Consider the following 72,089-nt stretch of genomic DNA (forward strand, 5'->3'; position numbering starts at 1 on the left):
ACCTAACGGATCAATGGTTATGCTGTTTTGTGCCCTTGGCCTTATCAGCACCTGTAAAGGGAGTTGTTTTCTCAAACTGCTGACGCTGAAGTAAGTTCATCTAGTTTTAGAAACTTTCACTGAACAGTCTATAACAGTGTCACAACTAAGCATATGCATAAGCACTTAAATACTTTAAATGAGAATAACAGAAAATTTCTTTTACAGAGGCTAGAGCCTGTCCCAGTAGTCATAGGTAGAGCACACCTGGACAGGTCACCAGTCTGTCAGAGGACAAACACAGAGACAGACATCAGAGTAACAAATCTATTTAAAATTAATGTAAGTTTGCTGCAGCTGTATGTATGAACATGTGTTTCTGTGCTCACAGTCCACCTCTCAGGAACCTGCAGTTCATTTTTAGTCTACTTTAAACAGACCTCACAAAAGGCTGATGTGGCTGGATCAGTAGTCTGATTTAAGTACGATACCTTTGGCCAGGGATTAATCTGGTACATCGCTTCACTGCAGTCTTACATATTTTCCCCACACCTGAATGAAAAAAATACTGATATATACAAATAACAGCTTCAGCTGATGCAGCCTGACTCAATCCTAAATGTTCAGCACACACAGAGAGACACAGAGATACCGTTTAAAGTTTAGTGTTAACATGAGTCACTGATCATTTGCAGTATTACAGAGTCTGGCAGTCTTTGCATGATGTCCACGTCACTGTAAGTTTCTAGCTGACTCTCAGGTGTGACAGGTGTGCCAGCAGGAAAGAGTAATAATAACCTGCATTCTGAGGTTTGTCATGCAGGATTAAAGGAGCCAGGCTTTGTTCACACAGCTAGGATTGTATTTTACACTGACCCTGGATCAGTATAAGTATCATACAGTTTAAACGAAGCACTGAAACTTGCACATATTTATTATAGATGCACTGAAGCTAATCGAGATATTTGCTGTCAATCTGTGGCTGCGATTAAACACTTTACTGAAAACTTTATTAACTAGTAACTTCATCAGTCATGACAGAAGCGAATATTTCTGTGCTAACATCGTTTAAACAGTAACAGCTTTACTACAATATAAGCTAACGTTTACACTGTAACTTTAAGCTAGCACCATAAAGACGGTAAAACACGTAATAATATCTACAAATGCATCTTAAAGCTGTTATATTAGCACTCGGTGTATTACTAACATAACCACATTAACATTACTGACACTCGCTGACTTTTAATAGTCATTCTATAAATACAATGTGATTTCGGAAATATATAAATATACGGACAACAGGCTCTTCCGCGGCAATCTCTTGTCGTCAATAAGCAACGTTAAGGGAGCTCTATAGTATTCAATGAGAGGACCCTGCACGTCAATAAGTGAAGCAGAGGGAGCCTGACCATGCGTCACACGTTTGACGAGTTGGGAGTGAGAACGTGTTGGTTGGTAAAATGTTTAGGATGAGATGGAGATATAACACTCATGCACCCTGAAAATTATGAAGGTCTAAATATGTATCAAAGGGACTCACTGAACATCAGTGGATTTCTATGGGGCAAACGTACTTAAAGCAGCCACTGTGACCATTGCTACAGAGCAAAATGAAGAATACTGATGGGGACTATGAGGGTTTGTAGTTAAATTCCTGCTCTTACCGGATCAGTGAGTGTCTGTTTCAAGACTATTAACATACTTCTACATCACTATGGAACACCAGCATTTCTGCAGAGGACAGAACCACCTGCTTTAAACTACCATGATGCTCTGTGCTATGTTGTCATGGCAATATGAATTCAAATAAATACATAAGTCGAAAAATGCACATTTGAAGGAGGACAAGAAGACAGGCAACTGGAAGAGCTTTTGAAACAGGAAAACTTTTTTGGATTTCTCTTAATTTACCTGGAAATTTTGCTAATACAAGTCAAGGAGGAAACAAGGAGGCAGGTTGGATTATATTTGAGGACAGGACGCATGAAGGAGAAGCATGAGGAGAGAGAAAACAGCAGAGCGACGGTGAAAAGCTAATCATGGATCAAGTCGAAGAAGCAAGCATCAAAACTGTGAGTAAACATAACACACAAAAAGTTAAAAATGACTGTGCTGATTAAGGAAACATTACATTTGGTTAGTTTGGGGTCTCGAGCTTCAGGTTTGTGGGTTCAGTTGCTCTCAAAATTGAGGAAAGACAAAAAATGTTTCTTTTGAAAGGTTGTTGGAGGATTCTTACTGTAAGAAATATCTGGGTGTGCATCTGCTTTTATTTAAAAAAAAAAAAAAAAAGTTGAATTTTATTTAGTCACATTGAAAAGGGAAAATTGGAGGATCAGGACAGTAACGTGGCCAAATTTACTGTTTCCTTAATCAGAACAATAATTTTGATCTGAACTAGAAATGTGTAAATGGGTTATTTTCTTTCTTCTCTACTGATCACTGTGTTACATGTTTAGTTACTTGTCAGTCTACATGATTAATGGTACTTTTAAAAAATGCAGTTTATTCATAATTTTGTAGAAAAAGGCTCTGCACCTGTGAAAAACAAATCCAAACCCCCAAAATCACTGTAGATCAGAGTAGCTAAGCTCTGGTTAACTGCAATTATATTACAGGAGATTAAAAATATTAAGATGATTGAAAGAAACAAAGATTGCTTTAAGGTCTGAAGATTTGACTTTCTTATTGAAAGAGACGAAAACTAATCCATGTGTGACACTGAGGAAATAACTGAACGCTAAAAAGATGTGGAGGTCCAAATGTTTTATAAAAATGGGCAAACTTGATTTAATGACATTAGAAAGAAAAAATGGGATGTTTAAAAAGGTAATAAATAAAAACGATTTTTATATTACTTGAAAAAATGATGTTGGTTAGTTCAGCTGTATTTGGAAAAGCTACTGGGTCACTAGTAAGATGAGATTTAATGTGATAAACTGAGGATAGGTAATATAATCTGCACACTCGCTATTATTGTTGTAATCCACACACCACCATTATTGTTGCATCCATACACCAGCTAATGTTTTATCAAACATTAATCATAATTGGTGACCAATGCAAGTTTTAAGCAATTATATTTATTTGGATTCAAAACCAATTTACAAAATATAAAAAAGAATCTTGTTTTTTTTAAGATAAAAAGACGTTTCTAACTGACTTCAGTTAGCTGAGCTGTAGAGGAGATTGATGAGCACGCAATAAAGTGAACTTGTTAGGGAGAGTTTGCAATCAACTCAAATTTTGATGATAGACACAGATAAAAATGAGCGTTTTTTTAGACACTGATGTGTGGACCGATCACATGGTTATAAACCAGGTGAAAATTGACTTCAAACTTTTGAGCTGTGGTGTAGATTGATTACAATGATAGCGTATAGTTATCTATTACAGAAGAATATATAGAAGTATGAGGACAGACAGACACTGTTAAAAGGTTATGAGCTGTCTTGATGCAGAGAAAGTGGAGTTTGTCATCCTGGAGCTGTTGCCAAGATTGAACGATGCTCTGGCTCTGTGGTCAAGTTCAGACATAGGCTTTAAGCAACCATGAGCCACTGATAAGCGTGATAGATTAATAAGCATGTATAAAGTGGACTTGTTAAACAGCTCTGATAGGAGAAAGTCAATGAGCACGCAATAAAGTGGACTTGTTAGGGACAGTTTACCATCAGCCTTGATAAAGTTTAACTTCATTTGTATTGAAAGACAGACTTTAAAGAAGATTCTTATTTGAAACTGGTGATAAAATCCAGGTCAGATACAGTTACATACAAGCATACAGTACACACTACTGCTCAAAGGTCAGAGGTCAGTTAGAAAAGACCCTGATTTTAATAGAAAATTGGCTTTAATGCAACATCACATGAAGTTTATCAGTAATGTTTCACAGCTTTAATCAAATCCTTCATCATCCATAAGTTGTGATGGAAAAATGTCTGCAAGCGTGCAGGAGCCCATTTTTAGAGACAATCATTCCTGTGTTATAATGCTCATTGAAGTTTATCAGGTCAGACGACCAACAGATGATAAGAAATATAATCTTACTAATTATTAGAGTTGAAAAGTACTTTGCTAAGCAAAATTCAATGAGGTTAGGCTGGAGATTGAGATGTTAACATAAAAGGGTCAGTTGGTGATGCATGAAAAAAAAGAATTTCTTCTAAAAATCTATTGGAGAATTCTGATTGTAAGAAATGAAAAATATTAAAACAGTGAAACTGTTAAAAAAAAGTGAAGGTTTTGTGCAGCTGGGTGTTGCAGCCCCTTTAGAGGAAAATGGAAACTTGGTTTCATGAGGTTAAAAACAAACACTGGGATGATCCAGACACATTTATTGTTTCTTTAATCACCACAATAGTTTCAGTTTGTGCTAAAATCTCTTAAAAAGCTGTTTTGAGTGATAAGTTTGGCTTTAATGTGTTAAGCTTGCATTAGATAAGACAATGTACCACTGAACACAGGAGGGATTATTGCTGAAAATGGGTCTCTGAACACCTCTGTAGATATTCTATTAAAAATCATTCATGATTTGTGATCAGTGTTAATATTAAGCATTTATATGATTATTTTTGATAAATTGCTGTGATTCAATCTGAAACCAAATTTGAGTCTATTCTGAAAACAAGACATTTCTAATTCACCTCAGACTTTTGAGCTGTAGTCTACATTGTAATGATAGTGTATGGTTATTGATTAGAGCAGATGATATGAGGCTATCAGGAGAGACTGTTAAAAAGTTATGAGCTGTCTTGATGCAGAGAAAGTGGAGTTTGTCATCCTGGAGCTGTTGCCAAGATTGAATGATGCTCTGGCTCTGTGGTCAAGTTCAGACATAGGCTTTAAGCAACCACGAGCCACTGATAAGCGTGATAGATTAATAAGCATGTATAAAGTGGACTTGTTAAACAGCTCTGATAGGAGAAAGTCAATGAGCACGCAATAAAGTGGACTTGTTAGGGACAGTTTACCATCAGCCTTGATAAAGTTTAACTTCATTTGTATTGAAAGACAGACTTTAAAGAAGATTCTTATTTGAAACTGGTGATAAAATCCAGGTCAGATACAGTTACATACAAGCATACAGTACACACTACTGCTCAAAGGTCAGAGGTCAGTTAGAAAAGACCCTGATTTTAATAGAAAATTGGCTTTAATGCAACATCACATGAAGTTTATCAGTAATGTTTCACAGCTTTAATCAAATCCTTCATCATCCATAAGTTGTGATGGAAAAATGTCTGCAAGCGTGCAGGAGCCCATTTTTAGAGACAATCATTCCTGTGTTATAATGCTCATTGAAGTTTATCAGGTCAGACGACCAACAGATGATAAGAAATATAATCTTACTAATTATTAGAGTTGAAAAGTACTTTTCTAAGCAAAATTCAATGAGGTTAGGCTGGAGATTGAGACGTTAACATAAAAGGGTCAGTTGGTGATGCATGAAAAAAAAGAATTTCTTCTAAAAATCTATTGGAGAATTCTGATTGTAAGAAATGAAAAATATTAAAACAGTGAAACTGTTAAAAAAAAGTGAAGGTTTTGTGCAGCTGGGTGTTGCAGCCCCTTTAGAGGAAAATGGAAACTTGGTTTCATGAGGTTAAAAACAAACACTGGGATGATCCAGACACATTTATTGTTTCTTTAATCACCACAATAGTTTCAGTTTGTGCTAAAATCTCTTAAAAAGCTGTTTGAGTGATAAGTTTGGCTTTAATGTGTTAAGCTTGCATTAGATAAGACAATGTACCACTGAACACAGGAGGGATTAATGCTGAAAATGGATCTCTGAACACCTCTGTAGATATTCTATTAAAAATCATTCATGATTTGTGATCAGTGTTAATATTAAGCATTTATATGATTATTTTGATAAATTGCTGTGATTCAATCTGAAACCAAATTTGAGTCTATTCTGAAAACAAGACATTTCTAATTCACCTCAGACTTTTGAGCTGTAGTCTACATTGTAATGATAGTGTATGGTTATTGATTAGAGCAGATGATATGAGACTATCAGGAGAGACTGTTAAAAAGTTATGAGCTGTCTTGATGCAGAGAAAGTGGAGTTTGTCATCCTGGAGCTGTTGCCAAGATTGAACGATGCTCTGGCTCTGTGGTCAAGTTCAGACATAGGCTTTAAGCAACCATGAGCCACTGATAAGCGTGATAGATTAATAAGCATGTATAAAGTGGACTTGTTAAACAGCTCTGATAGGAGAAAGTCAATGAGCACGCAATAAAGTGGACTTGTTAGGGACAGTTTACCATCAGCCTTGATAAAGTTTAACTTCATTTGTATTGAAAGACAGACTTTAAAGAAGATTCTTATTTGAAACTGGTGATAAAATCCAGGTCAGATACAGTTACATACAAGCATACAGTACACACTACTGCTCAAAGGTCAGAGGTCAGTTAGAAAAGACCCTGATTTTAATAGAAAATTGGCTTTAATGCAACATCACATGAAGTTTATCAGTAATGTTTCACAGCTTTAATCAAATCCTTCATCATCCATAAGTTGTGATGGAAAAATGTCTGCAAGCGTGCAGGAGCCCATTTTTAGAGACAATCATTCCTGTGTTATAATGCTCATTGAAGTTTATCAGGTCAGACGACCAACAGATGATAAGAAATATAATCTTACTAATTATTAGAGTTGAAAAGTACTTTGCTAAGCAAAATTCAATGAGGTTAGGCTGGAGATTGAGATGTTAACATAAAAGGGTCAGTTGGTGATGCATGAAAAAAAAGAATTTCTTCTAAAAATCTATTGGAGAATTCTGATTGTAAGAAATGAAAAATATTAAAACAGTGAAACTGTTAAAAAAAAGTGAAGGTTTTGTGCAGCTGGGTGTTGCAGCCCCTTTAGAGGAAAATGGAAACTTGGTTTCATGAGGTTAAAAACAAACACTGGGATGATCCAGACACATTTATTGTTTCTTTAATCACCACAATAGTTTCAGTTTGTGCTAAAATCTCTTAAAAAGCTGTTTTGAGTGATAAGTTTGGCTTTAATGTGTTAAGCTTGCATTAGATAAGACAATGTACCACTGAACACAGGAGGGATTATTGCTGAAAATGGGTCTCTGAACACCTCTGTAGATATTCTATTAAAAATCATTCATGATTTGTGATCAGTGTTAATATTAAGCATTTATATGATTATTTTTGATAAATTGCTGTGATTCAATCTGAAACCAAATTTGAGTCTATTCTGAAAACAAGACATTTCTAATTCACCTCAGACTTTTGAGCTGTAGTCTACATTGTAATGATAGTGTATGGTTATTGATTAGAGCAGATGATATGAGGCTATCAGGAGAGACTGTTAAAAAGTTATGAGCTGTCTTGATGCAGAGAAAGTGGAGTTTGTCATCCTGGAGCTGTTGCCAAGATTGAATGATGCTCTGGCTCTGTGGTCAAGTTCAGACATAGGCTTTAAGCAACCATGAGCCACTGATAAGCGTGATAGATTAATAAGCATGTATAAAGTGGACTTGTTAAACAGCTCTGATAGGAGAAAGTCAATGAGCACGCAATAAAGTGGACTTGTTAGGGACAGTTTACCATCAGCCTTGATAAAGTTTAACTTCATTTGTATTGAAAGACAGACTTTAAAGAAGATTCTTATTTGAAACTGGTGATAAAATCCAGGTCAGATACAGTTACATACAAGCATACAGTACACACTACTGCTCAAAGGTCAGAGGTCAGTTAGAAAAGACCCTGATTTTAATAGAAAATTGGCTTTAATGCAACATCACATGAAGTTTATCAGTAATGTTTCACAGCTTTAATCAAATCCTTCATCATCCATAAGTTGTGATGGAAAAATGTCTGCAAGCGTGCAGGAGCCCATTTTTAGAGACAATCATTCCTGTGTTATAATGCTCATTGAAGTTTATCAGGTCAGACGACCAACAGATGATAAGAAATATAATCTTACTAATTATTAGAGTTGAAAAGTACTTTGCTAAGCAAAATTCAATGAGGTTAGGCTGGAGATTGAGACGTTAACATAAAAGGGTCAGTTGGTGATGCATGAAAAAAAAGAATTTCTTCTAAAAATCTATTGGAGAATTCTGATTGTAAGAAATGAAAAATATTAAAACAGTGAAACTGTTAAAAAAAAGTGAAGGTTTTGTGCAGCTGGGTGTTGCAGCCCCTTTAGAGGAAAATGGAAACTTGGTTTCATGAGGTTAAAAACAAACACTGGGATGATCCAGACACATTTATTGTTTCTTTAATCACCACAATAGTTTCAGTTTGTGCTAAAATCTCTTAAAAAGCTGTTTGAGTGATAAGTTTGGCTTTAATGTGTTAAGCTTGCATTAGATAAGACAATGTACCACTGAACACAGGAGGGATTAATGCTGAAAATGGATCTCTGAACACCTCTGTAGATATTCTATTAAAAATCATTCATGATTTGTGATCAGTGTTAATATTAAGCATTTATATGATTATTTTGATAAATTGCTGTGATTCAATCTGAAACCAAATTTGAGTCTATTCTGAAAACAAGACATTTCTAATTCACCTCAGACTTTTGAGCTGTAGTCTACATTGTAATGATAGTGTATGGTTATTGATTAGAGCAGATGATATGAGACTATCAGGAGAGACTGTTAAAAAGTTATGAGCTGTCTTGATGCAGAGAAAGTGGAGTTTGTCATCCTGGAGCTGTTGCCAAGATTGAACGATGCTCTGGCTCTGTGGTCAAGTTCAGACATAGGCTTTAAGCAACCATGAGCCACTGATAAGCGTGATAGATTAATAAGCATGTATAAAGTGGACTTGTTAAACAGCTCTGATAGGAGAAAGTCAATGAGCACGCAATAAAGTGGACTTGTTAGGGACAGTTTACCATCAGCCTTGATAAAGTTTAACTTCATTTGTATTGAAAGACAGACTTTAAAGAAGATTCTTATTTGAAACTGGTGATAAAATCCAGGTCAGATACAGTTACATACAAGCATACAGTACACACTACTGCTCAAAGGTCAGAGGTCAGTTAGAAAAGACCCTGATTTTAATAGAAAATTGGCTTTAATGCAACATCACATGAAGTTTATCAGTAATGTTTCACAGCTTTAATCAAATCCTTCATCATCCATAAGTTGTGATGGAAAAATGTCTGCAAGCGTGCAGGAGCCCATTTTTAGAGACAATCATTCCTGTGTTATAATGCTCATAGAAGTTTATCAGGTCAGACGACCAACAGATGATAAGAAATATAATCTTACTAATTATTAGTTGAAAAGTACTTTGCTAAGCAAAATTCAATGAGGTTAGGCTGGAGATTGAGACGTTAACATAAAAGGGTCAGTTGGTGATGCATGAAAAAAAAAAATTTCTTCTGAAAATCTATTGGAGAATTCTGATTGTAAGAAATGAAAAATATTCAAATAGTTAAACTGTTAAAAAAAAGTGAAGGTTTTGTGCAGCTGGGTGTTGCAGCCCCTTTAGAGGAAAATGGAAACTTGGTTTCATGAGGTTAAAAACAAACACTGGGATGATCCAGACACATTTATTGTTTCTTTAATCACCACAATAGTTTCAGTTTGTGCTAAAATCTCTTAAAAAGCTGTTTTGAGTGATAAGTTTGGCTTTAATGTGTTAAGCTTGCATTAGATAAGACAATGTACCACTGAACACAGGAGGGATTATTGCTGAAAATGGGTCTCTGAACACCTCTGTAGATATTCTATTAAAAATCATTCATGATTTGTGATCAGTGTTAATATTAAGCATTTATATGATTATTTTGATAAATTGCTGTGATTCAATCTGAAACCAAATTTGAATCTATTCTGAAAACAAGACATTTCTAATTCACCTCAGACTTTTGAGCTGTAGTCTACATTGTAATGATAGTGTATGGTTATTGATTAGAGCAGATGATATGAGACTGTCAGGAGAGACTGTTAAAAAGTTATGAGCTGTCTTGATGCAGAGAAAGTGGAGTTTGTCATCCTGGAGCTGTTGCCAAGATTGAACGATGCTCTGGCTCTGTGGTCAAGTTCAGACATAGGCTTTAAGCAACCATGAGCCACTGATAAGCGTGATAGATTAATAAGCATGTATAAAGTGGACTTGTTAAACAGCTCTGATAGGAGAAAGTCAATGAGCACGCAATAAAGTGGACTTGTTAGGGACAGTTTACCATCAGCCTTGATAAAGTTTAACTTCATTTGTATTGAAAGACAGACTTTAAAGAAGATTCTTATTTGAAACTGGTGATAAAATCCAGGTCAGATACAGTTACATACAAGCATACAGTACACACTACTGCTCAAAGGTCAGAGGTCAGTTAGAAAAGACCCTGATTTTAATAGAAAATTGGCTTTAATGCAACATCACATGAAGTTTATCAGTAATGTTTCACAGCTTTAATCAAATCCTTCATCATCCATAAGTTGTGATGGAAAAATGTCTGCAAGCGTGCAGGAGCCCATTTTTAGAGACAATCATTCCTGTGTTATAATGCTCATTGAAGTTTATCAGGTCAGACGACCAACAGATGATAAGAAATATAATCTTACTAATTATTAGAGTTGAAAAGTACTTTTCTAAGCAAAATTCAATGAGGTTAGGCTGGAGATTGAGACGTTAACATAAAAGGGTCAGTTGGTGATGCATGAAAAAAAAGAATTTCTTCTAAAAATCTATTGGAGAATTCTGATTGTAAGAAATGAAAAATATTAAAACAGTGAAACTGTTAAAAAAAAGTGAAGGTTTTGTGCAGCTGGGTGTTGCAGCCCCTTTAGAGGAAAATGGAAACTTGGTTTCATGAGGTTAAAAACAAACACTGGGATGATCCAGACACATTTATTGTTTCTTTAATCACCACAATAGTTTCAGTTTGTGCTAAAATCTCTTAAAAAGCTGTTTTGAGTGATAAGTTTGGCTTTAATGTGTTAAGCTTGCATTAGATAAGACAATGTACCACTGAACACAGGAGGGATTATTGCTGAAAATGGGTCTCTGAACACCTCTGTAGATATTCTATTAAAAATCATTCATGATTTGTGATCAGTGTTAATATTAAGCATTTATATGATTATTTTTGATAAATTGCTGTGATTCAATCTGAAACCAAATTTGAGTCTATTCTGAAAACAAGACATTTCTAATTCACCTCAGACTTTTGAGCTGTAGTCTACATTGTAATGATAGTGTATGGTTATTGATTAGAGCAGATGATATGAGGCTATCAGGAGAGACTGTTAAAAAGTTATGAGCTGTCTTGATGCAGAGAAAGTGGAGTTTGTCATCCTGGAGCTGTTGCCAAGATTGAACGATGCTCTGGCTCTGTGGTCAAGTTCAGACATAGGCTTTAAGCAACCATGAGCCACTGATAAGCGTGATAGATTAATAAGCATGTATAAAGTGGACTTGTTAAACAGCTCTGATAGGAGAAAGTCAATGAGCACGCAATAAAGTGGACTTGTTAGGGACAGTTTACCATCAGCCTTGATAAAGTTTAACTTCATTTGTATTGAAAGACAGACTTTAAAGAAGATTCTTATTTGAAACTGGTGATAAAATCCAGGTCAGATACAGTTACATACAAGCATACAGTACACACTACTGCTCAAAGGTCAGAGGTCAGTTAGAAAAGACCCTGATTTTAATAGAAAATTGGCTTTAATGCAACATCACATGAAGTTTATCAGTAATGTTTCACAGCTTTAATCAAATCCTTCATCATCCATAAGTTGTGATGGAAAAATGTCTGCAAGCGTGCAGGAGCCCATTTTTAGAGACAATCATTCCTGTGTTATAATGCTCATTGAAGTTTATCAGGTCAGACGACCAACAGATGATAAGAAATATAATCTTACTAATTATTAGAGTTGAAAAGTACTTTGCTAAGAAAAATTCCATGAGGTTAGGCTGGAGATTGAGATGTTAACATAAAAGGGTCAGTTGGTGATGCATGAAAAAAAAAAATTTCTTCTGAAAATCTATTGGAGAATTCTGATTGTAAGAAATGAAAAATATTCAAATAGTTAAACTGTTAAAAAAAAGTGAAGGTTTTGTGCAGCTGGGTGTTGCAGCCCCTTTAGAGGAAAATGGAAACTTGGTTTCATGAGGTTAAAAACAAACACTGGGATGATCCAGACACATTTATTGTTTCTTTAATCACCACAATAGTTTCAGTTTGTGCTAAAATCTCTTAAAAAGCTGTTTTGAGTGATAAGTTTGGCTTTAATGTGTTAAGCTTGCATTAGATAAGACAATGTACCACTGAACACAGGAGGGATTATTGCTGAAAATGGGTCTCTGAACACCTCTGTAGATATTCTATTAAAAATCATTCATGATTTGTGATCAGTGTTAATATTAAGCATTTATATGATTATTTTTGATAAATTGCTGTGATTCAATCTGAAACCAAATTTGAGTCTATTCTGAAAACAAGACATTTCTAATTCACCTCAGACTTTTGAGCTGTAGTCTACATTGTAATGATAGTGTATGGTTATTGATTAGAGCAGATGATATGAGGCTATCAGGAGAGACTGTTAAAAAGTTATGAGCTGTCTTGATGCAGAGAAAGTGGAGTTTGTCATCCTGGAGCTGTTGCCAAGATTGAACGATGCTCTGGCTCTGTGGTCAAGTTCAGACATAGGCTTTAAGCAACCATGAGCCACTGATAAGCGTGATAGATTAATAAGCATGTATAAAGTGGACTTGTTAAACAGCTCTGATAGGAGAAAGTCAATGAGCACGCAATAAAGTGGACTTGTTAGGGACAGTTTACCATCAGCCTTGATAAAGTTTAACTTCATTTGTATTGAAAGACAGACTTTAAAGAAGATTCTTATTTGAAACTGGTGATAAAATCCAGGTCAGATACAGTTACATACAAGCATACAGTACACACTACTGCTCAAAGGTCAGAGGTCACTTAGAAAAGACCCTGATTTTAATAGAAAATTGGCTTTAATGCAACATCACATGAAGTTTATCAGTAATGTTTCACAGCTTTAATCAAATCCTTCATCATCCATAAGTTGTGATGGAAAAATGTCTGCAAGCGTGCAGGAGCCCATTTTTAGAGACAATCATTCCTGTGTTATAATGCTCATTGAAGTTTATCAGGTCAGACGACCAACAGATGATAAGAAATATAATCTTACTAATTATTAGAGTTGAAAAGTACTTTGCTAAGCAAAATTCAATGAGGTTAGGCTGGAGATTGAGACGTTAACATAAAAGGGTCAGTTGGTGATGCATGAAAAAAAAGAATTTCTTCTAAAAATCTATTGGAGAATTCTGATTGTAAGAAATGAAAAATATTAAAACAGTGAAACTGTTAAAAAAAAGTGAAGGTTTTGTGCAGCTGGGTGTTGCAGCCCCTTTAGAGGAAAATGGAAACTTGGTTTCATGAGGTTAAAAACAAACACTGGGATGATCCAGACACATTTATTGTTTCTTTAATCACCACAATAGTTTCAGTTTGTGCTAAAATCTCTTAAAAAGCTGTTTTGAGTGATAAGTTTGGCTTTAATGTGTTAAGCTTGCATTAGATAAGACAATGTACCACTGAACACAGGAGGGATTATTGCTGAAAATGGGTCTCTGAACACCTCTGTAGATATTCTATTAAAAATCATTCATGATTTGTGATCAGTGTTAATATTAAGCATTTATATGATTATTTTTGATAAATTGCTGTGATTCAATCTGAAACCAAATTTGAGTCTATTCTGAAAACAAGACATTTCTAATTCACCTCAGACTTTTGAGCTGTAGTCTACATTGTAATGATAGTGTATGGTTATTGATTAGAGCAGATGATATGAGACTATCAGAAGAGACTGTTAAAAAGTTATGAGCTGTCTTGATGCAGAGAAAGTGGAGTTTGTCATCCTGGAGCTGTTGCCAAGATTGAACGATGCTCTGGCTCTGTGGTCAAGTTCAGACATAGGCTTTAAGCAACCATGAGCCACTGATAAGCGTGATAGATTAATAAGCATGTATAAAGTGGACTTGTTAAACAGCTCTGATAGGAGAAAGTCAATGAGCACGCAATAAAGTGGACTTGTTAGGGACAGTTTACCATCAGCCTTGATAAAGTTTAACTTCATTTGTATTGAAAGACAGACTTTAAAGAAGATTCTTATTTGAAACTGGTGATAAAATCCAGGTCAGATACAGTTACATACAAGCATACAGTACACACTACTGCTCAAAGGTCAGAGGTCAGTTAGAAAAGACCCTGATTTTAATAGAAAATTGGCTTTAATGCAACATCACATGAAGTTTATCAGTAATGTTTCACAGCTTTAATCAAATCCTTCATCATCCATAAGTTGTGATGGAAAAATGTCTGCAAGCGTGCAGGAGCCCATTTTTAGAGACAATCATTCCTGTGTTATAATGCTCATTGAAGTTTATCAGGTCAGACGACCAACAGATGATAAGAAATATAATCTTACTAATTATTAGAGTTGAAAAGTACTTTGCTAAGCAAAATTCAATGAGGTTAGGCTGGAGATTGAGACGTTAACATAAAAGGGTCAGTTGGTGATGCATGAAAAAAAAGAATTTCTTCTAAAAATCTATTGGAGAATTCTGATTGTAAGAAATGAAAAATATTAAAACAGTGAAACTGTTAAAAAAAAGTGAAGGTTTTGTGCAGCTGGGTGTTGCAGCCCCTTTAGAGGAAAATGGAAACTTGGTTTCATGAGGTTAAAAACAAACACTGGGATGATCCAGACACATTTATTGTTTCTTTAATCACCACAATAGTTTCAGTTTGTGCTAAAATCTCTTAAAAAGCTGTTTTGAGTGATAAGTTTGGCTTTAATGTGTTAAGCTTGCATTAGATAAGACAATGTACCACTGAACACAGGAGGGATTAATGCTGAAAATGGGTCTCTGAACACCTCTGTAGATATTCTATTAAAAATCATTCATGATTTGTGATCAGTGTTAATATTAAGCATTTATATGATTATTTTTGATAAATTGCTGTGATTCAATCTGAAACCAAATTTGAGTCTATTCTGAAAACAAGACATTTCTAATTCACCTCAGACTTTTGAGCTGTAGTCTACATTGTAATGATAGTGTATGGTTATTGATTGAAGCAGATGATATGAGGCTATCAGGAGAGACTGTTAAAAAGTTATGAGCTGTCTTGATGCAGAGAAAGTGGAGTTTGTCATCCTGGAGCTGTTGCCAAGATTGAACGATGCTCTGGCTCTGTGGTCAAGTTCAGACATAGGCTTTAAGCAACCATGAGCCACTGATAAGCGTGATAGATTAATAAGCATGTATAAAGTGGACTTGTTAGGGACAGTTTACCATCAGCCTTGATAAAGTTTAACTTCATTTGTATTGAAAGACAGACTTTAAAGAAGATTCTTATTTGAAACTGGTGATAAAATCCAGGTCAGATACAGTTACATACAAGCATACAGTACACACTACTGCTCAAAGGTCAGAGGTCAGTTAGAAAAGACCCTGATTTTAATAGAAAATTGGCTTTAATGTAACATCACATGAAGTTTATCAGTAATGTTTCACAGCTTTAATCAAATCCTTCATCATCCATAAGTTGTGATGGAAAAATGTCTGCAAGCGTGCAGGAGCCCATTTTTAGAGACAATCATTCCTGTGTTATAATGCTCATTGAAGTTTATCAGGTCAGACGACCAACAGATGATAAGAAATATAATCTTACTAATTATTAGAGTTGAAAAGTACTTTGCTAAGAAAAATTCAATGAGGTTAGGCTGGAGATTGAGACGTTAACATAAAAGGGTCAGTTGGTGATGCATGAAAAAAAAAAATTTCTTCTGAAAATCTATTGGAGAATTCTGATTGTAAGAAATGAAAAATATTCAAATAGTTAAACTGTTAAAAAAAAGTGAAGGTTTTGTGCAGCTGGGTGTTGCAGCCCCTTTAGAGGAAAATGGAAACTTGGTTTCATGAGGTTAAAAACAAACACTGGGATGATCCAGACACATTTATTGTTTCTTTAATCACCACAATAGTTTCAGTTTGTGCTAAAATCTCTTAAAAAGCTGTTTTGAGTGATAAGTTTGGCTTTAATGTGTTAAGCTTGCATTAGATAAGACAATGTACCACTGAACACAGGAGGGATTAATGCTGAAAATGGATCTCTGAACACCTCTGTAGATATTCTATTAAAAATCATTCATGATTTGTGATCAGTGTTAATATTAAGCATTTATATGATTATTTTGATAAATTGCTGTGATTCAATCTGAAACCAAATTTGAGTCTATTCTGAAAACAAGACATTTCTAATTCACCTCAGACTTTTGAGCTGTAGTCTACATTGTAATGATAGTGTATGGTTATTGATTAGAGCAGATGATATGAGACTATCAGGAGAGACTGTTAAAAAGTTATGAGCTGTCTTGATGCAGAGAAAGTGGAGTTTGTCATCCTGGAGCTGTTGCCAAGATTGAACGATGCTCTGGCTCTGTGGTCAAGTTCAGACATAGGCTTTAAGCAACCATGAGCCACTGATAAGCGTGATAGATTAATAAGCATGTATAAAGTGGACTTGTTAAACAGCTCTGATAGGAGAAAGTCAATGAGCACGCAATAAAGTGGACTTGTTAGGGACAGTTTACCATCAGCCTTGATAAAGTTTAACTTCATTTGTATTGAAAGACAGACTTTAAAGAAGATTCTTATTTGAAACTGGTGATAAAATCCAGGTCAGATACAGTTACATACAAGCATACAGTACACACTACTGCTCAAAGGTCAGAGGTCAGTTAGAAAAGACCCTGATTTTAATAGAAAATTGGCTTTAATGCAACATCACATGAAGTTTATCAGTAATGTTTCACAGCTTTAATCAAATCCTTCATCATCCATAAGTTGTGATGGAAAAATGTCTGCAAGCGTGCAGGAGCCCATTTTTAGAGACAATCATTCCTGTGTTATAATGCTCATTGAAGTTTATCAGGTCAGACGACCAACAGATGATAAGAAATATAATCTTACTAATTATTAGAGTTGAAAAGTACTTTGCTAAGCAAAATTCAATGAGGTTAGGCTGGAGATTGAGACGTTAACATAAAAGGGTCAGTTGGTGATGCATGAAAAAAAAGAATTTCTTCTAAAAATCTATTGGAGAATTCTGATTGTAAGAAATGAAAAATATTAAAACAGTGAAACTGTTAAAAAAAAGTGAAGGTTTTGTGCAGCTGGGTGTTGCAGCCCCTTTAGAGGAAAATGGAAACTTGGTTTCATGAGGTTAAAAACAAACACTGGGATGATCCAGACACATTTATTGTTTCTTTAATCACCACAATAGTTTCAGTTTGTGCTAAAATCTCTTAAAAAGCTGTTTTGAGTGATAAGTTTGGCTTTAATGTGTTAAGCTTGCATTAGATAAGACAATGTACCACTGAACACAGGAGGGATTATTGCTGAAAATGGGTCTCTGAACACCTCTGTAGATATTCTATTAAAAATCATTCATGATTTGTGATCAGTGTTAATATTAAGCATTTATATGATTATTTTTGATAAATTGCTGTGATTCAATCTGAAACCAAATTTGAGTCTATTCTGAAAACAAGACATTTCTAATTCACCTCAGACTTTTGAGCTGTAGTCTACATTGTAATGATAGTGTATGGTTATTGATTAGAGCAGATGATATGAGGCTATCAGGAGAGACTGTTAAAAAGTTATGAGCTGTCTTGATGCAGAGAAAGTGGAGTTTGTCATCCTGGAGCTGTTGCCAAGATTGAACGATGCTCTGGCTCTGTGGTCAAGTTCAGACATAGGCTTTAAGCAACCATGAGCCACTGATAAGCGTGATAGATTAATAAGCATGTATAAAGTGGACTTGTTAAACAGCTCTGATAGGAGAAAGTCAATGAGCACGCAATAAAGTGGACTTGTTAGGGACAGTTTACCATCAGCCTTGATAAAGTTTAACTTCATTTGTATTGAAAGACAGACTTTAAAGAAGATTCTTATTTGAAACTGGTGATAAAATCCAGGTCAGATACAGTTACATACAAGCATACAGTACACACTACTGCTCAAAGGTCAGAGGTCAGTTAGAAAAGACCCTGATTTTAATAGAAAATTGGCTTTAATGCAACATCACATGAAGTTTATCAGTAATGTTTCACAGCTTTAATCAAATCCTTCATCATCCATAAGTTGTGATGGAAAAATGTCTGCAAGCGTGCAGGAGCCCATTTTTAGAGACAATCATTCCTGTGTTATAATGCTCATTGAAGTTTATCAGGTCAGACGACCAACAGATGATAAGAAATATAATCTTACTAATTATTAGAGTTGAAAAGTACTTTGCTAAGAAAAATTCAATGAGGTTAGGCTGGAGATTGAGATGTTAACATAAAAGGGTCAGTTGGTGATGCATGAAAAAAAAAAATTTCTTCTGAAAATCTATTGGAGAATTCTGATTGTAAGAAATGAAAAATATTCAAATAGTTAAACTGTTAAAAAAAAGTGAAGGTTTTGTGCAGCTGGGTGTTGCAGCCCCTTTAGAGGAAAATGGAAACTTGGTTTCATGAGGTTAAAAACAAACACTGGGATGATCCAGACACATTTATTGTTTCTTTAATCACCACAATAGTTTCAGTTTGTGCTAAAATCTCTTAAAAAGCTGTTTTGAGTGATAAGTTTGGCTTTAATGTGTTAAGCTTGCATTAGATAAGACAATGTACCACTGAACACAGGAGGGATTATTGCTGAAAATGGGTCTCTGAACACCTCTGTAGATATTCTATTAAAAATCATTCATGATTTGTGATCAGTGTTAATATTAAGCATTTATATGATTATTTTGATAAATTGCTGTGATTCAATCTGAAACCAAATTTGAGTCTATTCTGAAAACAAGACATTTCTAATTCACCTCAGACTTTTGAGCTGTAGTCTACATTGTAATGATAGTGTATGGTTATTGATTAGAGCAGATGATATGAGACTATCAGGAGAGACTGTTAAAAAGTTATGAGCTGTCTTGATGCAGAGAAAGTGGAGTTTGTCATCCTGGAGCTGTTGCCAAGATTGAACGATGCTCTGGCTCTGTGGTCAAGTTCAGACATAGGCTTTAAGCAACCATGAGCCACTGATAAGCGTGATAGATTAATAAGCATGTATAAAGTGGACTTGTTAAACAGCTCTGATAGGAGAAAGTCAATGAGCACGCAATAAAGTGGACTTGTTAGGGACAGTTTACCATCAGCCTTGATAAAGTTTAACTTCATTTGTATTGAAAGACAGACTTTAAAGAAGATTCTTATTTGAAACTGGTGATAAAATCCAGGTCAGATACAGTTACATACAAGCATACAGTACACACTACTGCTCAAAGGTCAGAGGTCAGTTAGAAAAGACCCTGATTTTAATAGAAAATTGGCTTTAATGTAACATCACATGAAGTTTATCAGTAATGTTTCACAGCTTTAATCAAATCCTTCATCATCCATAAGTTGTGATGGAAAAATGTCTGCAAGCGTGCAGGAGCCCATTTTTAGAGACAATCATTCCTGTGTTATAATGCTCATTGAAGTTTATCAGGTCAGACGACCAACAGATGATAAGAAATATAATCTTACTAATTATTAGAGTTGAAAAGTACTTTGCTAAGCAAAATTCAATGAGGTTAGACTGGAGATTGAGACGTTAACATAAAAGGGTCAGTTGGTGATGCATGAAAAAAAAGAATTTCTTCTAAAAATCTATTGGAGAATTCTGATTGTAAGAAATGAAAAATATTAAAACAGTGAAACTGTTAAAAAAAAGTGAAGGTTTTGTGCAGCTGGGTGTTGCAGCCCCTTTAGAGGAAAATGGAAACTTGGTTTCATGAGGTTAAAAACAAACACTGGGATGATCCAGACACATTTATTGTTTCTTTAATCACCACAATAGTTTCAGTTTGTGCTAAAATCTCTTAAAAAGCTGTTTTGAGTGATAAGTTTGGCTTTAATGTGTTAAGCTTGCATTAGATAAGACAATGTACCACTGAACACAGGAGGGATTATTGCTGAAAATGGGTCTCTGAACACCTCTGTAGATATTCTATTAAAAATCATTCATGATTTGTGATCAGTGTTAATATTAAGCATTTATATGATTATTTTTGATAAATTGCTGTGATTCAATCTGAAACCAAATTTGAGTCTATTCTGAAAACAAGACATTTCTAATTCACCTCAGACTTTTGAGCTGTAGTCTACATTGTAATGATAGTGTATGGTTATTGATTAGAGCAGATGATATGAGGCTATCAGGAGAGACTGTTAAAAAGTTATGAGCTGTCTTGATGCAGAGAAAGTGGAGTTTGTCATCCTGGAGCTGTTGCCAAGATTGAACGATGCTCTGGCTCTGTGGTCAAGTTCAGACATAGGCTTTAAGCAACCATGAGCCACTGATAAGCGTGATAGATTAATAAGCATGTATAAAGTGGACTTGTTAAACAGCTCTGATAGGAGAAAGTCAATGAGCACGCAATAAAGTGGACTTGTTAGGGACAGTTTACCATCAGCCTTGATAAAGTTTAACTTCATTTGTATTGAAAGACAGACTTTAAAGAAGATTCTTATTTGAAACTGGTGATAAAATCCAGGTCAGATACAGTTACATACAAGCATACAGTACACACTACTGCTCAAAGGTCAGAGGTCACTTAGAAAAGACCCTGATTTTAATAGAAAATTGGCTTTAATGCAACATCACATGAAGTTTATCAGTAATGTTTCACAGCTTTAATCAAATCCTTCATCATCCATAAGTTGTGATGGAAAAATGTCTGCAAGCGTGCAGGAGCCCATTTTTAGAGACAATAATTCCTGTGTTATAATGCTCATTGAAGTTTATCAGGTCAGACGACCAACAGATGATAAGAAATATAATCTTACTAATTATTAGAGTTGAAAAGTACTTTGCTAAGCAAAATTCAATGAGGTTAGACTGGAGATTGAGACGTTAACATAAAAGGGTCAGTTGGTGATGCATGAAAAAAAAAGAATTTCTTCTAAAAATCTATTGGAGAATTCTGATTGTAAGAAATGAAAAATATTCAAATAGTTAAACTGTTAAAAAAAAGTGAAGGTTTTGTGCAGCTGGGTGTTGCAGCCCCTTTAGAGGAAAATGGAAACTTGGTTTCATGAGGTTAAAAACAAACACTGGGATGATCCAGACACATTTATTGTTTCTTTAATCACCACAATAGTTTCAGTTTGTGCTAAAATCTCTTAAAAAGCTGTTTTGAGTGATAAGTTTGGCTTTAATGTGTTAAGCTTGCATTAGATAAGACAATGTACCACTGAACACAGGAGGGATTATTGCTGAAAATGGGTCTCTGAACACCTCTGTAGATATTCTATTAAAAATCATTCATGATTTGTGATCAGTGTTAATATTAAGCATTTATATGATTATTTTGATAAATTGCTGTGATTCAATCTGAAACCAAATTTGAGTCTATTCTGAAAACAAGACATTTCTAATTCACCTCAGACTTTTGAGCTGTAGTCTACATTGTAATGATAGTGTATGGTTATTGATTAGAGCAGATGATATGAGACTATCAGGAGAGACTGTTAAAAAGTTATGAGCTGTCTTGATGCAGAGAAAGTGGAGTTTGTCATCCTGGAGCTGTTGCCAAGATTGAACGATGCTCTGGCTCTGTGGTCAAGTTCAGACATAGGCTTTAAGCAACCATGAGCCACTGATAAGCGTGATAGATTAATAAGCATGTATAAAGTGGACTTGTTAAACAGCTCTGATAGGAGAAAGTCAATGAGCACGCAATAAAGTGGACTTGTTAGGGACAGTTTACCATCAGCCTTGATAAAGTTTAACTTCATTTGTATTGAAAGACAGACTTTAAAGAAGATTCTTATTTGAAACTGGTGATAAAATCCAGGTCAGATACAGTTACATACAAGCATACAGTACACACTACTGCTCAAAGGTCAGAGGTCAGTTAGAAAAGACCCTGATTTTAATAGAAAATTGGCTTTAATGCAACATCACATGAAGTTTATCAGTAATGTTTCACAGCTTTAATCAAATCCTTCATCATCCATAAGTTGTGATGGAAAAATGTCTGCAAGCGTGCAGGAGCCCATTTTTAGAGACAATCATTCCTGTGTTATAATGCTCATTGAAGTTTATCAGGTCAGACGACCAACAGATGATAAGAAATATAATCTTACTAATTATTAGAGTTGAAAAGTACTTTGCTAAGCAAAATTCAATGAGGTTAGGCTGGAGATTGAGATGTTAACATAAAAGGGTCAGTTGGTGATGCATGAAAAAAAAGAATTTCTTCTAAAAATCTATTGGAGAATTCTGATTGTAAGAAATGAAAAATATTAAAACAGTGAAACTGTTAAAAAAAGTGAAGGTTTTGTGCAGCTGGGTGTTGCAGCCCCTTTAGAGGAAAATGGAAACTTGGTTTCATGAGGTTAAAAACAAACACTGGGATGATCCAGACACATTTATTGTTTCTTTAATCACCACAATAGTTTCAGTTTGTGCTAAAATCTCTTAAAAAGCTGTTTTGAGTGATAAGTTTGGCTTTAATGTGTTAAGCTTGCATTAGATAAGACAATGTACCACTGAACACAGGAGGGATTATTGCTGAAAATGGGTCTCTGAACACCTCTGTAGATATTCTATTAAAAATCATTCATGATTTGTGATCAGTGTTAATATTAAGCATTTATATGATTATTTTTGATAAATTGCTGTGATTCAATCTGAAACCAAATTTGAGTCTATTCTGAAAACAAGACATTTCTAATTCACCTCAGACTTTTGAGCTGTAGTCTACATTGTAATGATAGTGTATGGTTATTGATTAGAGCAGATGATATGAGGCTATCAGGAGAGACTGTTAAAAAGTTATGAGCTGTCTTGATGCAGAGAAAGTGGAGTTTGTCATCCTGGAGCTGTTGCCAAGATTGAACGATGCTCTGGCTCTGTGGTCAAGTTCAGACATAGGCTTTAAGCAACCATGAGCCACTGATAAGCGTGATAGATTAATAAGCATGTATAAAGTGGACTTGTTAAACAGCTCTGATAGGAGAAAGTCAATGAGCACGCAATAAAGTGGACTTGTTAGGGACAGTTTACCATCAGCCTTGATAAAGTTTAACTTCATTTGTATTGAAAGACAGACTTTAAAGAAGATTCTTATTTGAAACTGGTGATAAAATCCAGGTCAGATACAGTTACATACAAGCATACAGTACACACTACTGCTCAAAGGTCAGAGGTCAGTTAGAAAAGACCCTGATTTTAATAGAAAATTGGCTTTAATGTAACATCACATGAAGTTTATCAGTAATGTTTCACAGCTTTAATCAAATCCTTCATCATCCATAAGTTGTGATGGAAAAATGTCTGCAAGCGTGCAGGAGCCCATTTTTAGAGACAATCATTCCTGTGTTATAATGCTCATTGAAGTTTATCAGGTCAGACGACCAACAGATGATAAGAAATATAATCTTACTAATTATTAGAGTTGAAAAGTACTTTGCTAAGCAAAATTCAATGAGGTTAGGCTGGAGATTGAGACGTTAACATAAAAGGGTCAGTTGGTGATGCATGAAAGAAAATAAATTTCTTCTAAAAATCTATTGGAGAATTCTGATTGTAAGAAATGAAAAATATTCAAAGAGTGAAACTGTTTCACACAGTAGAAATTTGTATTCATCGTTTATATTGGTTTTTTTTCTGATTTTAGTGTTTATTTGTGAGTGTAGTTTTTATTTGCATGATTTTATTCTGTTTGTATCACATTGTTTCAGTGTGTTATTTTACATTGTTTTAATCCACTGTGGATTGGCTTGGCAATGGGACAAATTAGCTGATAGTGATCACATGTTGAGGCATGGGTGTGTCCAGAGGTGTCCTTTCAGCTGTTTAAAGGTCGTATTAAAAGGAAGCAAGCTGAGCACTGGGAGGAGAGAGGCCCTAGATTGGAAGAGGAACGCATGAAGGCCAGGTGGAAAAGAGGGAGCCGCTGCGTGATCGTGGGGGGTGCGACGCCTCGTCTGGAGACCGGTCAGCGTGATGTGGTGACCCAGTCCCGACAGCAGGAACGGCGACAGTAGGAGACAACGTGTGTGATTGACATCAGGACAGATGTATACTGCCTGCATTTGTGAGTAGTGTCTCACTGTTGTTCACTGGGTGCAGCCGTGTTGGGAGAGTGTCGCCATGGTTATAAGCCAGGGCAGCTTCCGGGATGATGGTTCTGGCTCCTATTTGTTTTTACTTATAGGTGATGACGTGAGGGGAGCCGCGGTGGTATCGAGCGACGGACTCCAATGCAGAATGCGAACTGGGTTGGGATGTGATGGACCCAGTTGACGGACGAGACTGGGACAGGAGGCTCCTCGCCTGCCTGACACGAGGCTGGCGTGGACCCCGCTCAGCAAGAGGAATTTCTGTCCAGCTCAAGAACACACAAGGAATATTTGTCCTGGGTTGTGGGACTGGGTGGGATTTCTGTGCATGAAGAGAATTGTATTTTGACCAGTTTTAGAATAATCTTATCCAGTCTCAGTGGGAATTTTAGCATATCGAGAATATTTCATTGTATACTTTATTTCTTAGTATCTGGTTTGTTCTATTCCTGCTGTCCACCTCGTGGAATAAACATGAATGAAACAATACTTTCCTGTCAAAAACAATATTTTAGTCAGGGCTAGCGGAAAGTTTCATATATATCATGAACATCTTTCCTCTTTGTCTTCCTATAGTTTCGTTTCATTTTCTTACCCCAACCGGTGGAGGCAGATGGCCGCCCCTCCCTGATTCTGGTTCTGCCGAAAATGGAGTTTTCTTGCTCATAGGGGGTCATTTGATCGTTTGGGCTTCCTCTGTATTATTGCACAACCTTTATCTTACCATATATTTCAAGTTTATATGTTGTGAATTGGCTTGATTTAAATCAAATTGAACTCATTCAATTAAAACCAAATATAACTTGTAATCGAATCTATTCAAATGTAAAGTCATCTCACTCAATTTGTACAACTAGCACTGAAACATACACTGACATCCTCTGTTTCCCAATTAGCAGATCAGAGGTTGCTGTTTTATTCATGACTCAATACTTGAATGGTTTTAATAAACATTTAAAAAGTACATTGCTTCATTGTATGATTAATTCTTTGTCTGTGTCAGTCCTTAATACACACATGTATACAATAATTCTAGTTGCCACAGTCTCCGGAGATCCTATGCTCCCTTTTCTCATACTTTTCTTCACTGTTTACCTCATTTTGCGGAATAAAATATATATTTTTGTAAACAATGACTTGTTTTGGGCCATTAAAAAAACTGTCTCCATATGAGGACGTACTTGAAGAGAAAAAGTCACCACTTTGCATTTTACAAATCAAGTAAACAAACACGGGGCTGTTTATCATATAACTAACTTTTAGGTCTGTGGGATGGAAGGACAGGAGCTTTAAATGTTGTGCCTCCATAATTATTCTAGAGTCTTTACATTGTTCAGCGCCTGCTGTGATTTAGTGCTACATACATAAACTTGAAATGAATGAATCCACCTGTTCACAGGAGATCACAGGAAGATGACACCAAACATCAGAAGATCTTATTGTGCGCCACAGGGTGGTTTCTTGGGGCTAAAAGCACATAATAAACTACAGCAGAAGCTCACATAAAGCAGGAAATAAGCAGGCAGCACTTGATCTGCTAATGCACGTTTCCCACTTTTATTGTTGCCTCATTCACTAACAGTTCAATGGTGCAAGATTACCATACACAGAATTAGGATATCTGCATGACACATCTATGCTGTACAGCTAATGGATTATAATTATTACAAATACAGTAAACATATTTACATTTTAGTTCAAGCTCCATACAACATAGATATTTACAAAGCATGAAAATGAAACCGGTCTGACAAATAATAAACAGCGTTAATGACGTTTTATTTTTATTTTCTTTTGGTGAACAAATCTGAAAGGGGGCGGGGTTAACTGATATTAATTGTCAGAGGGGGAAGGTGGAAAATATCATGGCTAGTTTTGTTTGAAAGGCATCAACAGAAAAATAAACACACAGAAAAAAGTGATGAGGTGAAGAAAGACACAATAAGTCTGCTGTCGTTTTAGATGTCACCAGCTACTTTGTATAGTCCTATATCTCTGATATTAGAAAAAATTAAAATGAGTTCAAATACACCTTTATTTTGATAGAGCTCAGATGGATGCCTCGCATGACTAATGAGTAGATCTCCTCCAAAAAAATAACAGACTTCTAATTCACTCAAACCGCTTTCTAATAAAGAGGAAGCACTAATGTAACTCACCTCCTCAGTCGAGCTGCAGGGGTTACATGTTAGGTCTGCTTTTCCTTTCCCCCCTCTCTTACATTCAAAGCCTCTCTTAGTTCACACTAGAACAGGCCGCCACACCATCATTTGGTTTAATATGAGTGGAACAACTAAACCGCACAGACTTTATTTGATCAGTTAGTTGAACCTTTTATTAATATGTGCAAAGAGCTGCAAACTAATATTTAAAGATTGCAAACAATAAATACACAATCCAAAATAAAAACACCTCTGCAAATGCAGTGGAAACGTTTGCTCTGGCAGCGCTTCGCATCAACATGTATATGAGGTACATTGCACTTTTCAGACTTGATCTGTGCATAGGTGCATCTTTGATGTGCAGCTCAGAGATCCACAATCCAGCACGTTTCTGTTTCTCTGACCGTCAGGCTGGCTGACCCGAGGTCACGTCAGAGCTTTATTTTTTATCTATATGTAACAGACAGTTGGTACCTCTCCTTCCATCCATTTCATACGACACAGCAGGCAGACTGCTGGTTGGTTGACCAGAGTTTTTCAATACCTTTCTGCATTAACACATCTCGAGAGGCGTAGGTGCCAAAAAGTGAATCCGAAGCCGAATGTAGCAGCTGCAGCACGGCACACAGAGCAAATATTTTCATGGGGTAGTATCAGAAATAAGACCTTTGAATATGTAGTCCCTTTAACTTCTTTCCTTCTATTAAACCATTCATTCATTCTTTTTCCTTAAGTCCTTCTAACCTTTTCACTGTGTTTTCTTTGCGTCTTTACAAGAAGAGTGTAAAGTTAATAGCAGTAAATGTCAAGGCTTTCTGATTCTCAGTGAGATAGAGCGAGCTAGAGGAGCAGAGAGGAATGTGTTAAATGAGGGTTAACTACCACACTGATCCCAGAACAGACTGCATGTACAAATCAAGTTCTCTCCTTAGTTTGTTTTCATCCTCCTAGTCCTCGTCCTCATCTCCTTGTAACCCTGTTTTTTTTCCTTGGGATGAAAAAGCAAAAAGGGGCCCAAATCTACTCCTGCAGGAACAATCGGTCATTGTTTGTTTTTTAAACTGCTGAGATATGAAGCGATCCGCGCTTGTTTGTCTCTAGTTAGTCTGCAGTTTTTATGTTAACACAAATGCATGAGTATTTTACTGACTCACTAACTGACACTGGCACTTTCGGGGGTTTAGAGGCGGCGTATGTACACAGATTGAGGAGGATCTAAGTATGACGTGGATGACAGTGGAAATCGGGCGTGGCCCTCCTGTCAAAGTTCATTCCCACTTTGAGTTTTTGTTTCAGAGACGGTTCAGCCTGATGCAAATTCACTGCGAGAAGAAAAATACCCTATAAATCTATTAGCAGCTATAGTTTAGGTAGCAGAGCGTAAACTAACACGTCACTTGGAGATGTAAGCTGTCTGATTTGGTTCATTTTTGTTTTTTGTTTGAAACTGAGTAAACCTGGTCTTCTCCTGAGGACTGCTGCAGGTATCATGCGAGCATGTTAATTTAATAAAAAACCAACAACAAAAAAACCCAAAATAGAATGAAACTCATTTCAGGAGACAAATAAAACTGATAGAGGCAGGGGCAGACCCAAGACAGGCTGAGAGATTATATCTCCCGGCTGGCCTGGGAACGCTTTGGTGTTCATATTCATATTAATATTCTTATTCTTCTATGACAAAAAGTACAAGTGTTCATTTAAGGAAATAAACAGAGCAGTAAGAGATATTTTTCAATTTTTTATTTTTTTATTTTTGATTTGCCGCCAATTACATGTTTTTATTTGTAATTTTTGTAGTGCTCCCTACTATGTGAACCCCTCACCTGATGTTTTATGTTTATTAGTTTAGTTTAGATTCTAAACTATCAACCCCAACAATCGAATGATCTCCTTTAATAGCAAGCGCTTGGCAACGGTGGAAAGGAAAAACTCCCTTATAAAAAGGGAGAAACCTTTGACAGAACCAGGCTAAGAAAGGGGCAGCCATCTGTCGTGACTGGTTGGGGGGTGAGAGGCAGAGGAAAAGAAAAAAGAGAGCACATGTTAGCTATATGTTGCTCACATTGCCTAAAATGAACAACGTATGGTTTTCTGGACTGTTCATTTCCTTTCTTGGAGAAATGAACTCCGTTGCGCAAAAAAATGGAGTTGTCGAAAAACCTGATATGCGGATGCTCAATAATCACTCCATCGAAGCGGTCGACAGCCTTTCTAATGCTGGCATTCACAGTCTTCCTGTCCTTATTGATTTTGCCTGGATTTCCATATATCCACACTTGACGCTCGTTGATGGATGAATATGCAATTGTCATTGAGGGGGAACTCTGTGTGCAATTGCATTAATTCCTTCTCAATGACAGAAGAAAGTTTATAAGCAGAAAAGAGTCCCAAATCATTGCCCCCAGCATGGATTACCAGTATGTCAGGTGGGCTCTGTGTGGATAGCTCCTTATAAAAACGAGGAAGGACTCCCCACCAGCGCATTCCTCCTTTGCCAAACCACTGGACTTTGGTATTAAGTCCGAAATTTTCTCCGAAAATCTCTTTTGCTTCACCCTCGGCTCGTCTGATGTAACTGGACCCAATGATCCACACACTTGTTTCTCTCTGGTCTTCTGGGCTCTCTTTCTATTTCGGTGTGTTTTCACAGGTGTTGGTATCACTCAAGGCCGTATCGTTTGTTTTCTGACGTGGGAGTCGGATAGTCCTGGACCAGGGACTTTTTTGGATGCTCTGTGTCACTACTGCTTGTTCTGGCCTCTTGTTGTCTTTCAGTGTGTTTTCAGAGGTTTTGGTATCACTCAAGGCCGTATCGTTTGTTTTCTGACCTGGGAGTCGGATAGTCCTGGACCAGGGACTTTTTTGGCTGCTCTGTGTCACTGCTGCTTGTTCTGGCCTCTTGTTGTATTTTGGAGTGTTTTCAGAGGTTTTGGTATCACTCGAGGTCGTAACGTCCATTTTCTCAACTACGTGTTGGATAGTCCTTGACGAAGAACTTTTCTGGATGCTCTGTCTAACTGCTGCTTGTTCTGGCCTCTTGTTGTATTTTGGAGTGTTTTCAGAGGTTTTGGTATCACTCGAGGTCGTAACGTCCATTTTCTCAACTACGTGTTGGATAGTCCTTGACGAAGAACTTTTCTGGATGCTCTGTGTCACTGCTGCTTGTTCTGGCCTCTTGCTGTCTTTTGGTGTGTTTTCAAAGGTTTTGGTATCACTCAAGGTCATATTGTTCATTTTCTCAACTAGGAGTCGGATAGTCCTTGGCGAACAACTTTTTTGGCTGCTCTTTGTCACTGCAGCTTGTTCTGGCCTCTTGTTGTCTTTTGGTGTGTTTTGAGAGTTTTTGGTATCACTCAAGTTCATATCGTTCTTTTTCTGAACTTGGAGTTGGATAGTCCTTGAAGAAGAACTTTTTTGGATGCTCCGAGTCACTGCTGTTTCTTTTTTCTCAGTGTCTATTCTCATCCTCTTTCTCTCTGGAGAGTAGCTCTCAGAGTTGTTTTTGCTGCCTTTGGAAATCTGACTGTATTTTCTTTTCAACACAGTTTTTTCTTCACAGATTCGTCTTTTTTTCCTTGGTGGAGAGCAGCTGTCGTCACTTCTGCAATTCTGTGCAACATAATTCGGGCCTCGCTTCCTCTTGAGTGGAAGCTGGAAATGTGTTTCATCAGAATTTGGCTCTGGATTTTGGTGGTCCATTGTAGTAAAGCCTTTGCCGTGTTTACTCTGAGACATGTCAGAGTGTTGATGAAGTGACTGTCTTAAAGATTCAACTGTTTTAAAATTTTTCTCAGGCGTACCTTTGAATGCTGCAATCTCGAGTGTTACAAGTAAACTGCATGAAAGTTTGGGCTTCTTACCCGGATTTAAGGATTCACAGATCAAAGGCATGTTATGACATCATGATGATGTCATAACATAATGTAACAACAACATTCTTTTTTTCTTCTTTTTTTAAAAATTTGGTTCTATTGTCTATGGGGCTTTGGAGCGTGATGTCACGGCAGGGGGCGTGGCCGCCGGGGCGCCAATTTAGCAGGCCAAACAAAGCTGCAGTCATGGAGAAACTTGCTTATCTCTGTTCGGGAATGGCAGATAGAGCAGGATGCTGAGAGGAGGTCCGCTGCTTGTTTTTTCCGGTAAGTTAAATGTGTTTGTCAGTAACTACCGTCCTTGCTAGGTCCTGAAATCTAGGCAGGTAAGATGAGAAGTGGGCTCTTCGGGGAAACTTGTTATGTAAAGTTGGTTTAGCTAATCCATAGAAGGGAGTCATTGATGCTAGCTAAGAGGATGTAATAAAGGCACGGTAGCAGAGATGAAAAAGGAGTGGTTGTTGAGAAATAAGTGTAGAAAGAGGTGTGCAGGGAAAAAAGCAGGTGTGGGTGTGTGAAATTTGTTGAGTATTTGAGTGCAAAAATGTGTGGTCTCCAGCTAATTTGGAAAGGCTGGTTGCGCGATGTGCACGTTGTGCTCTTTAAAAGTGTTTCCCTGAGCTTTTACTTGCAGCTTGAAATCTAAATAAATGGTAATGGAAAAAAAAGCTGGAAAAAGGAGGAGCCCGGAGCTTCGTCTTTCGCTCGGCCTACCCCGCTGTAGCAGACAGACCGTCAGAGACTCGAACTTGGCCGTTAAACTCTGGGGTCTGAATGCTGGCCTGTTAATGCTGTGCACCACACAGCAGGCCAGTTAACGATATAAAAAAAGGACATTTATCTTCTGTTCTTCAACAATTTTTTTTTTCGTTTTTCTAAATCTATTTAGCTTCTTGTGCAGTATTGTTCCACACAAATTACACATGGAAACCTAGTTATTTTTTTAATTGGCTTTCACAAAATGGGACTGCCAATGTTGGAGGTGGTACCCAGAGCCTTCCTGCTAGCCGGAAACCTGCTGGCAGCGCCACTATGTTCTCAACACACTCTTCAGCTTTGTTGCCTCTTTTCGGCACACCTACCTAGTCCCACTCATCCACTTTATCTGCTCATGGCTTTACCCACACTGACCACTCCTTCGATTAAGGTAAATTCAAGCAGGTCATTATAAAAAAGACACACAGCTTATCATCTTATCCTTGGGCAACACCTAAAACCACTCTGTTCATTTGTTTGCTAGATTAGCCACTAGCATACACACACTGTGTTAGAGGCTTGTTGCTACCTAGTTAGCGATGCTACACACCTGTTACTGTGTATTTTTCAATGATTCAGCACTCCTTGGATTTTTAGACAGTAATGAGATCATCTGCACACTCCACAGAGGTCCAGAGTTACTGTTAATAGCAAAAATGTAATGCTGTCCTTAGGAGATTTTCACATAAGACTGTGAGTGTGTAATGGATTTAAAAGTGTTAAAATGTTCAGAGCACTCTACAGCCTGGTAACATGGAAAGTTTGAAAAGAGCAGCAGAAGGTATCAGTACTGTAGTGTAACTTGTTCTTTTCATTTCATAATAGTGAAGAGAGTGCAGATTATTATGAACAGCTACATCCACCCGGGGTGAAAGTAGTGTGGGAGACCATCAGGACCCAGCTGGGTTTCGTTAGCCCAGAGGTTTGGAGAAACTTCTTCCTTTTCTTTCATCACAGCTGTCCTGTGCCAGATGTTCTGTTGACCCACTGAAAGAGGCATCTTTGAGAAACATCAGAAAGACTGAAGCTCATGGCAGGAATCAAGGAGGACATTGTGATCTTCACCAGCAGCTCCCTCACAAGGAACTCTTCAGAACTCCACTGCAGGCACGCCCCAGAAGATGGATAAAGCCAGCGTTTCATGAAGACACTGGAACCAATCTATCTTCATAACAGTGAGTTTTGTCAACAGATCATATGCTCTTGAGACATAGTCTGGTCTCGTTGGTGCGTTTAAATTATAGCAGCTATGTGGTGTAGCTTATAGCAACATGTACTGTGTGCTCTGGATGTTGTAGGTGAAAGCAGCATAGTTCACTACAAAAAGCTTTCATGATCAACATTTCTGCCACTATAAAGCAAAAATGTATGAGGAATTCATAGATCAAACTTAATGAGTCCCTCAGGTGGGTTCAAACTATCATGCATTTTAATCTCCTTTACAATAAACACACAGTGACATGATTTGAAACTTGAAATTGTTACCAATTAACCAACTTGTTTCATTTGAGTTTATCTGATTAAAAAAATGCTGCTAAGTAAGCTTGTTACAGTATTGGATGTAAATTGTGTATGCTGTTGAAATATCTAACAGACCAAAATATTTTTCAGTGGTGAATGATATTAGGAAAACCCGTAGATCTTATTTTATAACTGCATTATAAGTAGCAGATAATAAGGGATGGCGTTCAGCTGCAGTTAAAGAGGTTAATGTTTAGAGCTGTACCCAAGCTGGCCCCCTGCCTTTGGCCACACAGCTGTGTAAATAAATTTGGCGAGGTGGCTTGGTCTGACTGTAGACTGAGTTTAAATGACAGTTGCACTTTCACTGGGTGAGTGATCTCCATTTCCTGTGCAAATGCAAATTCCTCGCTGACAGTTTGACCAAAAGGCATTTCCAGTGGAAATTGGCCGACATATCCTCAGCAGAACCATGTATAATATCCACAAAACTTAAAAAGAGGTTATACACACACAATACGGTAATATTATGTTGAAGCACAGTACGTATCACTCCGCAAGGCGCCTGCCTACGATAGCCGTAATGCTCCGACAATCCATCAAGCGGTGCGGGTTCGTAGCTTAGCAAAGTCGTACTAAAACATTTGACAGATTTTCGAGCGCCATGTACATACAATCGTTTCGAGGTCAGTAAACACAACCAGAATTTATACATAAGGCCCATTGGATTATAAGGGGCACTGTCGATTTTCAGAAAATTCTAAGGATTGATTTTAAGTGTGCCGTATTTTCCAAAAAACACAGTAATAACTAGGGATGGGTACCGGTATCTGGTGCCATGATGGCACCGGTTCTGACATAAACCGTAGTAACCAGACCGAAAAGCAGCGCACATTTCGGTGCTTTTTTTTCCTGAGCTGTGATACACTTTAGATTCTAGCCAATCATCTTACGTTTCCGAGGATAGTAGGCGGGCCCAGGTACGTACGTTCTTTTAGAGCAGAGCTACAGATTAAAAATGCCCAAGGCGAAGCGGTCAAAAGTCTGGCTGTACTTCACAGCAAAAGATGGAAACTCAGCAGCCTGCAACAAGTGCTTTAAGGTGATACTGTGATACTGTCAAAGGAGGTAACACCTCAAATCCGATGAAACACCTGGCGACGCATAGCGTTTTTTTTAAAAAGCCGAAAAATGCGCCGTATTTGATAGCTTGCTGCGAGACCTCACACCGTGCACATCTACTGCGGGTGTGGTGCCTGTTATCAGTCCTGGAGTTAGCAACATCCCCCAAAAACCCAAAGAGGAGAGTCCTGGCCCCTAGCCCTGCCAGTGTAGCAGAAATGATGACGGATGATGTGTGAGACAGCAGGGTGCTGCCACTGGTGTTGTAATGTGTGATTTAGTTCCTCCTAACATTTCAGTTTGCTTCCAGTATCTATCCTCTGTGATTACTGGCTCTTTAGACAGATTTAATAGAAGTGTGTGAGCTATTGGCTCAGTATAAAGGGTCAGTAGTGTTTTCATGTCACCTATCCATCCTCCATTTAGTCACCCAAAGCATGTAGTAAATACTCCTCACTTTTATTCATCTTCTCTTAAATTCAGACAAATTCCCACTTGTTAACATTGAGCGTGTGTGTGTGTGTGTGTGTGTGTGTGTGTGTGTGTGTGTGTGTGTGTGGCAGTTCCAGCCACCAAGTTGAACACCATCACCAAATCCAACCTGGGTCAGTGTGTCAGCAAGTACGACCTGCTGGTCTGGTTTGAGATCAGCGAGCTGGAGCCCACTGGAGAGTGAGTATCCACCTGGAGTGTTATATTCACGCACAAGCTTTAAAGGAACCATAAAAATTATCTCCACGAAGAATATTATAAGTTGGGATGTTGTGTCACCTCCTCCCTCCGTGCACAGGTACATCCCAGCCATCGTGGATCACAGTGGAGGCCTGCCCTGTCATGGTACCTACCTGCTGCACCAGGTACATTTTACTGTAAAAACGGAAATTCAATCATCAATCCTTCTCCCATTTTCACATAAGCAGCACATAATTTATGTGTTGGTTCCTTCCTCAGCAGTAGTTAACAACATATGGTGGCTTATTTTTCCTTTCCAAATCTTGAGTGACAGCCACTTTTGCTGCTATCACGCTTAAAGATAGAAATAAAGCAAAGTTATCAAAAGACTGATCTGCAGATTGCAGCTACTTAGACAACTGACAATCTGTTTGTGCCTGTTTTTTTTCCTTCATTGATATATGTGTAACTGATACATGTGGTGTGTAAATCAGAATCTATGTTATTTAAAGTAGTATTAAAGTACTTATACACTGTAAATGGCATAAAATCAAGTGATGATGTAGCTTAATAAAATAGTGATGGGTATAGATAATGTTGTGGATATTTAAATGTTAATAATCTGGGCAGTTTGTTTAAAGGTTTAAGTAATGTTTTAAATATTGTTTTGGATGTATAGCTACTTTTAGTTGCTCCCTTGTGACAAAGCTTCTGTGTGTGTGTGTGTGTGTGTGTGTGTGTGTGTGTGTGTGTGTGTGTGTGTGTGTGTGTGTGTGTGTGTGTGTGTGTGTGTGTGTGTGTGTGTGTGTGTGTGTGCGCAAGTTCCAGCCACCAAGTTGAATGAACACCATCACCAAATCCAACCTGGGTCAGTGTGTCAGCAAGATTTAAAGAAAACATAAAAATTATATTGTCTCCTCGAATGGATGTTGTGTCACCTCCTCCCTCCATGCACAGGTACATCCCAGCCATCGTGGATCACAGTGGAGGCCTGCCCTGCCATGGGACCTACCTGCTGCACCAGGTACAGGATTGGTGCACATGTTGTTTTCTTATTACTCACACAGTGGTAACTGCTTCCTTTGTATACAGTTGAATCTCTTTTTTTAAAGCGTAATGTTGCTCTAGCTGTGCCCACTGTGATCCTGAGCTCCTGTTATGTTTGCTGCAGGGGATCCAGCGGAGGATCACAGTGACCCTCATCCACGAGAAGGGCAGCGAGCTCCATTGGAAAGATGTTCGTGAGCTGTTTGTAGGTGAGCAGCCTACCTTTAGGGTCTAGTCGTACTATACCTCTCTGTAGTAAACAAAAACCCCAAAGCTCAGAAACAATGTTTTATAGTGTTTGTGTGCTTTTGATAGAAGAAGACAGGACAGAACATCATTAAAGGGATTTGACTTATTGAGATCACACTGAAAACGCACCACTCGGTTCACTCTGAGATATTTTCAGTCTGGAAAGATGAATCTGTCGGGCTTTAGGCTGCTTCTCACTTTAAGCAGTTCATGCTGTAGCTGTAGCTGATGGACCAAAAGAATTACATTTCATATTTTAGACATTCAGCTGCTGACTCTGAAGCCAACAGGGCTCTTGAGTGTGGATGATTGTGTTGGTACTGGATGCTGTGATCAAACAGCTGTTCTGATCTGTCTTCATTCATGCCTGTCGATATTAAGCCTCCTAAGCTCCAAACCAGTAAAAGCGATCTTTGGAGGCAACACCCTTTGTAGTACTTTTCTGTATTTGTTTGTGATTGTGTGACACTGAACCACAGTGCTATGTATATCCTCTGTAACACTCAGACGTTTCCAGATCAATGTTTTCCCCCTCAGCTGTTTCTCACTATAGAGCAGGGGTAGGCAACTCCAGGCCTCGAGTGCCAGTGTCCTGCAGGTTTTAGATGTGTCCTTGATCCAACACAGCTGATTCAAATGGCTAAATTACCTCCTCAACATGTCTTGAAGTTCTCCAGGGGGCTGGTAATGAACTAATCATTTGATTTAGGTGTGTTGACCCAAGGTGAGATCTAAAACCTGCAGGACACCGGCACTCGAGGCCTGGCGTTGCCTACCCCTGCTATAGAGTCTTACCTCAGTAACAATGAGGCACCAGCAGAGCATATCTGGCTCTCAGTCTGTGGCTGATAGTGCCCCCTGCTGTTAATAACAGGAACAGTGTAACCTTGTATAGAGCTCATAGTGATGGTCTTAAGATTGCTGCTGCAAGGCACTAATTTGTATCCATGTGTGCTGTATATTCTGAGCATATGCAGTTATGTGAGCTCTCAGGTTTTATGTATCAGGACATAATTAAAAAAAATCAGGTCCTTAGTAGGTCTTAATATGAGGTAAATGCAACCTCAGATGAACAACACATAACACATTATACCAGGTCATTATTTATTTAACAAACACTGAGCCGAAATTCAGATGTTTAAAAAACTAAGTACATCCAAGACTATTTCCATAATTAGTTAAGAGGGTCAGTATCAGCCAGGTGCTAATCAAATGCAATAGATCATCAGTAAGTGTAACCACTACTGTCAGTTTGCTGGTGTGGCGTATTCAGGTAAGTGGTAACATACTGAGGAGGAGAGAAGCAGTTGTTGATACCCATGAATGTGGGAAGGCTTTGAAGTCCATCATTTTACAGCAAGAAAGATTATTTGCAAGTTCAAAAAATCAAAGACTGTTTCCAATCTTACCAGGAGTGGACGTCCCAGAAAATTCACCCCACACATCTGAGGCTCTACAGGCCACAGTTAGCATGCTAAATGTTGGAGTTCATGGCAGTGCAATTAGAAAAAGACTCAACATATATGGCCTGTTTGGAAAGGCTTCCAGGAGAAACCATTTTCCCTCTAAATACAACATGGCAGCATGGGTTAGGTTTGCAAAGTTGAAAACCTAAGCCCTAATGCACAGCTTCAACATTGGTAAAAACCAAACACGGCATATCAGCACAAACACCTCATACCAACGGTTTTGCTCGGGTGATGATTATTTGGGCTTTTTTTGCTGCTAAACAACCTGCAAAGTGTCCAGGTCACTGAGTGAGCCATGAAGTACTCTAGAGTCAAATGAGATCATCGTTGGGTCTGACTCCAGAGCGCAGCAGCAAAGCAACAACAGAGTGGTGCTGCAGTGGCTCAAAGTTGAGACTTTAACATGATTGAATGTTAAGAAAGCTGTGAATGAATAAATATCTGCAAACTTCAATGAACCGAAGAACCATTGTAAAGACAAATGGGCCAGAAATCCATCCACACTGCTGTGAAACACTAATAAAAAATGATTACCTCAAGTTTGTGCTGCTAAAGTTGGTTCCATCAGCTGCTGCATCACAGGTATAATGATGATGTGGTGTAATAATCTAGATCCAGATCCTTAAACTGCTTTTTCACGTGTCTGTAAATGAATTTCTTATCATTGTCCCGATTGGTGTCGGCTGACACTTGACACTCTGTGGCTCCTGATTTATCTGTTGTCAAGGTCTCACCTCAGTGCGATTCCTCACGTTTTGTCATGATTCAAGGATGAATGTGAACACCGCTTCAGTCACTGTGTTCACTTCCTGATATGTCAGAACTGTGCTCACGTCACTCACTTTTTTTTAACAGCATGACACACTGCTGTAAACAGAGACCCTGTAATGTTAGCACCAAGTAGGACTTCATAAAAAATAATGCTGTCAAGCTAACTTTTCCGCTTTCTGTCTTTTTCAGCACTTTCTATCGCTTTGAGGCAGTGTGGGACAGATCCCTGCACAACTCCCTCCTGCTCAACCGCGTCACTCCCTATGGAGAGAAGATCTACATGACCTTATCTGCGTATCTGGAGGTCAGCCGCTGCTCCGCCGTGTTGTACCTGTTTGTACGTGTTTTTAAGTGTCTTGATGTCATCGTGTCTAACACACACCCTTTATCTCCTCTCTGCAGCTGGACCATTGCATCCAGCCTGCCATTATCACCAAAGACATCTGCATGGTCTTTTACTCCCGAGACGCCAAGTTGTCCCCACCTGTTCTCTCAAGAACCTCTTTGGGACTGGATACTCCAAAACTCCTGACTGGTAAATCTGGGCTGCTGCACTGTGGCCATCTCTGTTTCACAATCAAAGATATCTGCCCTGTTACAAAGTTTCCTTGTTCATAACTTCTGCTTCATTATAGCAACCGAGTGACTGGGATCTACGAGCTGAGCTTGTGTAAGATGTCTGACACTGAAAGCCCAGGTGGGCGGCCATGAAACATGTTTAAAGAACAGCAGCTGTTTTATCATAATTCTGTGGAGAGCTTCATCCTAATGAGGGCTCATGTCCGGAGCAGGGATGCAGAGGAGGAGGAGGAAGGTCTTGGACACATCAGTGGCTTACGTGCGAGGAGAGCCTCGCTGGCTGGAGGCCCAGAGGAGATAGCCTCATCCTAGAGCAGCGGTCCCCAACCCCCGGGCCTCGGACCGGTACCGGTCCGTGAGTCGTTTGGTACCGGGCCGCGAGAGTTGAGGCTCGGGTGAAAAATGTATGGTTTTCAGGGTTTTTATCGGTTTTCAGCGTTATTTTGTTATCGTTTTTATCGTTAACTCGGTTTTCCTGGGTCTTTTCACGTGTGTTCTGAATAAATCTTATTTTTTTCGGTACCGGTACTGGTTTTATTTTGTTGTATTTATCCGTGACACCTTAAAGGCCGGTCCGTGAAAATATTGTCGGGCATAAACCGGTCCGTGGCGCAAAAAAGGTTGGCGACCGCTGTCCTAGAGCACCAGTGGGAGCTAGAGAAGATGGAGCAGCTGCAGGAGGTGGGGCCTTAAAAGATTTATAAAGAAATGAATCTCTGTTTAATATCGTAGAGGGAAAAAGACTTTTCAACTCAAAGACCAAAGTGCTATTCTAAAAAGTTTTTTTTAGAGTACAGACTTTACATGACTAACCCTCCCCTTTTCTCCCCACCTCACATTCGCCCCCATCCTTCGTCCAGGTGGATGAAAAGACCCGTCACCTTCTGGCGCTGAGAGAGAAGCTGGGAGAGGCGGCTCCCGTGGGAACAGCTCCCACCTCCAAGTCCCTGAGCGAGTCTCTGTCCCCCAGTGTGAGCTCGGGTACTCTGTCCACGTCCACCTCCATCTCCTTGCAGATCTCAAGCACCACCTTTGAAAGCGCCATCACGCCGAGCGAGAGCAGCGGCTACGATTCCGCTGACATGGAGAGCTGGTGGATCGTGAGAAGGAGCTGGCCACCAAGGTGAGAAAAACGTCGGAGGCAGGATAGACGTAAAACTCTCCCAGCAGATCTAAGCTGGCGAGGCGGCGTGGCAGCCTGACGAAGAACTGATCGGGCGGAGCGGTACGCGGGAAAACCACCGCTTCCATCCTTTCTGAAAAGCCTTTGAAAATACAGAAAATACCAAGTGTTAAAACTTATTAATCATTGTGATTCTTGACGGTTTTCTCTTGTAAGTAGACTTGTGGCTTAAGTCTCTTTTCATGCAACTCAAACGTTTAAGTTCCACAGAACTTTTGCCTCCCCGCTTCCCTCCAGCAACCCCGCTGCCAGCTTAGCTTTCCTCCTCTCTATTCCCTCCCCTCAGCTTTTTGTGTTTTTGTTTCGATGACAATGTTTGGGTCTAATTTTGTTCCGCTTGGTTGTCATTCCCAAACTCCCCTAACTAAGTAGCATGTTGTAGTAGTCTACTTGTGTGTGCACGACTCTTTAGAAACTTTCCGTTTGCCAATCATCTGTACAAAAAAAATGTCTCTATCAGTTTTATTTGTCTCCTGAAATGAGTTTCATTCTATTTTGGGTTTTTTTGTTGTTGGTTTTTTATTAAATTAACATGCTCGCATGATACCTGCAGCAGTCCTCAGGAGAAGACCAGGTTTGCTCAGTTTCAAACAAAAAACAAAAATGAACCAAATCAGACAGCTTACATCTCCAAGTGACGTGTTAGTTTACGCTCTGCTACCTAAACTATAGCTGCTAATAGATTTATAGGGTATTTTTCTTCTCGCAGTGAATTTGCATCAGGCTGAACCGTCTCTGAAACAAAAACTCAAAGTGGGAATGAACTTTGACAGGAGGGCCACGCCCGATTTCCACTGTCATCCACGTCATACTTAGATCCTCCTCAATCTGTGTACATACGCCGCCTCTAAACCCCCGAAAGTGCCAGTGTCAGTTAGTGAGTCAGTAAAATACTCATGCATTTGTGTTAACATAAAAACTGCAGACTAACTAGAGACAAACAAGCGCGGATCGCTTCATATCTCAGCAGTTTAAAAAACAAACAATGACCGATTGTTCCTGCAGGAGTAGATTTGGGCCCCTTTTTGCTTTTTCATCCCAAGGAAAAAAAACAGGGTTACAAGGAGATGAGGACGAGGACTAGGAGGATGAAAACAAACTAAGGAGAGAACTTGATTTGTACATGCAGTCTGTTCTGGGATCAGTGTGGTAGTTAACCCTCATTTAACACATTCCTCTCTGCTCCTCTAGCTCGCTCTATCTCACTGAGAATCAGAAAGCCTTGACATTTACTGCTATTAACTGTACACTCTTCTTGTAAAGACGCAAAGAAAACACAGTGAAAAGGTTAGAAGGACTTAAGGAAAAAGAATGAATGAATGGTTTAATAGAAGGAAAGAAGTTAAAGGGACTACATATTCAAAGGTCTTATTTCTGATACTACCCCATGAAAATATTTGCTCTGTGTGCCGTGCTGCAGCTGCTACATTCGGCTTCGGATTCACTTTTTGGCACCTACGCCTCTCGAGATGTGTTAATGCAGAAAGGTATTGAAAAACTCTGGTCAACCAACCAGCAGTCTGCCTGCTGTGTCGTATGAAATGGATGGAAGGAGAGGTACCAACTGTCTGTTACATATAGATAAAAAATAAAGCTCTGACGTGACCTCGGGTCAGCCAGCCTGACGGTCAGAGAAACAGAAACGTGCTGGATTGTGGATCTCTGAGCTGCACATCAAAGATGCACCTATGCACAGATCAAGTCTGAAAAGTGCAATGTACCTCATATACATGTTGATGCGAAGCGCTGCCAGAGCAAACGTTTCCACTGCATTTGCAGAGGTGTTTTTATTTTGGATTGTGTATTTATTGTTTGCAATCTTTAAATATTAGTTTGCAGCTCTTTGCACATATTAATAAAAGGTTCAACTAACTGATCAAATAAAGTCTGTGCGGTTTAGTTGTTCCACTCATATTAAACCAAATGATGGTGTGGCGGCCTGTTCTAGTGTGAACTAAGAGAGGCTTTGAATGTAAGAGAGGGGGGAAAGGAAAAGCAGACCTAACATGTAACCCCTGCAGCTCGACTGAGGAGGTGAGTTACATTAGTGCTTCCTCTTTATTAGAAAGCGGTTTGAGTGAATTAGAAGTCTGTTATTTTTTTGGAGGAGATCTACTCATTAGTCATGCGAGGCATCCATCTGAGCTCTATCAAAATAAAGGTGTATTTGAACTCATTTTAATTTTTTCTAATATCAGAGATATAGGACTATACAAAGTAGCTGGTGACATCTAAAACGACAGCAGACTTATTGTGTCTTTCTTCACCTCATCACTTTTTTCTGTGTGTTTATTTTTCTGTTGATGCCTGTGATGGACCGAGTTGAAAAACAGGAGGAGTCCCAGGAATTATTAGAAAAATATAGTTTCCATTTATTTAACCCCCAAAATTATATTTACAAGAGTAATGAATGTTGAGCTCATAAAAGAGGTCAAAGAAACAAAACTGAACTCAGGCAAAGACTGCAAACTTAACAAACCAAATGACTGCTACAAACAAACATAACTGACCTAAAACATGAAATGACATACAAAGGTATATATAATGGCTGATCAGACCATTGTGACACATGAGGGGTAACAAACAAAACACAATCATAAATCACAAACAATGCAGTACAATCTAGTTTGTTAATAAACTAAACACCAAAGAAGAAAATCAAAAACCCCATTAAACCCTAAACTCAAATATTTAATTAAATACAAATACTTTGTTTTTAAAGTAAAGAAAACACACATTCCCCCTTCAGCAGGAAGTGGTGGTGTGGTCCAATTATCTTCCTTTGCATTTAATGGTTTCAAACCCTGGCTACCATCTTTTGTCCAGCAACGACTTTAGAGTGTGGCCACGGGTTTGGCCATCACACACCCCCCCACTTCTGGATCTTCCATCAGGCAGCGAGAGAGGTAATCAGCAGTGGTGTTGTCTTTACCAGGGATATAGTGAACCTTAAACCGGTATGGCTGCATAGCCAGATACCACCTGGTGATTCTCCCATTAGTGTCTTTCATTCTTTCCAGCCACTGCAGGGCTTTGTGGTCAGTTTGAAGGATGAATTCTCTTCCCAGCAAATAATATTTGAAAGAGTCAAGTGCCCATTTAATGGCCAAGGCTTCCTTCTCAACCGTTGCGTAGCGGCTCTCCCTTGGTAGCAGCTTACGGCTGATGTAAGCGACAGGATGTCGATCCTCTGGTGGTCCCTGCAGAAGCACTGCTCCCAAACCCCTTTCAGAAGCATCAGTCTGCAATGTAAAGTCTTTTGTGAAATCTGGTGAGTGCAGAACAGGGTTCTTACTCAGGGACTGGCGAAGGTCTTTGAAAGCTGCAACGGCTTCAGCTGTCCACCGAATCTTATTGGGACATCTTGAGCCAATCCTGTCCGTCAGTGGGGCTGCTCTAGCTGAGAAGTTGGGAATGAATCTGTTGTAGAACGCAGCCATGCCGAGGAAGGATCGCAGCTGTTTCCTGGTTTGTGGAAGAGGACATGATGCAATTGCATTAATTTTGTCAACCTGTGGTTTAATTGTCCCACCTCCAACAGTAAACCCGAGGTACTGGACTTCAGTCCTAGCAAGAGCACACTTTGCTGGATTGATGGTAAGGCCTGCGGAACACAGCCGATCCAGCACGATCCTTAGGTGATCCACATGCTCTTCCCAAGTTCCACTGAAAACAACAACATCATCAAGGTACGCACAGGTGAATGCTGAGAGCCCACAGAGTATCTTATCCATTAGTCTTTGAAATGTTGCTGGGGCCCCATGCAGACCAAATGGCAAGACTGTGAACTCGAACAATCCCCACAGAGTACGGAATGCTGTCAACTCTTGAGACTGTTTAGTGAGAGGTACTTGCCAGTATCCCTTGGAGAGATCAATGGTCGTTAGATATTTTGCCTTCCCCAAACGCTCAATGAGATCGTCAATGCGTGGCATCGGGTAAGAGTCAAATTTTGATATGGAATTGAGGTACCTGAAGTCGATGCAGAAACGTATCGTGCTATCCTTTTTCGGAGCCAACACAACAGGGTTGCACCACTCACTTGTTGAAGGTTGGATGATTCCAAGAGACAGCATGAGGTCCACCTCCTCCTTTAACTCCACCAGGAAGCGTTCCGGTATCCTGTAACTCATACGCTTCACAGCTGCATCAGGTTTTAAAACAATGTCATGCTCCACCAGACTCGTGCGACCTGGGTACTTTTGAAATATGTCTGAATTAATCAGAGGTGTTACCTGAGACTGTTGCTCACTGGTGAGATGGCTCAGGTCCAGGACAGAGACTGTTACTGAAGGCAAGTAGTCATTAACTTCTTCCTCCTCATCCACGCTGTGAATAAGCAAACCCTCCGTTTTATTCTCAGTGCGTGGAATCCATTCCTTAAGAAGGTTAACATGGAGCACTCTACTCCCTCGCTGGAGACCTGGTGTGGAAATTTTGTAGGTAGTAGGTCCAAGTTTCTTCTGTACTTCAAAGGGTCCCTGCCACTTTGCCAGCAACTTGCTGTCAGAAGTTGGCAACATTACCAAAACCTTCTGGCCAGGGACAAAACTCCTGTGGCGAGCTTTTTTATCAAACAAAGTCTTTTGTTGCCTCTGAGCAGCTGCCATATGGCTCTGAGCCAGTTCACTCATCTGCTGAAGCTTTTCTCTCATATGAATGACATATGAAATAACATTGACCGATTCCTCTTTAACTTGCTCTCCCTCCCATGAGTCCTTTAGCAGGGTCAATGGGCCTCTCACCTCATTGCCATAAAGAAGCTCAAACGGGGAGAAGCAAGTGGAGGCTTGAGGAACTTCCCTGTAGGCAAAAAGGAGGTATGGCAGCCACTGGTCCCAATCAGACCCTGTATCATTGACAAACTTTCGGAGCATTTGTTTGAGAGTTTGGTTGAAGCGCTCCGTCAGTCCATCTGTCTGTGGGTGATAAGGGGTTGTCCGCACACTCCTGATGCCTAACAGCTTATAGACCTCTTTCAACAGTGTGGACATAAAATTAGTGCCCTGGTCAGTTAAAATCTCCTGTGGGAATCCAACCCTTGAGAACAGTTGAATCAATGAGGAAGCTACAGTTTTTGCTTTAACAGTTTTTAGTGGAAAGACTTCAGGATACCTCGTAGCATAGTCTGTAATGACTAGCATAAAGCGATTTCCAGATTTACTTGTTTCTACAGGACCAACTACGTCCATGCCAAGACGCTGAAATGGTATACCAATGATTGGGAGAGGTTGGAGTGGTGCTTTGGTGGGGACCCTAATTGAAGTCTTCTGACATTGAGGACAACTCCTGCAAAACATAGCAACATCTGAGCGCAAAAACCAGGCCAGAAAAAATATCGCTTGATGCGAGCGGTGGTCTTATGCTTCCCCAGGTGGCCAGCCCAGGGAATAGAGTGCCCCAAAGTAAGCACTGTTTCACGGGCTACTTTAGGGACCACTAACTGTTTAACCTGGCCGTGCTGGTGGTATAAAATGCCATCTTGCAGAATGTACAGCTCTTTATTTGTGTCAGATTCAACAGAGTCCTTTTCCTTAGCCCTCAGCAACATGGCAGACAAAGTTGGATCAGCCTGCTGCATTTGTCTAATGTTTGTAGGTACTGAAAAACCTAAAGGCATATCTGGAGCAGCCTGAACTGATGTATTTCCAACAGTGTGTTGAAATTTTTCACTTCTTCTTTGACTGCGTGGCTTCCGAGACTTCCCGGGTTCTGTCTCTAGTTCAGCCTCAAAGAAGGGTAAAGCACTGAGGGTTGCATAATGCTCATCCTGATTTTTAGTTTGAGCCCTTGTTATAGCAACATTACACTCATGTACTTCCCTCAACAGATCATAGATGACTGGCAGATCCTCCCCAAGAACTACAGGATAGGGCAGATTATCAGCTACACCAACCTTTAACAGATAGGGTGTCCCCTGCACTTCAATAAACAGATCAGCAGTAGGGTATGGTCTTTCATCACCATGTATACAGCAAACTGATATGGTTTCAGAGGAGCATGTGTAATCGTTTGACACATATTTCCTGTGTACCAGAGTCTGTGTGCTGCCAGTATCTATTAAAGCATTAATTTCTTGTCCATTAATCTTAACTGTGGTGATTTTATTTGACTGCTTTCTCTCAGATGTAATATCCACATTCTGGTGAGGCACAAAACACATCTGAGATAATTTGCTTTGATTATTAGGACACATGGGCTTAGTGTGACCTTCCTGTCCACAAAGGTAGCACACTGGTGGCCTTTTACCTGGCTTCAAGGTATTCAGAGGCTGCTTTTCCCTTGTAAAGGGCTTACCCACACCCGTCGCTGACCTCTGAGGATGCTGAGGGGGTTGCGACCGACGTGAATCTCTGGCAGCCTTCCATGCACTGTTGCTCCATGGCTGACTCTTACTTCGGGCAGCTACAAACACATCAGCCAGGGTGGCAGCCTCTGCAGCAGACTTTGGATTATGCTCCTTAATCCAGACCTGAAGCTCAGGACACAGCATTCTTAAAAACTGCTCCAAGATAATAATTTCACCAACTTCTTTTACAGTTCTGTTTTTTGGCTGAATCCATTTTTCATAAAGTTCTTTCAGTCTTGCATACAGTTCCTTGGGACTCTCATCAAAAACTTCAAGACAGCGAAATCTTTGCCTGTATGTTTCTGGGTTTATATCATATTTTTGCAAAATGGCAGCTTTTACCTTATCATATTGCAGTGAATCGTCCACATCCATATTAACATAGGCACTTCGAGCCTTACCAGTAAGAAGAGGAATGAGGTGAAAAATCCAGTCTGACTCTGGCCAGCGACAAGCAGCTGCAATTCTCTCAAAAGTGGTCAGAAAATGTTCAACATCATCTTCAACAGCTAGTTTCTCTAGTTTAGGATGATGAATATGCACAGACTGACCTGTTAATATGGAGGCTGAGCCAGAACCCTCATGCTGAGATGTTGCTTGTGTCTGATAATCAGCTGGAGTTTCAACAGGCTCTGGATCAGTTGATGTGGGCTCTGGAAGTGGGGTGGTTCTGGCCTGCACTTCCATTTGCAAAAGCCGAAACTGGTGTTGCAAACTCTTAAAACGCTGTTCTTGCAGTATAGCATCCTCTCTCTGCTTTTTATCTCGAACTTCCTGCTGTCCCATGAAAGCCTGAAGAATCCCAGCAATATCAAGCAGAGTTGGCTCCCTGGTATCCTCTCCTTCAGTGTCTCCAGCCACAACTGAAATTCCTTCTTCCATCTCCCTCTCTGGCTGCTGCAAGGCCTCTTTGGCCTCCATTTTATTTCCTCTCTTTGGGCGCACAGCATTCTGCATGGCTCAAAAAGTTTGTCAGGGGACAAAAAAGGGCAGAAAAATGCAAAAAAAAAATCCTGTCTCCTCAACTGAAGGATCCCACTTCTGACACCACATGTGATGGACCGAGTTGAAAAACAGGAGGAGTCCCAGGAATTATTAGAAAAATATAGTTTCCATTTATTTAACCCCCAAAATTATATTTACAAGAGTAATGAATGTTGAGCTCATAAAAGAGGTCAAAGAAACAAAACTGAACTCAGGCAAAGACTGCAAACTTAACAAACCAAATGACTGCTACAAACAAACATAACTGACCTAAAACATGAAATGACATACAAAGGTATATATAATGGCTGATCAGACCATTGTGACACATGAGGGGTAACAAACAAAACACAATCATAAATCACAAACAATGCAGTACAATCTAGTTTGTTAATAAACTAAACACCAAAGAAGAAAATCAAAAACCCCATTAAACCCTAAACTCAAATATTTAATTAAATACAAATACTTTGTTTTTAAAGTAAAGAAAACACACATTCCCCCTTCAGCAGGAAGTGGTGGTGTGGTCCAATTATCTTCCTTTGCATTTAATGGTTTCAAACCCTGGCTACCATCTTTTGTCCAGCAACGACTTTAGAGTGTGGCCACGGGTTTGGCCATCACAATGCCTTTCAAACAAAACTAGCCATGATATTTTCCACCTTCCCCCTCTGACAATTAATATCAGTTAACCCCGCCCCCTTTCAGATTTGTTCACCAAAAGAAAATAAAAATAAAACGTCATTAACGCTGTTTATTATTTGTCAGACCGGTTTCATTTTCATGCTTTGTAAATATCTATGTTGTATGGAGCTTGAACTAAAATATAAATATGTTTACTGTATTTGTAATAATTATAATCCATTAGCTGTACAGCATAGATGTGTCATGCAGATATCCTAATTCTGTGTATGGTAATCTTGCACCATTGAACTGTTAGTGAATGAGGCAACAATAAAAGTGGGAAACGTGCATTAGCAGATCAAGTGCTGCCTGCTTATTTCCTGCTTTATGTGAGCTTCTGCTGTAGTTTATTATGTGCTTTTAGCCCCAAGAAACCACCCTGTGGCGCACAATAAGATCTTCTGATGTTTGGTGTCATCTTCCTGTGATCTCCTGTGAACAGGTGGATTCATTCATTTCAAGTTTATGTATGTAGCACTAAATCACAGCAGGCGCTGAACAATGTAAAGACTCTAGAATAATTATGGAGGCACAACATTTAAAGCTCCTGTCCTTCCATCCCACAGACCTAAAAGTTAGTTATATGATAAACAGCCCCGTGTTTGTTTACTTGATTTGTAAAATGCAAAGTGGTGACTTTTTCTCTTCAAGTACGTCCTCATATGGAGACAGTTTTTTTAATGGCCCAAAACAAGTCATTGTTTACAAAAATATATATTTTATTCCGCAAAATGAGGTAAACAGTGAAGAAAAGTATGAGAAAAGGGAGCATAGGATCTCCGGAGACTGTGGCAACTAGAATTATTGTATACATGTGTGTATTAAGGACTGACACAGACAAAGAATTAATCATACAATGAAGCAATGTACTTTTTAAATGTTTATTAAAACCATTCAAGTATTGAGTCATGAATAAAACAGCAACCTCTGATCTGCTAATTGGGAAACAGAGGATGTCAGTGTATGTTTCAGTGCTAGTTGTACAAATTGAGTGAGATGACTTTACATTTGAATAGATTCGATTACAAGTTATATTTGGTTTTAATTGAATGAGTTCAATTTGATTTAAATCAAGCCAATTCACAACATATAAACTTGAAATATATGGTAAGATAAAGGTTGTGCAATAATACAGAGGAAGCCCAAACGATCAAATGACCCCCTATGAGCAAGAAAACTCCATTTTCGGCAGAACCAGAATCAGGGAGGGGCGGCCATCTGCCTCCACCGGTTGGGGTAAGAAAATGAAACGAAACTATAGGAAGACAAAGAGGAAAGATGTTCATGATATATATGAAACTTTCCGCTAGCCCTGACTAAAATATTGTTTTTGACAGGAAAGTATTGTTTCATTCATGTTTATTCCACAAGGTGGACAGCAGGAATAGAACAAACCAGATACTAAGAAATAAAGTATACAATGAAATATTCTCGATATGCTAAAATTCCCACTGAGACTGGATAAGATTATTCTAAAACTGGTCAAAATACAATTCTCTTCATGCACAGAAATCCCACCCAGTCCCACAACCCAGGACAAATATTCCTTGTGTGTTCTTGAGCTGGACAGAAATTCCTCTTGCTGAGCGGGGTCCACGCCAGCCTCGTGTCAGGCAGACGAGGAGCCTCCTGTCCCAGTCTCGTCCGTCAACTGGGTCCATCACATCCCAACCCAGTTCGCATTCTGCATTGGAGTCCGTCGCTCGATACCACCGCGGCTCCCCTCACGTCATCACCTATAAGTAAAAACAAATAGGAGCCAGAACCATCATCCCGGAAGCTGCCCTGGCTTATAACCATGGCGACACTCTCCCAACATGGCTGCACCCAGTGAACAACAGTGAGACACTACTCACAAATGCAGGCAGTATACATCTGTCCTGATGTCAATCACACACGTTGTCTCCTACTGTCGCCGTTCCTGCTGTCGGGACTGGGTCACCACATCACGCTGACCGGTCTCCAGACGAGGCGTCGCACCCCCCACGATCACGCAGAGGCTCCCTCTTTTCCACCTGGCCTTCATGCGTTCCTCTTCCAATCTAGGGCCTCTCTCCTCCCAGTGCTCAGCTTGCTTCCTTTTAATACGACCTTTAAACAGCTGAAAGGACACCTCTGGACACACCCATGCCTCAACATGTGATCACTATCAGCTAATTTGTCCCATTGCCAGCCAATCCACAGTGGATTAAAACAATGTAAAATAACACACTGAAACAATGTGATACAAACAGAATAAAATCATGCAAATAAAAACTACACTCACAAATAAACACTAAAATCAGAAAAAAAACCAATATAAACGATGAATACAAATTTCTACTGTGTGAAACAGTTTCACTCTTTGAATATTTTTCATTTCTTACAATCAGAATTCTCCAATAGATTTTTAGAAGAAATTTATTTTCTTTCATGCGTCACCAACTGACCCTTTTATGTTAACGTCTCAATCTCCAGCCTAACCTCATTGAATTTTGCTTAGCAAAGTACTTTTCAACTCTAATAATTAGTAAGATTATATTTCTTATCATCTGTTGGTCGTCTGACCTGATAAACTTCAATGAGCATTATAACACAGGAATGATTGTCTCTAAAAATGGGCTCCTGCACGCTTGCAGACATTTTTCCATCACAACTTATGGATGATGAAGGATTTGATTAAAGCTGTGAAACATTACTGATAAACTTCATGTGATGTTGCATTAAAGCCAATTTTTTATTAAAATCAGGGTCTTTTCTAACTGACCTCTGACCTTTGAGCAGTAGTGTGTACTGTATGCTTGTATGTAACTGTATCTGACCTGGATTTTATCACCAGTTTCAAATAAGAATCTTCTTTAAAGTCTGTCTTTCAATACAAATGAAGTTAAACTTTATCAAGGCTGATGGTAAACTGTCCCTAACAAGTCCACTTTATTGCGTGCTCATTGACTTTCTCCTATCAGAGCTGTTTAACAAGTCCACTTTATACATGCTTATTAATCTATCACGCTTATCAGTGGCTCATGGTTGCTTAAAGCCTATGTCTGAACTTGACCACAGAGCCAGAGCATCGTTCAATCTTGGCAACAGCTCCAGGATGACAAACTCCACTTTCTCTGCATCAAGACAGCTCATAACTTTTTAACAGTCTCTCCTGATAGCCTCATATCATCTGCTCTAATCAATAACCATACACTATCATTACAATGTAGACTACAGCTCAAAAGTCTGAGGTGAATTAGAAATGTCTTGTTTTCAGAATAGATTCAAATTTGGTTTCAGATTGAATCACAGCAATTTATCAAAATAATCATATAAATGCTTAATATTAACACTGATCACAAATCATGAATGATTTTTAATAGAATATCTACAGAGGTGTTCAGAGATCCATTTTCAGCATTAATCCCTCCTGTGTTCAGTGGTACATTGTCTTATCTAATGCAAGCTTAACACATTAAAGCCAAACTTATCACTCAAAACAGCTTTTTAAGAGATTTTAGCACAAACTGAAACTATTGTGGTGATTAAAGAAACAATAAATGTGTCTGGATCATCCCAGTGTTTGTTTTTAACCTCATGAAACCAAGTTTCCATTTTCCTCTAAAGGGGCTGCAACACCCAGCTGCACAAAACCTTCACTTTTTTTTAACAGTTTCACTCTTTGAATATTTTTCATTTCTTACAATCAGAATTCTCCAATAGATTTTTAGAAGAAATTTATTTTCTTTCATGCATCACCAACTGACCCTTTTATGTTAACGTCTCAATCTCCAGCCTAACCTCATTGAATTTTGCTTAGCAAAGTACTTTTCAACTCTAATAATTAGTAAGATTATATTTCTTATCATCTGTTGGTCGTCTGACCTGATAAACTTCAATGAGCATTATAACACAGGAATGATTGTCTCTAAAAATGGGCTCCTGCACGCTTGCAGACATTTTTCCATCACAACTTATGGATGATGAAGGATTTGATTAAAGCTGTGAAACATTACTGATAAACTTCATGTGATGTTACATTAAAGCCAATTTTCTATTAAAATCAGGGTCTTTTCTAAGTGACCTCTGACCTTTGAGCAGTAGTGTGTACTGTATGCTTGTATGTAACTGTATCTGACCTGGATTTTATCACCAGTTTCAAATAAGAATCTTCTTTAAAGTCTGTCTTTCAATACAAATGAAGTTAAACTTTATCAAGGCTGATGGTAAACTGTCCCTAACAAGTCCACTTTATACATGCTTATTAATCTATCACGCTTATCAGTGGCTCATGGTTGCTTAAAGCCTATGTCTGAACTTGACCACAGAGCCAGAGCATCGTTCAATCTTGGCAACAGCTCCAGGATGACAAACTCCACTTTCTCTGCATCAAGACAGCTCATAACTTTTTAACAGTCTCTCCTGATAGCCTCATATCATCTGCTCTAATCAATAACCATACACTATCATTACAATGTAGACTACAGCTCAAAAGTCTGAGGTGAATTAGAAATGTCTTGTTTTCAGAATAGACTCAAATTTGGTTTCAGATTGAATCACAGCAATTTATCAAAAATAATCATATAAATGCTTAATATTAACACTGATCACAAATCATGAATGATTTTTAATAGAATATCTACAGAGGTGTTCAGAGACCCATTTTCAGCAATAATCCCTCCTGTGTTCAGTGGTACATTGTCTTATCTAATGCAAGCTTAACACATTAAAGCCAAACTTATCACTCAAAACAGCTTTTTAAGAGATTTTAGCACAAACTGAAACTATTGTGGTGATTAAAGAAACAATAAATGTGTCTGGATCATCCCAGTGTTTGTTTTTAACCTCATGAAACCAAGTTTCCATTTTCCTCTAAAGGGGCTGCAACACCCAGCTGCACAAAACCTTCACTTTTTTTTAACAGTTTCACTGTTTTAATATTTTTCATTTCTTACAATCAGAATTCTCCAATAGATTTTTAGAAGAAATTCTTTTTTTTCATGCATCACCAACTGACCCTTTTATGTTAACGTCTCAATCTCAGAATCAGAATCAGAATCAGAATCAGAAAGGGTTTTATTGCCAAATGTTGAGCAGGTTTACAACATTAGGAAATTGCTGCGGTGCTTAGTGCAAACATACTGTCATAAATAACGCTTAAATAGACATGAGAAATAAAATAAAATAAAAAAATAAGAATAAGAATTAAAAGTGCTAAGTAGATAGATATATACATGATATATACATGAGTGCAGGTGGTGATCAGTGCCAAACATGGAATGATGCAGTGAACACAGCGTAGGGTCATGTGTTAGTGGTGGGAACAGTCATACGGTTATTGTTCATGTGTCCAACAGCAGAGGGGAAGAAACTGTTCTTATGGCGAGAGGTTCTGGTGCGAATGGACCGGAGCCTCCTGCCTGAGGGGAGCAGGTCAAACAGACTGTGTCCAGGATGAGAAGGGTCAGCTGAGATCCGAGCTGCACGCCCCAGTGTCCTGGAGGTGTACAGGTCCTGCAGAGATGGGAGTCTGCAGCCAATCACCTTCTCAGCAGAACGCACAACACGCTGCAGTCTCTGTTTGTCCCTGATAGTGGCTCCAGCGTACCACACGGTGATGGAGGAGGTGAGGATGGACTCGATGATTGCAGTGTAGAATTGCATCATCGTCCGTGTTGGCAGGTTGAATTTCTTCAGCTGCCTCAGGAAGTACATCCTCTGCTGGGCTTTCTTAATGACGGAGCCTAACCTCCGTCCTCTCCAGCCTAACCTCATTGAATTTTGCTTAGCAAAGTACTTTTCAACTCTAATAATTAGTAAGATTATATTTCTTATCATCTGTTGGTCGTCTGACCTGATAAACTTCAATGAGCATTATAACACAGGAATGATTGTCTCTAAAAATGGGCTCCTGCACACTTGCAGACATTTTTCCATCACAACTTATGGATGATGAAGGATTTGATTAAAGCTGTGAAACATTACTGATAAACTTCATGTGATGTTGCATTAAAGCCAATTTTCTATTAAAATCAGGGTCTTTTCTAACTGACCTCTGACCTTTGAGCAGTAGTGTGTACTGTATGCTTGTATGTAACTGTATCTGACCTGGATTTTATCACCAGTTTCAAATAAGAATCTTCTTTAAAGTCTGTCTTTCAATACAAATGAAGTTAAACTTTATCAAGGCTGATGGTAAACTGTCCCTAACAAGTCCACTTTATTGCGTGCTCATTGACTTTCTCCTATCAGAGCTGTTTAACAAGTCCACTTTATACATGCTTATTAATCTATCACGCTTATCAGTGGCTCATGGTTGCTTAAAGCCTATGTCTGAACTTGACCACAGAGCCAGAGCATCGTTCAATCTTGGCAACAGCTCCAGGATGACAAACTCCACTTTCTCTGCATCAAGACAGCTCATAACTTTTTAACAGTCTCTCCTGATAGCCTCATATCATCTGCTCTAATCAATAACCATACACTATCATTACAATGTAGACTACAGCTCAAAAGTCTGAGGTGAATTAGAAATGTCTTGTTTTCAGAATAGATTCAAATTTGGTTTCAGATTGAATCACAGCAATTTATCAAAATAATCATATAAATGCTTAATATTAACACTGATCACAAATCATGAATGATTTTTAATAGAATATCTACAGAGGTGTTCAGAGACCCATTTTCAGCAATAATCCCTCCTGTGTTCAGTGGTACATTGTCTTATCTAATGCAAGCTTAACACATTAAAGCCAAACTTATCACTCAAAACAGCTTTTTAAGAGATTTTAGCACAAACTGAAACTATTGTGGTGATTAAAGAAACAATAAATGTGTCTGGATCATCCCAGTGTTTGTTTTTAACCTCATGAAACCAAGTTTCCATTTTCCTCTAAAGGGGCTGCAACACCCAGCTGCACAAAACCTTCACTTTTTTTTAACAGTTTAACTATTTGAATATTTTTCATTTCTTACAATCAGAATTCTCCAATAGATTTTCAGAAGAAATTCTTTTTTTTCATGCATCACCAACTGACCCTTTTATGTTAACGTCTCAATCTCCAGCCTAACCTCATTGAATTTTGCTTAGCAAAGTACTTTTCAACTAATAATTAGTAAGATTATATTTCTTATCATCTGTTGGTCGTCTGACCTGATAAACTTCAATGAGCATTATAACACAGGAATGATTGTCTCTAAAAATGGGCTCCTGCACGCTTGCAGACATTTTTCCATCACAACTTATGGATGATGAAGGATTTGATTAAAGCTGTGAAACATTACTGATAAACTTCATGTGATGTTACATTAAAGCCAATTTTCTATTAAAATCAGGGTCTTTTCTAACTGACCTCTGACCTTTGAGCAGTAGTGTGTACTGTATGCTTGTATGTAACTGTATCTGACCTGGATTTTATCACCAGTTTCAAATAAGAATCTTCTTTAAAGTCTGTCTTTCAATACAAATGAAGTTAAACTTTATCAAGGCTGATGGTAAACTGTCCCTAACAAGTCCACTTTATTGCGTGCTCATTGACTTTCTCCTATCAGAGCTGTTTAACAAGTCCACTTTATACATGCTTATTAATCTATCACGCTTATCAGTGGCTCATGGTTGCTTAAAGCCTATGTCTGAACTTGACCACAGAGCCAGAGCATCGTTCAATCTTGGCAACAGCTCCAGGATGACAAACTCCACTTTCTCTGCATCAAGACAGCTCATAACTTTTTAACAGTCTCTCCTGATAGCCTCATATCATCTGCTCTAATCAATAACCATACACTATCATTACAATGTAGACTACAGCTCAAAAGTCTGAGGTGAATTAGAAATGTCTTGTTTTCAGAATAGACTCAAATTTGGTTTCAGATTGAATCACAGCAATTTATCAAAAATAATCATATAAATGCTTAATATTAACACTGATCACAAATCATGAATGATTTTTAATAGAATATCTACAGAGGTGTTCAGAGACCCATTTTCAGCAATAATCCCTCCTGTGTTCAGTGGTACATTGTCTTATCTAATGCAAGCTTAACACATTAAAGCCAAACTTATCACTCAAAACAGCTTTTTAAGAGATTTTAGCACAAACTGAAACTATTGTGGTGATTAAAGAAACAATAAATGTGTCTGGATCATCCCAGTGTTTGTTTTTAACCTCATGAAACCAAGTTTCCATTTTCCTCTAAAGGGGCTGCAACACCCAGCTGCACAAAACCTTCACTTTTTTTTAACAGTTTCACTGTTTTAATATTTTTCATTTCTTACAATCAGAATTCTCCAATAGATTTTTAGAAGAAATTCTTTTTTTTCATGCATCACCAACTGACCCTTTTATGTTAACGTCTCAATCTCCAGCCTAACCTCATTGAATTTTGCTTAGCAAAGTACTTTTCAACTCTAATAATTAGTAAGATTATATTTCTTATCATCTGTTGGTCGTCTGACCTGATAAACTTCAATGAGCATTATAACACAGGAATGATTGTCTCTAAAAATGGGCTCCTGCACGCTTGCAGACATTTTTCCATCACAACTTATGGATGATGAAGGATTTGATTAAAGCTGTGAAACATTACTGATAAACTTCATGTGATGTTACATTAAAGCCAATTTTTTATTAAAATCAGGGTCTTTTCTAACTGACCTCTGACCTTTGAGCAGTAGTGTGTACTGTATGCTTGTATGTAACTGTATCTGACCTGGATTTTATCACCAGTTTCAAATAAGAATCTTCTTTAAAGTCTGTCTTTCAATACAAATGAAGTTAAACTTTATCAAGGCTGATGGTAAACTGTCCCTAACAAGTCCACTTTATTGCGTGCTCATTGACTTTCTCCTATCAGAGCTGTTTAACAAGTCCACTTTATACATGCTTATTAATCTATCACGCTTATCAGTGGCTCATGGTTGCTTAAAGCCTATGTCTGAACTTGACCACAGAGCCAGAGCATCGTTCAATCTTGGCAACAGCTCCAGGATGACAAACTCCACTTTCTCTGCATCAAGACAGCTCATAACTTTTTAACAGTCTCTCCTGATAGCCTCATATCATCTGCTCTAATCAATAACCATACACTATCATTACAATGTAGACTACAGCTCAAAAGTCTGAGGTGAATTAGAAATGTCTTGTTTTCAGAATAGATTCAAATTTGGTTTCAGATTGAATCACAGCAATTTATCAAAATAATCATATAAATGCTTAATATTAACACTGATCACAAATCATGAATGATTTTTAATAGAATATCTACAGAGGTGTTCAGAGACCCATTTTCAGCAATAATCCCTCCTGTGTTCAGTGGTACATTGTCTTATCTAATGCAAGCTTAACACATTAAAGCCAAACTTATCACTCAAAACAGCTTTTTAAGAGATTTTAGCACAAACTGAAACTATTGTGGTGATTAAAGAAACAATAAATGTGTCTGGATCATCCCAGTGTTTGTTTTTAACCTCATGAAACCAAGTTTCCATTTTCCTCTAAAGGGGCTGCAACACCCAGCTGCACAAAACCTTCACTTTTTTTTAACAGTTTCACTGTTTTAATATTTTTCATTTCTTACAATCAGAATTCTCCAATAGATTTTTAGAAGAAATTCTTTTTTTTCATGCATCACCAACTGACCCTTTTATGTTAACGTCTCAATCTCCAGCCTAACCTCATTGAATTTTGCTTAGCAAAGTACTTTTCAACTCTAATAATTAGTAAGATTATATTTCTTATCATCTGTTGGTCGTCTGACCTGATAAACTTCAATGAGCATTATAACACAGGAATGATTGTCTCTAAAAATGGGCTCCTGCACGCTTGCAGACATTTTTCCATCACAACTTATGGATGATGAAGGATTTGATTAAAGCTGTGAAACATTACTGATAAACTTCATGTGATGTTACATTAAAGCCAATTTTCTATTAAAATCAGGGTCTTTTCTAACTGACCTCTGACCTTTGAGCAGTAGTGTGTACTGTATGCTTGTATGTAACTGTATCTGACCTGGATTTTATCACCAGTTTCAAATAAGAATCTTCTTTAAAGTCTGTCTTTCAATACAAATGAAGTTAAACTTTATCAAGGCTGATGGTAAACTGTCCCTAACAAGTCCACTTTATTGCGTGCTCATTGACTTTCTCCTATCAGAGCTGTTTAACAAGTCCACTTTATACATGCTTATTAATCTATCACGCTTATCAGTGGCTCATGGTTGCTTAAAGCCTATGTCTGAACTTGACCACAGAGCCAGAGCATCGTTCAATCTTGGCAACAGCTCCAGGATGACAAACTCCACTTTCTCTGCATCAAGACAGCTCATAACTTTTTAACAGTCTCTCCTGATAGCCTCATATCATCTGCTCTAATCAATAACCATACACTATCATTACAATGTAGACTACAGCTCAAAAGTCTGAGGTGAATTAGAAATGTCTTGTTTTCAGAATAGACTCAAATTTGGTTTCAGATTGAATCACAGCAATTTATCAAAAAGAATCATATAAATGCTTAATATTAACACTGATCACAAATCATGAATGATTTTTAATAGAATATCTACAGAGGTGTTCAGAGACCCATTTTCAGCAATAATCCCTCCTGTGTTCAGTGGTACATTGTCTTATCTAATGCAAGCTTAACACATTAAAGCCAAACTTATCACTCAAAACAGCTTTTTAAGAGATTTTAGCACAAACTGAAACTATTGTGGTGATTAAAGAAACAATAAATGTGTCTGGATCATCCCAGTGTTTGTTTTTAACCTCATGAAACCAAGTTTCCATTTTCCTCTAAAGGGGCTGCAACACCCAGCTGCACAAAACCTTCACTTTTTTTTAACAGTTTCACTCTTTGAATATTTTTCATTTCTTACAATCAGAATTCTCCAATAGATTTTTAGAAGAAATTTATTTTCTTTCATGCATCACCAACTGACCCTTTTATGTTAACGTCTCAATCTCCAGCCTAACCTCATTGAATTTTGCTTAGCAAAGTACTTTTCAACTCTAATAATTAGTAAGATTATATTTCTTATCATCTGTTGGTCGTCTGACCTGATAAACTTCAATGAGCATTATAACACAGGAATGATTGTCTCTAAAAATGGGCTCCTGCACGCTTGCAGACATTTTTCCATCACAACTTATGGATGATGAAGGATTTGATTAAAGCTGTGAAACATTACTGATAAACTTCATGTGATGTTGCATTAAAGCCAATTTTCTATTAAAATCAGGGTCTTTTCTAACTGACCTCTGACCTTTGAGCAGTAGTGTGTACTGTATGCTTGTATGTAACTGTATCTGACCTGGATTTTATCACCAGTTTCAAATAAGAATCTTCTTTAAAGTCTGTCTTTCAATACAAATGAAGTTAAACTTTATCAAGGCTGATGGTAAACTGTCCCTAACAAGTCCACTTTATTGCGTGCTCATTGACTTTCTCCTATCAGAGCTGTTTAACAAGTCCACTTTATACATGCTTATTAATCTATCACGCTTATCAGTGGCTCATGGTTGCTTAAAGCCTATGTCTGAACTTGACCACAGAGCCAGAGCATCGTTCAATCTTGGCAACAGCTCCAGGATGACAAACTCCACTTTCTCTGCATCAAGACAGCTCATAACTTTTTAACAGTCTCTCCTGATAGTCTCATATCATCTGCTCTAATCAATAACCATACACTATCATTACAATGTAGACTACAGCTCAAAAGTCTGAGGTGAATTAGAAATGTCTTGTTTTCAGAATAGACTCAAATTTGGTTTCAGATTGAATCACAGCAATTTATCAAAATAATCATATAAATGCTTAATATTAACACTGATCACAAATCATGAATGATTTTTAATAGAATATCTACAGAGGTGTTCAGAGATCCATTTTCAGCATTAATCCCTCCTGTGTTCAGTGGTACATTGTCTTATCTAATGCAAGCTTAACACATTAAAGCCAAACTTATCACTCAAACAGCTTTTTAAGAGATTTTAGCACAAACTGAAACTATTGTGGTGATTAAAGAAACAATAAATGTGTCTGGATCATCCCAGTGTTTGTTTTTAACCTCATGAAACCAAGTTTCCATTTTCCTCTAAAGGGGCTGCAACACCCAGCTGCACAAAACCTTCACTTTTTTTTAACAGTTTCACTGTTTTAATATTTTTCATTTCTTACAATCAGAATTCTCCAATAGATTTTTAGAAGAAATTTATTTTCTTTCATGCATCACCAACTGACCCTTTTATGTTAACGTCTCAATCTCCAGCCTAACCTCATTGAATTTTGCTTAGCAAAGTACTTTTCAACTCTAATAATTAGTAAGATTATATTTCTTATCATCTGTTGGTCGTCTGACCTGATAAACTTCAATGAGCATTATAACACAGGAATGATTGTCTCTAAAAATGGGCTCCTGCACACTTGCAGACATTTTTCCATCACAACTTATGGATGATGAAGGATTTGATTAAAGCTGTGAAACATTACTGATAAACTTCATGTGATCTTGCATTAAAGCCAATTTTCTATTAAAATCAGGGTCTTTTCTAACTGACCTCTGACCTTTGAGCAGTAGTGTGTACTGTATGCTTGTATGTAACTGTATCTGACCTGGATTTTATCACCAGTTTCAAATAAGAATCTTCTTTAAAGTCTGTCTTTCAATACAAATGAAGTTAAACTTTATCAAGGCTGATGGTAAACTGTCCCTAACAAGTCCACTTTATTGCGTGCTCATTGACTTTCTCCTATCAGAGCTGTTTAACAAGTCCACTTTATACATGCTTATTAATCTATCACGCTTATCAGTGGCTCATGGTTGCTTAAAGCCTATGTCTGAACTTGACCACAGAGCCAGAGCATCGTTCAATCTTGGCAACAGCTCCAGGATGACAAACTCCACTTTCTCTGCATCAAGACAGCTCATAACTTTTTAACAGTCTCTCCTGATAGCCTCATATCATCTGCTCTAATCAATAACCATACACTATCATTACAATGTAGACTACAGCTCAAAAGTCTGAGGTGAATTAGAAATGTCTTGTTTTCAGAATAGACTCAAATTTGGTTTCAGATTGAATCACAGCAATTTATCAAAAAGAATCATATAAATGCTTAATATTAACACTGATCACAAATCATGAATGATTTTTAATAGAATATCTACAGAGGTGTTCAGAGACCCATTTTCAGCAATAATCCCTCCTGTGTTCAGTGGTACATTGTCTTATCTAATGCAAGCTTAACACATTAAAGCCAAACTTATCACTCAAAACAGCTTTTTAAGAGATTTTAGCACAAACTGAAACTATTGTGGTGATTAAAGAAACAATAAATGTGTCTGGATCATCCCAGTGTTTGTTTTTAACCTCATGAAACCAAGTTTCCATTTTCCTCTAAAGGGGCTGCAACACCCAGCTGCACAAAACCTTCACTTTTTTTTAACAGTTTCACTGTTTTAATATTTTTCATTTCTTACAATCAGAATTCTCCAATAGATTTTCAGAAGAAATTCTTTTTTTTCATGCATCACCAACTGACCCTTTTATGTTAACGTCTCAATCTCCAGCCTAACCTCATTGAATTTTGCTTAGCAAAGTACTTTTCAACTCTAATAATTAGTAAGATTATATTTCTTATCATCTGTTGGTCGTCTGACCTGATAAACTTCAATGAGCATTATAACACAGGAATGATTGTCTCTAAAAATGGGCTCCTGCACGCTTGCAGACATTTTTCCATCACAACTTATGGATGATGAAGGATTTGATTAAAGCTGTGAAACATTACTGATAAACTTCATGTGATGTTACATTAAAGCCAATTTTCTATTAAAATCAGGGTCTTTTCTAACTGACCTCTGACCTTTGAGCAGTAGTGTGTACTGTATGCTTGTATGTAACTGTATCTGACCTGGATTTTATCACCAGTTTCAAATAAGAATCTTCTTTAAAGTCTGTCTTTCAATACAAATGAAGTTAAACTTTATCAAGGCTGATGGTAAACTGTCCCTAACAAGTCCACTTTATTGCGTGCTCATTGACTTTCTCCTATCAGAGCTGTTTAACAAGTCCACTTTATACATGCTTATTAATCTATCACGCTTATCAGTGGCTCATGGTTGCTTAAAGCCTATGTCTGAACTTGACCACAGAGCCAGAGCATCGTTCAATCTTGGCAACAGCTCCAGGATGACAAACTCCACTTTCTCTGCATCAAGACAGCTCATAACTTTTTAACAGTCTCTCCTGATAGCCTCATATCATCTGCTCTAATCAATAACCATACACTATCATTACAATGTAGACTACAGCTCAAAAGTCTGAGGTGAATTAGAAATGTCTTGTTTTCAGAATAGATTCAAATTTGGTTTCAGATTGAATCACAGCAATTTATCAAAATAATCATATAAATGCTTAATATTAACACTGATCACAAATCATGAATGATTTTTAATAGAATATCTACAGAGGTGTTCAGAGACCCATTTTCAGCAATAATCCCTCCTGTGTTCAGTGGTACATTGTCTTATCTAATGCAAGCTTAACACATTAAAGCCAAACTTATCACTCAAAACAGCTTTTTAAGAGATTTTAGCACAAACTGAAACTATTGTGGTGATTAAAGAAACAATAAATGTGTCTGGATCATCCCAGTGTTTGTTTTTAACCTCATGAAACCAAGTTTCCATTTTCCTCTAAATGGGCTGCAACACCCAGCTGCACAAAACCTTCACTTTTTTTTAACAGTTTAACTATTTGAATATTTTTCATTTCTTACAATCAGAATTCTCCAATAGATTTTCAGAAGAAATTTATTTTCTTTCATGCATCACCAACTGACCCTTTTATGTTAACGTCTCAATCTCCAGCCTAACCTCATTGAATTTTGCTTAGCAAAGTACTTTTCAACTCGAATAATTAGTAAGATTATATTTCTTATCATCTGTTGGTCGTCTGACCTGATAAACTTCAATGAGCATTATAACACAGGAATGATTGTCTCTAAAAATGGGCTCCTGCACGCTTGCAGACATTTTTCCATCACAACTTATGGATGATGAAGGATTTGATTAAAGCTGTGAAACATTACTGATAAACTTCATGTGATGTTACATTAAAGCCAATTTTCTATTAAAATCAGGGTCTTTTCTAACTGACCTCTGACCTTTGAGCAGTAGTGTGTACTGTATGCTTGTATGTAACTGTATCTGACCTGGATTTTATCACCAGTTTCAAATAAGAATCTTCTTTAAAGTCTGTCTTTCAATACAAATGAAGTTAAACTTTATCAAGGCTGATGGTAAACTGTCCCTAACAACTCCACTTTATTGCGTGCTCATTGACTTTCTCCTATCAGAGCTGTTTAACAAGTCCACTTTATACATGCTTATTAATCTATCACGCTTATCAGTGGCTCATGGTTGCTTAAAGCCTATGTCTGAACTTGACCACAGAGCCAGAGCATCGTTCAATCTTGGCAACAGCTCCAGGATGACAAACTCCACTTTCTCTGCATCAAGACAGCTCATAACTTTTTAACAGTCTCTCCTGATAGCCTCATATCATCTGCTCTAATCAATAACCATACACTATCATTACAATGTAGACTACAGCTCAAAAGTCTGAGGTGAATTAGAAATGTCTTGTTTTCAGAATAGACTCAAATTTGGTTTCAGATTGAATCACAGCAATTTATCAAAAAGAATCATATAAATGCTTAATATTAACACTGATCACAAATCATGAATGATTTTTAATAGAATATCTACAGAGGTGTTCAGAGACCCATTTTCAGCAATAATCCCTCCTGTGTTCAGTGGTACATTGTCTTATCTAATGCAAGCTTAACACATTAAAGCCAAACTTATCACTCAAAACAGCTTTTTAAGAGATTTTAGCACAAACTGAAACTATTGTGGTGATTAAAGAAACAATAAATGTGTCTGGATCATCCCAGTGTTTGTTTTTAACCTCATGAAACCAAGTTTCCATTTTCCTCTAAAGGGGCTGCAACACCCAGCTGCACAAAACCTTCACTTTTTTTTAACAGTTTCACTGTTTTAATATTTTTCATTTCTTACAATCAGAATTCTCCAATAGATTTTTAGAAGAAATTTATTTTCTTTCATGCATCACCAACTGACCCTTTTATGTTAACGTCTCAATCTCCAGCCTAACCTCATTGAATTTTGCTTAGCAAAGTACTTTTCAACTCTAATAATTAGTAAGATTATATTTCTTATCATCTGTTGGTCGTCTGACCTGATAAACTTCAATGAGCATTATAACACAGGAATGATTGTCTCTAAAAATGGGCTCCTGCACGCTTGCAGACATTTTTCCATCACAACTTATGGATGATGAAGGATTTGATTAAAGCTGTGAAACATTACTGATAAACTTCATGTGATGTTGCATTAAAGCCAATTTTCTATTAAAATCAGGGTCTTTTCTAACTGACCTCTGACCTTTGAGCAGTAGTGTGTACTGTATGCTTGTATGTAACTGTATCTGACCTGGATTTTATCACCAGTTTCAAATAAGAATCTTCTTTAAAGTCTGTCTTTCAATACAAATGAAGTTAAACTTTATCAAGGCTGATGGTAAACTGTCCCTAACAAGTCCACTTTATTGCGTGCTCATTGACTTTCTCCTATCAGAGCTGTTTAACAAGTCCACTTTATACATGCTTATTAATCTATCACGCTTATCAGTGGCTCATGGTTGCTTAAAGCCTATGTCTGAACTTGACCACAGAGCCAGAGCATCGTTCAATCTTGGCAACAGCTCCAGGATGACAAACTCCACTTTCTCTGCATCAAGACAGCTCATAACTTTTTAACAGTCTCTCCTGATAGCCTCATATCATCTGCTCTAATCAATAACCATACACTATCATTACAATGTAGACTACAGCTCAAAAGTCTGAGGTGAATTAGAAATGTCTTGTTTTCAGAATAGACTCAAATTTGGTTTCAGATTGAATCACAGCAATTTATCAAAATAATCATATAAATGCTTAATATTAACACTGATCACAAATCATGAATGATTTTTAATAGAATATCTACAGAGGTGTTCAGAGATCCATTTTCAGCATTAATCCCTCCTGTGTTCAGTGGTACATTGTCTTATCTAATGCAAGCTTAACACATTAAAGCCAAACTTATCACTCAAACAGCTTTTTAAGAGATTTTAGCACAAACTGAAACTATTGTGGTGATTAAAGAAACAATAAATGTGTCTGGATCATCCCAGTGTTTGTTTTTAACCTCATGAAACCAAGTTTCCATTTTCCTCTAAAGGGGCTGCAACACCCAGCTGCACAAAACCTTCACTTTTTTTTAACAGTTTCACTGTTTTAATATTTTTCATTTCTTACAATCAGAATTCTCCAATAGATTTTTAGAAGAAATTTATTTTCTTTCATGCATCACCAACTGACCCTTTTATGTTAACGTCTCAATCTCCAGCCTAACCTCATTGAATTTTGCTTAGCAAAGTACTTTTCAACTCTAATAATTAGTAAGATTATATTTCTTATCATCTGTTGGTCGTCTGACCTGATAAACTTCAATGAGCATTATAACACAGGAATGATTGTCTCTAAAAATGGGCTCCTGCACGCTTGCAGACATTTTTCCATCACAACTTATGGATGATGAAGGATTTGATTAAAGCTGTGAAACATTACTGATAAACTTCATGTGATGTTGCATTAAAGCCAATTTTCTATTAAAATCAGGGTCTTTTCTAACTGACCTCTGACCTTTGAGCAGTAGTGTGTACTGTATGCTTGTATGTAACTGTATCTGACCTGGATTTTATCACCAGTTTCAAATAAGAATCTTCTTTAAAGTCTGTCTTTCAATACAAATGAAGTTAAACTTTATCAAGGCTGATGGTAAACTGTCCCTAACAAGTCCACTTTATTGCGTGCTCATTGACTTTCTCCTATCAGAGCTGTTTAACAAGTCCACTTTATACATGCTTATTAATCTATCACGCTTATCAGTGGCTCATGGTTGCTTAAAGCCTATGTCTGAACTTGACCACAGAGCCAGAGCATCGTTCAATCTTGGCAACAGCTCCAGGATGACAAACTCCACTTTCTCTGCATCAAGACAGCTCATAACTTTTTAACAGTCTCTCCTGATAGCCTCATATCATCTGCTCTAATCAATAACCATACACTATCATTACAATGTAGACTACAGCTCAAAAGTCTGAGGTGAATTAGAAATGTCTTGTTTTCAGAATAGACTCAAATTTGGTTTCAGATTGAATCACAGCAATTTATCAAAAAGAATCATATAAATGCTTAATATTAACACTGATCACAAATCATGAATGATTTTTAATAGAATATCTACAGAGGTGTTCAGAGACCCATTTTCAGCAATAATCCCTCCTGTGTTCAGTGGTACATTGTCTTATCTAATGCAAGCTTAACACATTAAAGCCAAACTTATCACTCAAAACAGCTTTTTAAGAGATTTTAGCACAAACTGAAACTATTGTGGTGATTAAAGAAACAATAAATGTGTCTGGATCATCCCAGTGTTTGTTTTTAACCTCATGAAACCAAGTTTCCATTTTCCTCTAAAGGGGCTGCAACACCCAGCTGCACAAAACCTTCACTTTTTTTTAACAGTTTCACTGTTTTAATATTTTTCATTTCTTACAATCAGAATTCTCCAATAGATTTTTAGAAGAAATTCTTTTTTTTCATGCATCACCAACTGACCCTTTTATGTTAACGTCTCAATCTCCAGCCTAACCTCATTGAATTTTGCTTAGCAAAGTACTTTTCAACTCTAATAATTAGTAAGATTATATTTCTTATCATCTGTTGGTCGTCTGACCTGATAAACTTCAATGAGCATTATAACACAGGAATGATTGTCTCTAAAAATGGGCTCCTGCACACTTGCAGACATTTTTCCATCACAACTTATGGATGATGAAGGATTTGATTAAAGCTGTGAAACATTACTGATAAACTTCATGTGATGTTGCATTAAAGCCAATTTTCTATTAAAATCAGGGTCTTTTCTAACTGACCTCTGACCTTTGAGCAGTAGTGTGTACTGTATGCTTGTATGTAACTGTATCTGACCTGGATTTTATCACCAGTTTCAAATAAGAATCTTCTTTAAAGTCTGTCTTTCAATACAAATGAAGTTAAACTTTATCAAGGCTGATGGTAAACTGTCCCTAACAAGTCCACTTTATTGCGTGCTCATTGACTTTCTCCTATCAGAGCTGTTTAACAAGTCCACTTTATACATGCTTATTAATCTATCACGCTTATCAGTGGCTCATGGTTGCTTAAAGCCTATGTCTGAACTTGACCACAGAGCCAGAGCATCGTTCAATCTTGGCAACAGCTCCAGGATGACAAACTCCACTGTCTCTGCATCAAGACAGCTCATAACTTTTTAACAGTCTCTCCTGATAGCCTCATATCATCTGCTCTAATCAATAACCATACACTATCATTACAATGTAGACTACAGCTCAAAAGTCTGAGGTGAATTAGAAATGTCTTGTTTTCAGAATAGACTCAAATTTGGTTTCAGATTGAATCACAGCAATTTATCAAAATAATCATATAAATGCTTAATATTAACACTGATCACAAATCATGAATGATTTTTAATAGAATATCTACAGAGGTGTTCAGAGATCCATTTTCAGCATTAATCCCTCCTGTGTTCAGTGGTACATTGTCTTATCTAATGCAAGCTTAACACATTAAAGCCAAACTTATCACTCAAAACAGCTTTTTAAGAGATTTTAGCACAAACTGAAACTATTGTGGTGATTAAAGAAACAATAAATGTGTCTGGATCATCCCAGTGTTTGTTTTTAACCTCATGAAACCAAGTTTCCATTTTCCTCTAAAGGGGCTGCAACACCCAGCTGCACAAAACCTTCACTTTTTTTTAACAGTTTCACTGTTTTAATATTTTTCATTTCTTACAATCAGAATTCTCCAATAGATTTTTAGAAGAAATTTATTTTTTTTCATGCATCACCAACTGACCCTTTTATGTTAACGTCTCAATCTCCAGCCTAACCTCATTGAATTTTGCTTAGCAAAGTACTTTTCAACTCTAATAATTAGTAAGATTATATTTCTTATCATCTGTTGGTCGTCTGACCTGATAAACTTCAATGAGCATTATAACACAGGAATGATTGTCTCTAAAAATGGGCTCCTGCACGCTTGCAGACATTTTTCCATCACAACTTATGGATGATGAAGGATTTGATTAAAGCTGTGAAACATTACTGATAAACTTCATGTGATGTTGCATTAAAGCCAATTTTCTATTAAAATCAGGGTCTTTTCTAACTGACCTCTGACCTTTGAGCAGTAGTGTGTACTGTATGCTTGTATGTAACTGTATCTGACCTGGATTTTATCACCAGTTTCAAATAAGAATCTTCTTTAAAGTCTGTCTTTCAATACAAATGAAGTTAAACTTTATCAAGGCTGATGGTAAACTGTCCCTAACAAGTCCACTTTATTGCGTGCTCATTGACTTTCTCCTATCAGAGCTGTTTAACAAGTCCACTTTATACATGCTTATTAATCTATCACGCTTATCAGTGGCTCATGGTTGCTTAAAGCCTATGTCTGAACTTGACCACAGAGCCAGAGCATCGTTCAATCTTGGCAACAGCTCCAGGATGACAAACTCCACTTTCTCTGCATCAAGACAGCTCATAACTTTTTAACAGTCTCTCCTGATAGCCTCATATCATCTGCTCTAATCAATAACCATACACTATCATTACAATGTAGACTACAGCTCAAAAGTCTGAGGTGAATTAGAAATGTCTTGTTTTCAGAATAGACTCAAATTTGGTTTCAGATTGAATCACAGCAATTTATCAAAAATAATCATATAAATGCTTAATATTAACACTGATCACAAATCATGAATGATTTTTAATAGAATATCTACAGAGGTGTTCAGAGACCCATTTTCAGCAATAATCCCTCCTGTGTTCAGTGGTACATTGTCTTATCTAATGCAAGCTTAACACATTAAAGCCAAACTTATCACTCAAAACAGCTTTTTAAGAGATTTTAGCACAAACTGAAACTATTGTGGTGATTAAAGAAACAATAAATGTGTCTGGATCATCCCAGTGTTTGTTTTTAACCTCATGAAACCAAGTTTCCATTTTCCTCTAAAGGGGCTGCAACACCCAGCTGCACAAAACCTTCACTTTTTTTTAACAGTTTCACTGTTTTAATATTTTTCATTTCTTACAATCAAAATTCTCCAATAGATTTTTAGAAGAAATTCTTTTTTTTCATGCATCACCAACTGACCCTTTTATGTTAACGTCTCAATCTCCAGCCTAACCTCATTGAATTTTGCTTAGCAAAGTACTTTTCAACTCTAATAATTAGTAAGATTATATTTCTTATCATCTGTTGGTTGTCTGACCTGATAAACTTCAATGAGCATTATAACACAGGAATGATTGTCTCTAAAAATGGGCTCCTGCACGCTTGCAGACATTTTTCCATCACAACTTATGGATGATGAAGGATTTGATTAAAGCTGTGAAACATTACTGATAAACTTCATGTGATGTTGCATTAAAGCCAATTTTCTATTAAAATCAGGGTCTTTTCTAACTGACCTCTGACCTTTGAGCAGTAGTGTGTACTGTATGCTTGTATGTAACTGTATCTGACCTGGATTTTATCACCAGTTTCAAATAAGAATCTTCTTTAAAGTCTGTCTTTCAATACAAATGAAGTTAAACTTTATCAAGGCTGATGGTAAACTGTCCCTAACAAGTCCACTTTATTGCGTGCTCATTGACTTTCTCCTATCAGAGCTGTTTAACAAGTCCACTTTATACATGCTTATTAATCTGTCACGCTTATCAGTGGCTCATGGTTGCTTAAAGCCTATGTCTGAACTTGACCACAGAGCCAGAGCATCGTTCAATCTTGGCAACAGCTCCAGGATGACAAACTCCACTTTCTCTGCATCAAGACAGCTCATAACTTTTTAACAGTCTCTCCTGATAGTCTCATATCATCTGCTCTAATCAATAACCATACACTATCATTACAATGTAGACTACAGCTCAAAAGTCTGAGGTGAATTAGAAATGTCTTGTTTTCAGAATAGACTCAAATTTGGTTTCAGATTGAATCACAGCAATTTATCAAAAATAATCATATAAATGCTTAATATTAACACTGATCACAAATCATGAATGATTTTTAATAGAATATCTACAGAGGTGTTCAGAGACCCATTTTCAGCAATAATCCCTCCTGTGTTCAGTGGTACATTGTCTTATCTAATGCAAGCTTAACACATTAAAGCCAAACTTATCACTCAAAACAGCTTTTTAAGAGATTTTAGCACAAACTGAAACTATTGTGGTGATTAAAGAAACAATAAATGTGTCTGGATCATCCCAGTGTTTGTTTTTAACCTCATGAAACCAAGTTTCCATTTTCCTCTAAAGGGGCTGCAACACCCAGCTGCACAAAACCTTCACTTTTTTTTAACAGTTTCACTGTTTTAATATTTTTCATTTCTTACAATCAGAATTCTCCAATAGATTTTTAGAAGAAATTCTTTTTTTTCATGCATCACCAACTGACCCTTTTATGTTAACGTCTCAATCTCCAGCCTAACCTCATTGAATTTTGCTTAGCAAAGTACTTTTCAACTCTAATAATTAGTAAGATTATATTTCTTATCATCTGTTGGTCGTCTGACCTGATAAACTTCAATGAGCATTATAACACAGGAATGATTGTCTCTAAAAATGGGCTCCTGCACGCTTGCAGACATTTTTCCATCACAACTTATGGATGATGAAGGATTTGATTAAAGCTGTGAAACATTACTGATAAACTTCATGTGATGTTGCATTAAAGCCAATTTTTTATTAAAATCAGGGTCTTTTCTAACTGACCTCTGACCTTTGAGCAGTAGTGTGTACTGTATGCTTGTATGTAACTGTATCTGACCTGGATTTTATCACCAGTTTCAAATAAGAATCTTCTTTAAAGTCTGTCTTTCAATACAAATGAAGTTAAACTTTATCAAGGCTGATGGTAAACTGTCCCTAACAAGTCCACTTTATTGCGTGCTCATTGACTTTCTCCTATCAGAGCTGTTTAACAAGTCCACTTTATACATGCTTATTAATCTGTCACGCTTATCAGTGGCTCATGGTTGCTTAAAGCCTATGTCTGAACTTGACCACAGAGCCAGAGCATCGTTCAATCTTGGCAACAGCTCCAGGATGACAAACTCCACTTTCTCTGCATCAAGACAGCTCATAACTTTTTAACAGTCTCTCCTGATAGTCTCATATCATCTGCTCTAATCAATAACCATACACTATCATTACAATGTAGACTACAGCTCAAAAGTCTGAGGTGAATTAGAAATGTCTTGTTTTCAGAATAGACTCAAATTTGGTTTCAGATTGAATCACAGCAATTTATCAAAAATAATCATATAAATGCTTAATATTAACACTGATCACAAATCATGAATGATTTTTAATAGAATATCTACAGAGGTGTTCAGAGACCCATTTTCAGCAATAATCCCTCCTGTGTTCAGTGGTACATTGTCTTATCTAATGCAAGCTTAACACATTAAAGCCAAACTTATCACTCAAAACAGCTTTTTAAGAGATTTTAGCACAAACTGAAACTATTGTGGTGATTAAAGAAACAATAAATGTGTCTGGATCATCCCAGTGTTTGTTTTTAACCTCATGAAACCAAGTTTCCATTTTCCTCTAAAGGGGCTGCAACACCCAGCTGCACAAAACCTTCACTTTTTTTTAACAGTTTCACTGTTTTAATATTTTTCATTTCTTACAATCAGAATTCTCCAATAGATTTTTAGAAGAAATTCTTTTTTTTCATGCATCACCAACTGACCCTTTTATGTTAACGTCTCAATCTCCAGCCTAACCTCATTGAATTTTGCTTAGCAAAGTACTTTTCAACTCTAATAATTAGTAAGATTATATTTCTTATCATCTGTTGGTCGTCTGACCTGATAAACTTCAATGAGCATTATAACACAGGAATGATTGTCTCTAAAAATGGGCTCCTGCACGCTTGCAGACATTTTTCCATCACAACTTATGGATGATGAAGGATTTGATTAAAGCTGTGAAACATTACTGATAAACTTCATGTGATGTTACATTAAAGCCAATTTTCTATTAAAATCAGGGTCTTTTCTAACTGACCTCTGACCTTTGAGCAGTAGTGTGTACTGTATGCTTGTATGTAACTGTATCTGACCTGGATTTTATCACCAGTTTCAAATAAGAATCTTCTTTAAAGTCTGTCTTTCAATACAAATGAAGTTAAACTTTATCAAGGCTGATGGTAAACTGTCCCTAACAAGTCCACTTTATTGCGTGCTCATTGACTTTCTCCTATCAGAGCTGTTTAACAAGTCCACTTTATACATGCTTATTAATCTATCACGCTTATCAGTGGCTCATGGTTGCTTAAAGCCTATGTCTGAACTTGACCACAGAGCCAGAGCA

At 37.7% G+C, this 72,089-nt stretch overlaps 1 protein-coding gene, 1 long non-coding RNA gene and 1 pseudogene across 8 annotated transcripts in view; 1 reads left to right on the top strand and 2 right to left on the bottom strand.

Moving 5' to 3' along the window:
• Nucleotides 1–1,560, bottom strand: part of LOC146364226 (uncharacterized) — a 4,873-nt gene extending 3,313 nt beyond the window's left edge. For all 3 annotated transcript variants that reach the window (XR_014799072.1, XR_014799073.1, XR_014799071.1), the window contains exon 1: nucleotides 1–1,560. This exon is cut by the window's left edge and continues 1,350 nt beyond it. This is a non-coding gene — a long non-coding RNA (uncharacterized LOC146364226).
• Nucleotides 1,561–28,110: 26,550 nt separating this feature from the next.
• LOC146364227 (uncharacterized) lies at nucleotides 28,111–30,617 on the bottom strand (annotated as a pseudogene).
• A 457-nt stretch (nucleotides 30,618–31,074) lies between these two features.
• Nucleotides 31,075–47,598, top strand: LOC146364228 (kinesin-like protein KIF1B). 5 transcript variants are annotated; one of them, XR_014798917.1, is made up of 9 exons: nucleotides 31,075–32,147; nucleotides 34,119–34,227; nucleotides 34,346–34,412; nucleotides 35,050–35,251; nucleotides 35,399–35,483; nucleotides 37,953–38,067; nucleotides 38,166–38,298; nucleotides 38,399–38,460; nucleotides 38,555–47,598. XR_014798917.1 is itself a non-coding variant. In XM_084917342.1 (8 exons), the coding sequence occupies exons 7-8, from the start codon at nucleotides 39,006–39,008 to the stop codon at nucleotides 39,467–39,469; spliced, it is 285 nt and encodes a 94-aa protein (XP_084773468.1). In that variant the 5' UTR covers nucleotides 31,082–32,147; nucleotides 34,119–34,227; nucleotides 34,346–34,412; nucleotides 35,050–35,251; nucleotides 35,399–35,483; nucleotides 37,953–38,067; nucleotides 38,166–39,005; the 3' UTR covers nucleotides 39,470–47,598. The 5 variants fall into 5 exon arrangements, 2 of the variants coding, with proteins under 2 accessions (XP_084773469.1, XP_084773468.1); XR_014798916.1 differs by having other exon boundaries at nucleotides 38,399–47,598; XR_014798915.1 differs by having other exon boundaries at nucleotides 31,077–32,147; nucleotides 35,050–35,095; nucleotides 35,185–35,251; nucleotides 38,166–47,598.
• Nucleotides 47,599–72,089: the final 24,491 nt, after the last annotated feature.

Source organism: Perissodus microlepis, chromosome 20 (assembly GCF_051167445.1).
Source record: "Perissodus microlepis isolate ML-2025 ecotype Zambia chromosome 20, ASM5116744v1, whole genome shotgun sequence".
NCBI lineage: Eukaryota > Metazoa > Chordata > Actinopteri > Cichliformes > Cichlidae > Perissodus > Perissodus microlepis.